The 72,089-nt window shown below is 40.5% G+C and overlaps 2 protein-coding genes across 2 annotated transcripts; one reads left to right on the top strand and one right to left on the bottom strand.

Moving 5' to 3' along the window:
- Positions 1–979: 979 nt before the first annotated feature.
- On the bottom strand, positions 980–4,108 carry VPS45 (vacuolar protein sorting-associated protein 45). The gene is made up of 2 exons (XM_012943637.3): positions 3,906–4,108; positions 980–3,168 (listed from the first exon to the last, which is right to left on the bottom strand). Exon 2 carries the CDS (start codon positions 3,118–3,120, stop codon positions 1,285–1,287), a length of 1,836 nt encoding a protein of 611 aa, XP_012799091.1. The 5' UTR covers positions 3,121–3,168; positions 3,906–4,108; the 3' UTR covers positions 980–1,284.
- A 35,351-nt stretch (positions 4,109–39,459) lies between these two features.
- On the top strand, positions 39,460–65,774 carry RNASEH1 (Ribonuclease H1). Its single transcript, XM_051212888.1, has 7 exons — positions 39,460–39,706; positions 39,737–39,829; positions 39,866–39,943; positions 39,979–40,059; positions 44,899–45,094; positions 61,124–61,339; positions 65,566–65,774. Exons 1-5 carry the CDS (start codon positions 39,640–39,642, stop codon positions 45,009–45,011), a joined length of 432 nt encoding a protein of 143 aa, XP_051068813.1. The 5' UTR covers positions 39,460–39,639; the 3' UTR covers positions 45,012–45,094; positions 61,124–61,339; positions 65,566–65,774.
- The last annotated feature ends 6,315 nt before the right edge of the window (positions 65,775–72,089 follow it).

Below are 72,089 nucleotides of genomic sequence, written 5' to 3'. Positions count from 1 at the left end.
GATGGCTGCCGCCTTTTAGTTTACTCATCTTTTAAACATGTTCCATTATATATCGTTTTCAGTTGAGAAACTATAGAAAATAAAGGAGTACTTGACGGATGTTTCGGCTTGAATTAGATCTCCTCAGTAGTTCGTCAGCAACCTCACACAGACCATTGAACTTTAAGCCAAGGGTTAAACGATGATCATATATTCGATAGTGACTAGATTTAGGAAATTATTAACTTCCAAGTTCAATGTAATAATGTCAAACAAAATGTCCTTTATATAGAACTGAAGTTTAATTTATTGAATCAAACCATGTTTTCTGGCATTAACTATCAGTTATTCAGACTTAGCTCAGTGGTTGTCGACTACTCGTTAACGATTTTTAAAGGATGGGAACGAAGCGTGAGTCTTATTCTTGATACCGACATTTGGATCCAGAAACATTCATCGGGTGCGCCTTAAAAAGAATGGTATAAATACTCCCGATTTTGTCATCACTGAGTAAACACTAGTCTAACACTACGAAAAAATTCAGAGATATTTCCAGATGTCATATCTCAATTGCTATGTTCGTGATGCCTCTGTTGTGTGTGGTTCTACTCCTTATACTTGGAAACATGAACCACTGTAATTCACATAGCCCAAAGTAATAGCAGAGATGACTGTTCCAATGAAGGCTTATTGACTTTCCAAAAACACGTTTCCCGAAATCGCATCCCGATTAAACTAAATATGTTCAACTATTTAGTGATTTTAAACACACAATGATTAGTTAATGAACACTATGCCAATGAAAACATTCACAGTACTACTTTAAAACATATATGAAGTAATTTCATTCCGCTGTGCTGACAGTGTACCAACTTGAGCAAATACACATTTACGCCAGGTACTACGCTGCCTATGACTAACTGACTGACTCGTAAAACGCTGTCACAGTACACTCGTGGTAATCACGGTATAGGTGTGCTCAATCTTTATCCTATTAGACGCGGAACACATCAAATGTAAATTATTCCATTTCCGAAACTTTGGATTTTCGAAATACATTATTTTTATCAGAAAATGAGCGTATAAGACCATCGTGAAAGTATTTGTCGTATATTCAACAAAATTTAATGTTTATATTGCCACAAAATTAGTAAGAAACAACCATTGTTTGCTGACGCAATACGTATATTGAAAAAATTAAGGTACACAAGACAACAAAAAATGAAACGATTATCACAGACAATTGGACAACAGATAAGATGTGCATTTAATCCGAACAACAATAATAATTAGTACTACTAATATTTATTGTAATAATCCGTAAAGGATGTTACTTCTTGAATTTCCATATAAACGACGGGTTGGTTCCACAGAATTTGATGATTTTGCAATGCCGACACTTTTTGTCACTGAACAAACTTCTTGCAAAAACGTCCTTGAGTTATGAACACATGTACCACCTAAAACAATATCGACACCCAGTGTGGAACAATTTATTTTATGCAAACTACAAACTTCTTGATAAGTAACACCACCAATGAAAAATACAATAATTTCTTTTGGACGTTGACCACTAGGTATAGTTTTCCAAGAAGTACCAGTAGCTAAACTTGGAAATGAAGCATCAGGCAACTGACCTTTAATTAATTTATTCAAAATTTCAACTAACAATGGTTCATGTTGTGTATAAACATTATTGACACCTTTTAGTTCTTGAACTAAACGTTTTTTTAATGAAGCCATTGCTTTTGTGGCTGTTTGACCATCAACAAGTGGTGTTGTTGTTGTGTTGACACTTCCAGTCTTCATGACATGAAATAAGTCGAAACCATCGGAAACTGAGACCGGCCAAGAATATTCTAATAAGTTGTCAATAGTTCGAATATCACCATCTGTCGCGCCACGTGTAACAAGTGATTGAATTAATCCAGCTAATTCTTGTTTTTGCTTGCTATAACGTAAAGCATAAAGAAGAACTAATCTTAAGGCATCTGAGAGAAGAATCCTTGGGTCGCTTATTAAACTTTTAATACGTGATAAGATTGAAGAATGATTGTCACGACATACCAGTTCTTGTTCTACTTCACTTATTTCTAGCAAAGCATGTTCTTTAACAATCCTAGACAATTCTGACATTAATGTAACATGTGTATCGACAGTACCGGATGTTTTACGAAAAGCAGGAAAATTCTCTAAAAATCGTTTTAAATCACCAATTGATTCTAAATTTTTGGTATCCACAGATTTAGAAGCTTTTTGAAAGTTTTCTATAAGTTGTTTAATTGATTGACCAATATCACCAAAATTGGAAAATTGATTAGTTCGATAGAATTCATCAAATTCACGACTTAAAATAATCTCTTTTAATTCCGACTTGACATTTGGCGCTCTAGATAAACTAACACGATTCTGTGTAATACCAATCAACTCATGAACCATAGCTTCATATGTCCATTGTGATAGTAACGGTGTAACTGTGTCTTGTCTTCTATCCAATATAAGCAGGACAGGAACAGGTTCTGATTGCTTAAAGTCAAATATTACAGTTTCTCGTGATATAAATGACCGTATCGACTCAGCTAGTTGACGTGCAACCTCTGAAGCATTCTGGTAGCGTATAATTGGACATTTCTTTAAGGCTAATAATACGGATGTTAGACCATCGGTTGATCGATTCAACACACCGTCTCTCAAATTTCTACTTTCATTTAGACTAATTGGTATGTCCAGTTCAAATAAAAATGGTGATAATGGGATGAAATCAGCAAAGTACTCCTGGACTTCTACCACTAATTCATTTTCATCAGCTTCTGCTAATTGTTTCAGTAACTGTTTAGTTATAGAATGACTGAAAAATAAATGGTAGGATAAGTAATTTGGTCTCCTTAATTCTTTAAATAAAAAATTAATATTTTCTTTTGTTGGTCTTAAGAAACAAATACAACGTAAGTGTTCCAAAGATTCACGCGGTGCATCAATACGTTCAATTAAATAGACATCATATTTCATAATTTCAGACATTGAACAAACTACACTGACTATTTTCAATGTTTCTTGATCAACCATTAATACTTTTATACCACCATCAGCTACTGAAATCATTCTGTTAAGATAATTTTTCACAGCCCGACAAATATCCATTTTCCTCAACACAAATATCACTTTTCTAATTATGATAAGATATAAAACCTGAAAAAAGGGAGGAGAGTTAAATTTAATTCGACTGTTACTTAAAATACAAGAAATCAAATAAATTATGTATTGATACAAATAACTTTTGCAGATTAATGAGTTAGTCGCTAAGGAATTACTAGCATAGAGCACGCAATACTGCAACACACTATGTAACACTGTTTATTGTCAGTGATTATGACATTCATCTCCATCCACCGAGTCTTTCGACTAGTTAGACTCAAGACAAAGGGAATGTACCAACTATTAGGGTGGTTGCAAATAAGACATATCATGGAATTGTAACGAACTGACCCATAGTAACGAAAGAATAGGACGGATATACCTGATAAATGGAATGTAACGAAATACTTGCACAATATGCTAGTATAAAGCTGTTGTAATCAAATTATGAAATTTCTGAGAAATAGCAACTGGTACACCTAGAAAGCAAGATTATACAGATATTTATAAAGCCGGACAGTGACTTTGAAAGTAATGCTTCCTAAAACTGTAGCGTCCGTAAAGTATCAACTTGCTAGATTAAAGGGATATGGTACAGTGTCAAGAACAGTGAAGAAGAAACATAATTAGACAGCCTGGGAACAAATACCCCCCCCCAAAAAAAAAATATTCGCCTGTCAACAACAGTCGAAGAAAATTTACATAGCATTCAGAAATCATACAAGATTTTTTCTATAATGTCAAATTTACTATTTTGCACACAACGGCATTTTTCAAGTCACAATGTTTACCTGTTTAGTAGAATTAAAGTTCCACTATATGTGCGTCATGCCGTTCCATTCTACTTTGTAATTTGGCTTATTAAAAATTGGATTTTGCAAGCGAACCTTGAATGAACACTAGAAATATTGTAGATTACACTGAAATTGTTGTGGACGAACCATACAGAGATAATCAACGCCACATCTGAGGAACGCGGTCTTTCCACTGTCCAATATCCTTGTGACTGGCTCGTATAAACCGACCGATTTCTTTGCTTTCGCCTCATGTTGTTTCAGTATCTTTTCAAATCTTTAAAAACGTCAAGCAGATGGATTTCTGGCCACTCCATTCCACCAGTTTTCTTCATTTCTGTAGTTATTTGTGATTTTGAATGCCCAGCGGTAAATACATACCAAAACCAGATAGCTCTGTATGTCTTTGACATTGATGTTGGCTTCACCGGTTTTACGGGAATTACTTAGCCGAAGGCGCTTGATGATGTACCCACATCAGGTCACGAGTGGATACGCCGTGCTGCGCATCCATTGTAACTAATAGCGAGCTTAGACCTGTAGTGACTCACATTTATCACGAGAACACGACTGGTTTAATAAAAACAATTATTATTATAACCAACTGTACCAGTGTTTGTTTTAATGTGCTTTTGTTTGACTGTGCTAATGACAGCTATTTTGTGCTTCCATTCTTATACTTGCACTTTTGATTGTGACTTCGCGCGAATTCGGTTACGTTCTGTAACCAAGCTTGTATCCTGGCACGATCTCGGTATCCTTTCGATGCCACGAGATCGCCAGCAAATATAACTCGACTTGGTCCATTACTTGCCTTCTGGTATTTGGCTTCTCGGGGATTTTATGGGTTTCTTTGGTTACGTTCAACCTACGCCTTCTGATTTATTTGGCACGTGTTTCTTGGTAGCGGTGTTCATAGTTAATCCCAACTCGACACCGCGCTACAGACCAAACGCTTCCCGACATACCGATAGCATTCAAATATATTTTCGAACTTCTTCATTTCTGATTTTACTGGGTTGGCGTACTTTGGTTATGAAGGTGTTACGTGCAAAGGTGTTGTTATGTACCAAATACCCGTGACATCTTCGGTGGTGAGACCGACATTATGTGATGCATCAAGCAGTAAACTGTGGGTCTGCTCCTTGTTAGAATATTACACATCATTTTTAACTTTTATTCTTACATATTGTGATGTGTTTTTTTTATTTTTTGAATATTTTTTCCGCCCGCCGTGACGGAAAAGACTCCTAAGCTGCGTATGGCTAAACCTCTTTCGTCTACCTTATTTCAACTAATGCTATTTTGACTGGGTAATATAGAAGCTTGGTTCTGTTACGCAGAAGCCGACTTTCGCCTGCACGGCATGACAGATCCGTATATATAATTCCTTGGTGTGGTGAAGGCAGTACCACCAGATTCCATCAAGTACGTCCCACCTAGTATGCTTACTGGTGATGTTTTGCAGCATTACGAAACCTTAAAAAAGACTATTCTTAAACGTGAAGACCTGACAGACTGACAAACTTTAACCCAATTCTCCTACAATATCGAGCTCCAATATGGCTCAGCAAGAGAAATCTTGCTAAGAGTTCGAGAATTCGTCCACATGATATACTTTGAGTTTATTAGGCCACCGAACACTCGGCGTTTATCTCCCTTGCATGTGGTTCCTAATAAAGACAACAGGGATTATTGTCTAACTTGAGGTTGTCGACGACAAATACGGACTCTTTAAACTTTTGCACGTCTTTCGGCTTGGGAAATGCTGCACAAACTTTACAGGAGTTCATCAGCGACAATGTTAGAGGTTTCAATTTTTCACACACATATGTAGATGATTGCAAAACCGAACAGAGGATCTCATCTTCAACACCTGAAACTCGTTTTTGAACAACTCCAAAAGCACGGCATTACTGTAAACATCCAGAAATGTCAGGTTGCAGCCGGCTAGCTGGATTTCCCCGGACACACTAATGATCATCTGGTTGATCGATTTCCATGTCCGTAACTTTTAGTTTTAAGTGACAGCTGCAGATAACTACGCGTTCTTGATCCAACAACTTAAGAAACTATATTGTTGTGTCTATTTATGAACATTACAGCCCTACTTTATTCCACGCTGAAAGATTTACTATTGACAGCAGAACAACAGAACTAAAACCAATAATAATAATAAGCTACAAAATCCGACTCACATAGATCAGAACTGCACTACGTCTACTTTAATGAGAGTAATGTAGTAAGTACAGCGAGGGTCGATTTGATGCACGCCATAAACTGGACGTTACTTTCAAGCTAACACCTTCATATCTATTATTCTAGGATTCACAAAGAGCTGGATGGATTATTTTTTTCTTGGACTTATGGAAAATAACTCAATATGAACCGTAAATTTCATACTCCATGATAACATTTCAGTTTAACATATTTAAGATCATATTCTTATAACTACTTATTCATTTCAGCAATCCGATAGAACCGTATCTATCACTTTTAAACCATATATAATGATATTTGACGAAGAAATACAATCAATGTTTGCGTTCTATTCTTCATATCGTGTTCGGATGCTATAATCCATGTACTTTAAGTATTTACTTGATCTATTCAGACCTCTCCCTGATATTAAAAAAATGTAAAATCGTGTTTGATAAAGCACTATACTCGCTATTTGATGTATTATCTTTTGAACTGTATTTGGATATTATAACCATTGTTTCTGTAACGCAACAAACTATCAAAGTCTTCCACGTCAGGGTTGATCTGACACCCAACTAACTTTTCCAATTCAAACATTCTTCAACCAACCATACATGATTTCCCAAATCTCTGAGCGAGAATCTTATTCATAACTTTGATCTGCATGCAGAAGACTGGGACATTTAATGGCACTTGCTGCAGCTCCAGTACACTGACAATTTAAGTACATTGACTAAATCTCTACACTTAAATCTTCGCCAGAAAACGTTGAATCTAACTGTCGTACAAAGCAAGAATATTCCAAAGGATTCTCGTCTAGGCGATTAAGAATATACTCTTGGGGCCTGAAAGATGCTCTACCTCAGTTAGCTACATCACCTAACTTGGTCATGGAGTCCCAAATTTTAAGTATGTTATCACAGGCATCAATGCAACCGTTGTCATTAACAGTACAACTCAGCTATACTTCCACGTCTCATCTCAGATACGGACATCATAAAGAAGAGCAATCAAAAACGATAACGATCAGTTCGTGAAGAATTTTGAAGGCCACAGTCAAATCAATTCAAAATCAAGCGAAGAGTATATACACTTACTACTCAATTCGAAAACCAGACCAAAATCAAATTCAGAAATGGTCAGCAACATAAACGAAGTGTTGACCTCATTATAGAGTGGTAGATGGTGTAATCAACTGTCTTCAACTGTCGAACCAGATCAAGTAAACGAATTACAGCATAGAAATCTGTTTATACATCAATTAAAGCACGTTCATTCTATGATACAACAATACTGTCACGATGCCAATTACAACTGCATAAACAACAATAATGTGAGTAAATATATTCTTACTTCCGTTGGACATTGTCTCCGACTCTGGATTCCAACGCCGAACTACAGATCTCACACAACACAAGCATGAACGATTTCACAATTTGGTGACATGGGTCTCAGAACTGGATTGTCGGCACAACCAAACACGGTCAACGTTGCAACGTCTCATCTACCTTGACAACATCCGTACACTATTTCTGAATATAGACCGAATGGTGGTCACTGGTGAAATGGTCAAACATAGAACGAGTTGCGGTAGCTCTTCATAAGGCTGTATATGCCTAATTGACATGTTTTTATTTGATAAATTGATCAAACCGACAGTCCTACGGAAGTCTATTCTCGGAGGAAGCTGGTGTAAAAATATAAGTCGGCTACGTAGAGGTCAACCGAAACCATCATGGCAACGTCAAAACGTTATAACTCAAGCACTTATTTACTCTCTTATTTTTATGGGCATTATATTCGTTGCACCCAAATTCTTTCCTGTCGGTTGTTGAAGCACGGTTGATCGATCCACTCGTAAACTTCGACCCAAATAACGAGAAAACCAAATCCCAGTTCAGGTGCCAAAGTCTATTCGTAAATTACAAGTATTCAACTAAGACGTATGGTTATAATAGCTATAAGTTATACGGCAGTGATCTGAATAAGAACCTACTACAACCACCAGTCTGGTTTTTTCTACACAAAAACGAGGAATAACTAAAAGTTCCTAGAATTATCCCGGATTGGTATCAGGGACACTGTCGAAAATGAGACCCTGAGACTCACCTGGTTGTACCTTCACATCACTGACTAAATCAAAGCATTGAACTGGTTTCCCTTCCTCAAAAGTGCTAGTTGACTTAAAGGCTTATTGGAGACTGATTAACTAAGACGATATTGAAACAAAGTTAAACACTTCAGAATTTTCAGAGAACGAAATAACCCTTACATTTACAGACAGGTTGTACTGTCTGTATTTTTATCACTGAGAGTAGAAAGCTTACTGGACGACCAGGTGATATTAAAACAAGCAAACCCTTCTATGATACTGGACATGAATTAAGCGATAAAAAGCCTTTTGTTGCAGACGCTGTGTTTGGATGAGATAGGTGAACACACTGATTCGATCAGGTAGCATATTTGTAAATAATCTCCAAAGTGAACATTATCTGTTTATCGCCATACGCATTTTTATATAGTTCATAGATACTTAGGTGTATTGAGACAAGCTCGTCCAACGTCAAGGATTTCATTGTTATTGTATTAGACTTTACTGTGACAGAGGTTGAGCTAGTGCAATCAGATATACTGGGATCCTTTATTATTAGAGTAATATTACAGTCACCGTAAATATACGTTTCAGTCGTGATGGTACCCGAACATTACGCTTTCCTCATTAAATTTTAGAAATGCACAATCCTTAACTTTTAGCATTTTTGAATCATCTCTTTTATACGATTCTTTGTTCTTTTAACATCATACTTTGTATTGTTTCCTTCAACCTGTGAAAATATACTTACTTAGAACACTTAGTAAAAAAGCATAATTCTAAGTAGTCATATCTTAATTATTCCATGACAAGTGACTAAAATTCACTAATCATGGGAACTGTCTATCCTGCTTCTCTTCTTTTCTTTTTTCCTCTCCTTTTCAGCAACGTCGTGGTATACCACCAAAAGCATATATGGAAAATGTAACTTCGTCCTGAGATTTCACTAGTACTTTTGATGTCTATCTGAGGAAACTAGCAAGAAACACAAAATAATACGTCATTTTTGACTGACCGATTATGCATCCACCGCACCACTTATTGTTATACACAGCTCTGAACTTCAAGTACATTCATTCTTGACCACCAGTTGCTTGTCGCAACGCAACTCCTATAAAGTGCTCCATCTTATACTGATCGGTAGGGTTTTATTGACATTATTACTCCAATGCATGAAAATGTTTCCCCTCTTCTCAGGATAAATGTGCCTTATAAAATACCAACCTTAATTAGCAACTTGTTAAGGGTCCACATCATTTACAACAATTTGGTCTTGCCTGTAAACTCGTATGCCTTATATAACATACTGTTAGTCGGGAATATACTACTATTATTATCATTTTAAACACATCTTTCCCACCAAGTTGGATTCTTTGTCGAACCCGATCAAGTGTATGGCCTTGAGCCTATGATGACCACCATTTATAACCAGGTATGTGACCAAGGGTGGGCAGCGCTCCTAGGGTATCGCGACACTTTTTTGCGCTACTTTTTCATTTCTGCTTTGTGCACAGCCAAAATTCTAAATTAATTATGAATGAATTTGAAAATCTATTTTCCATTTTCAGAATTAGGTGAAAAGGCGTTTTTCCACTTTGCGTTACATGGTATCGCGAAGTCCTTGAAAATTCATTATTCAGGTGCTGCTATAATAGTTTCTTCGTATTTGCATGGCAGAATAGCAATTATTTCTACCTAAGTATACACTGATGGTTGATGAATCATTTATTTTTATATGAAATAGCATGATCCAAGCATATATCGTCATAAAAATTGTATTGTCGTCAAGGCTACCAAAACTGCGTTACAAGTAACGATACCATGGTAAGATTTATCGTTTTCCCCTTCTTTATCACAATTTTGGCTGAATTTCCCTGTTTTGTTCGGTTTTTATGGCAGAAATAGGTTGACAGTGATAACATTAGGTGTCCTGAGTGTTGTAAATATTATATATATGCTAAAGATGATAATAACACATACCAAGATGCTAATATCACCTTCTACAGTTAAATATATTAGCCACCAAATGATCATATTGCAGAAAATAAATCATAATCATGCGGAAGAGGTGTAATTATGTGAAGATTTTCCAGAGATCAAGCTAAGATAGCTTTACTACCTCTTGTGTGGAGTTACAATGTTTTGGCTGTCGGTATTCTTGCAAAAATACCTAATAGCAGAAATGAGTACTCATATAAAGCGGTTACAAGAAAGCACTGACAAGTACGATTCGACAATCAAGATATCTTGATGTCAGGTGGCCAGATTGTGTGAGATCGTATGTGATGATCTTCGAAAGTCAACCAAGGCCTGTCTAAGTTACGTGCTGATGCCGTAAATGACAATTACTCATACCTCACGTCGGACTAAAATAAAATAGGCATCAATGATTGCAGGTTAAATATGACGATTCAAAGTAAGTTCACACAGTAGTCTTTATATATGTTCACTGTCTAAGTTTCCGAAGTGCAACCTGTCCAAAGAATTAAATAATACAAACCATGTATGTTGCGACCCATACTTTCCTAAGCAACGCAAGTGATAAAGGAAATAAGCGTGATTGACTATCCAAAGAAAGGGTGTGCTTAATGCACTTTCGATCTGTAATTGAATACTGGTTTCCGTTTTCATACTAGTTCCTGGTAAACATTTATATTGCAATAACTATTTCCTGTCTATCTTATTTCTAGCTGGCTTCACAACTGTCCACAGACCTAACGGGAACAATTCCTAAGAATTGGAAGTTATTTATTAAGGGATCATTTGTGCTAGATTTAAACTTAAATAAACGTTTTCATTTATAACGCATCAGTCTTTTAATTACAGCAATTCTTATCTATCGTGACAGGTCGAAATTCGAACTACTAGTATGGTACACCATGTTCAAGGTCGCAGTATTTGGTAAACGGTATACATGACTAATCGCGTGTGGGCGAAACTTGTAATTATTACATAAGAACGTGAAACAACATCCCTGTCTCACAGCCACATAAGACTGCACAGTACACTCTCCCTGCCGTTACGCTATAAGAATAAGTTAATGACCATATAAATGAATTTATGTAAAACTAAAAGGATTACGATATTAGAACTTCTTGTTATCAAGAAGCATAGCTATGGTCTGTGTTAACAATGGATTCTGACGATGTAGCTTCATCATTAGCACCGATTGAACTCACCACTTGTGCGCATGTCTTCCGATGCTTCGAGGCATGAACGGATGAGTTTACTTGCCAAAGGTTCACTAAGAGCGTTGATTGAGTGGTAGTTGTTAGTGAACTCTAGCAGATCATCACTCCCGGTAGAGATTGACATGTTGTCCAGCACACAAAGAACCAGGTCCCTTATGTATTTTCTAGTCCACCGGTTGCTATGTCAAAATATGTCTACCAACCTTATAGGGACAAAGGAACACACACATACCTCTATGAATCAGACCTTTAGAAGGTGCATACAGAGTATGACCACAGGGCAGCATGTAGTCATTGAAACGCTCACATGCACATCGTGCACGTAGAGTATAAACAACATACATCATGTCCTTGTCGTAGCACCGGATGTATTCTCCTTCTATAAATTCGTGTCTCATTGTCTGAACACGTCTGTAATTTACAGCCACAATTTTAGCTGCAAAAGATGTGAACTCATTTAAAAGAGTTCGAAATGACATTGGAACCTGGAATTAATAATACATTTAACTGTAATTCTTACCTGAAGAATTGGAAAACGTTGAAGATTCTTTACAGCATCATATGGACGCAAACGTAGGTCAGTGTCTGTTTTACTCCAAATTTTCCAGAACGTCAATAGCAGAGAATCACCTCTTCTGAGACATTCTTTTAGGTGTTTATGAGCACTTTCGACACGGTTGTTTGTGTGGTTTCCCAGGCTTAATACATGTCGCCGGTAACAACGAGCCCACATTGACTTCCGGGCAATCCAATAATCTTTTATATAATCGTACGCCCGTGGGAAATGCGTCTTTAGATGTTCGTATTTCAGAGTAAATCTGAATATAATGCGTTATGAAAAGCGAAGCTCACATGACAGACCGTTTAGTCTTCACAAGCTGTTCAAGGCATTTGCGTACATCAGTATTTCGGAACTACAGAAAATAATTTGTACAGCTAACACATACCTTCCTGAAAAATGCTCTTAAGACATGGAGTGAACAAAGTATTATGTTAGGATGGCTGTGCGTAGACTGCACAGCTGAAAGTTCGGTCGCTGCCGAATCCATTATGAAAGTGCGTGTATCATAAGTAATAATAATAATAATAATTTATTCTCAAATAACAGTTTGTTACATGAGGCATGCCAGTTTACAGGCAAGATCAAATTGATACAAATGATACAATATACACTGTATTAAATTACATAGCTGGGTTGAAAATTTATAAGACATGAATGTAGATTGCTTTAATCAGTACTACAGTTGGCGCGCTTCACGAGAGTTGCGTTGCGAATGTGCGACTGATGGTCAAGAATAGGTCCATTGAAGGTATGAGCTTCTAGAAATCGCAACTTTATGTCCCTTTAGGATATCCAAGGCTTTAAGGATGGTGCAGGATGAAGTAACCTGATCCATATCTCAAGGGGGCTGAAAGAGGGAGCAAGTAAAAGAAAACACGAGAGGCAGAGTAGCCAATATTCATGTAGGAATGTTTAAGGTATGATTACTCAGTCTAATTTTCTTTTATTAAGGTATTTGTTAAGAAAGAGCATTTTAATAGGTTAAAGAAAATAAGCCTTAGCAAGGTGTGAGTGGACATACAACTGACAAATGGAGGCGATTCGGAAAAGAGCTGAGAGTATAAGATTATGTGTGATTATAAAATAAAATATAGTGCTAGAAACAGTATCTCTTTAAAGCATTCCAATAGTTTTTCGACATCTTCGCATCGTTTTTGACTGCAAAGAGCATACATAACAGTGTGACTTTGCCCAGGACTATCAGTCACCACTAGCTGAAACAGTGGAAAACTTTCAGATAAATTTATTACTAATCGTTACTTACCCAACTTTGTTGGTCTGATAAGTCGAATCAATGCATATTACCTCCAGGAACGCGTGGTAAACAGATATTTGCTCCTTGCGGCTGAAGCAAATCACGGATATGTTCCCATTTTCATTGAATACTTTTACCTCAGTGTTCGCTTGAACACGCTGTAAGATGTCATTGATATTTTTAGTGTCTAAACTCAATTAATTACAATGTGAGTTCAACAACCTGGATACAACTGTGGACGCATTTTGGCGATATCGTCCTTGGTAAGCTGTTTATGGAACTTCCAAGAAACCATATACCGTAAGTTACGAGTTGGTGTATTACTCAGTAGAAACGTCCTTAAATACAAGCGTTCACTTGACGTCAACTGTCGTCTCGATGAATCGACAGAAATATATCCTTGTGCAAGGATGGTTGTGCACAGTTTTAACAAAGGTGAGTTTCAACTCACCATTTACTGCCCGGACCCAAAATCCAGATTGACAATCGCAATATTTCGACCTGAAGGATAAATTCGTTTGAAGTAAGGTATACGTAGCTGACCGACGTCGTCTCCTTTGCCTAGGTTGTGTTGGCGAGTTAGAAGTTGTACTCTCTTCAGAAGAATGATGATTACTATCATCATCTACATCCTGAACGCAAGCATCTGACTCTGACGAACTGCGTTTACGTCATATGTACAGACATATCTCACAAGAAAGTACTTTAGAGTTGGATCATCATTGTTCTTTTTGTATACTGACATAGCATACTTAGTATGCGTATACTAAAAACATAATTATTAACCACAGAAGTCATATTACCTTATGTACTTCTTTCAAACAGGTCTCAAAATTGTCCCAACTTGTAAATCTTCGAGATAACATGATATCATTGAAGATTTGTCCTATTATATAAACTACAGACCAAGGATGCATCATTGGATTCCCAACCTAATTAAAGTAGGAAGTAAATCTGAAATGATAGAGGAAGATCAGGAAAAAGCAGAGGTTATGGCTGACTATTTTGGGGCAGTTTTCACTCAGGAACCTCCTCTAGAGAAAGAACCAGACCCAAATATAGAGTCAACAAACCAGCTGCTCACCGTGGACTTCGACCAAAAAGATGCGCTTAAGGCTCTTAGCACCCTAAACATGGAGAAGTCAACAGGACCAGATGAACTACACCCCAAAATCTTGAGACATATTGCCCATTATATCGCGGCCCCACTGACTGTGATATTCATTATGTCACTTGACCAAGGTGTGTTACCTATGGACTGAAAGGACGCAATCGTCACTCCCATACATAAAACAGGTCCACGACAAGTTCCATCGAATTACAGACCCGCAAGCCTCACCAGTGTTGTAATTAAAATACTGGAAAGAATAATCAAACGGATCACAACGGCATTTATGGAAACCAATAACTTGCTGAACATGGCACAACGTGGTTTTAGAAAGAGTCTATCCTGTACAACGAACCCCCTTATAGCTAGAGAGTTCTGAATTGATGCGCTAGACAACGGAAACTCAGTGGATGTTTTCTACATAGATTTCAGTAAGGCTTTTGACAAGGTGACAAGTAATAGACTGCTATTGGAGTTGGCAAACCTTGGTGTTGCTAGACCTTTTTTAAAATGGATTAAAGATTTCCTAGTAGGTTGTAGACAAAAAGTAAGAACAAATCCCAAGTGCTCCACCTGGAGACCAGTACTTAGTGGAGTACCCCAAGGTTCCGTCCTAGGTCCTTTACTTTTTACAATGTACGTTAATTATCTTACAAGTATAGTACAGTCTCCAATGTTATTATACGCTGACGATGTAAAAATTTGGAGGGTAATAACTGGAGACAAAGACGCATTTACTCTTCAGGCGGACTTAAATAATATGATAAACTGGTCTAAAGAGTGGCTGATGCCTGTCAACTCGGAAAAGTGTGTCTACATGCACTTGGGGGATTCAAAGGTTAATACGTACAACATAGGGGATGCGTCATTACCCGTAGTCCGGTCTCATAAGGACCTAGGGGTGACAGTGAGCAATGATCTTAAGACGACGGCCCATTGCCGGGAGGTCGCAGTTAAAGGGTTTCGAACCCTCTGGGCTTTAAAAAGGACATTCGCTAAGTTTGATACTACCATGTTCACCACATTATACACATCCTTAGTGAGAACTAAGTTAGAGAACTGTGTTCAGGCTGCAAGCCCCTGTTTAAAAGGTGACTCAGACATACTAGAAGTACAGAGGGCAGCTACGCGTGCAATTCCGGAACTCCGGGGTTTATCATATAAAGAGCGGCTTGAAAAACTGAACCTCTTTACTCTGTCCTATCGCAGACTAAGGGGAGATTTAATTTTGATGTACAGAATACTGAGAAATGATTTTGGACCTAACTTATTCTCTCTCTTCCTTCCCACTAGATCGGGACACCTCAGAGGACATAGCAGGCGAGTAGAAAAGCCAAGAACGAACAAAATACCCGTGGCATTCAGGTTTTTACACCGAGTCATCAATACCTGGAACCTGCTGCTTAAAGCAGTGGTTCCGCACCTTCAATTGACTCTTTCAAGAGAAGACTGGACATTCACATGAGCATACTAGAAAAGGAATAACATGGGCTGAACTCAATTCAAATCTAAAGTCTTTTGATTTGACCGCTTCTGAAAATTTTCACAAATTGTCGATGTGACGCACCAATCATCTTGCGACAGTTTGACCTACAAGTGCTCGCAACCTCCATCAGTGGACGATACCCCTGAAGCGTTGCCCCAAGGGTGCATAACAGTACTCCACATAACGGAAAAGAATATACGGTTAAAGAGGAAAAAAATACGTAGAGTACGAGGATCAAATGCATTTGTGTCAAAAACCCTTTTCTGGTTTGATGTAGGTTTGCGTGATATATTGAGGCAATGTTTCATCAATTCATCCAGGTAACAAATTGGTCTGAACCGAAGAAGTATGTAAGTCCTATTACTCATTAGTATCATGAATGATTAATCGGTGTAAGGAAATAGTGTTGTCATTTCCCCAACAGTCTGATGTGGTCTATTGGCTAAACTTACGGTCTAACATTCAGTCGGGCAGAGGTTCGAATGCGTGTGGGTCCGGCGTTCTTGTTCACAAAACCCCCTTGCATATGACGTTTGTTGCCCGTAATTCGCTCAGATATGAAGAAAACATGACGCGAGGACAGATTGATATGTCACAGTGCCATACTGGAACAGTACACGTCACTGGTTTATATTAATAATAATACTATAGAAACACTACAAGTTTGGTAGATTTCCATTTTACGTTATACTTGAGCCAACAAAAATATAAGTTATTGAGATAAAATTTTTTTCAACGCTAGTGTTAATTTCCAGAATTTTGTCTAGACCATTAATAATAATTTGTGGTGCCAATAAGACTGGGTTATATGATCACATTAAAAAGCATGCTTCAAGAAAACTGGTTAACTTATTTCATAAGTTTTCTATACCTAAAAAGATGATGAGAACCTTAATAAGTACTTGACCATGGTTTAATCCAAAATGTTTTGTCTAAAAACCACTTATTAATTGTAGCATCGATCGTATCAAGTTACTAAACATATCTCCGACCGAAAACTTTTAGAAGTAGTTCATATGGTGTATATGTATAGCCAGTCTACGTGAAAAATGTATATAGATATATAAGAAGTGCAGACAACATAGTTAATTAACCAGAAAAAGAAATTATAAAACTCGCCTGGGTTGCTTTGTGAATTCGTTGTATTTGCCAGTGATGAGTTTGATTAAAATCCTCAGCCATCGTCACGAAATACCTAGCTTATGTGTCCAGTATTTAAAAAATATTTAACATAACACTTATATATCAATGGTAAAAGGTCTGAGGAGTTGTAGGTGAGGCGGAATGATGAAAAAAAAATATTTTTGAGTAAATCCAGCGTCTGATTAGCTACGTGGTTAGACTTTATCCTGCAGCCGAAACTGTCAACATCCTTGACTGACTAATCGTATGTGCCCAGCCAACCGTTTTAGTCATTTGTAAAGATTTATCATTTTTGCATTTTGATTCCGTAATGGATTTGTCAGTTAAACGATCTAACAACACGTATGGTGGTTCATGATCTAGATAAGCCGGCTTTAGCCTATCAATACTTACTGTGCCGATGTTTCCATGCCTTTCTATCATGAAATATTTAGGTTTTCTTGTGACGACTTTGAAAGGACTTTCAAATGGAGGACGGAGTGATATATAAGGGCAGTTTTTAGCTGACGGTGAAAACGTTCTACCATCCCATTAGCCTGAGGATGATATTCAGTGCAGCGTATCCTATTGGAGCCTAGAAGTTTAGCCAAGTTATTAAATAGTTCGGATTCGAATTGCGCTCCTCTATCAGTCGTTATTGTTATGGGTGTACCAAAAATGGTTACCCAGTTCTGCATGAAAACCTTGGCTAGTGTTTCCGCTGTGATGTTCGCTATCAGGATGGCTATAGGGAATCTGGTAAATCGATCTATGCATATAAACAGATAATGAAAACCGTTCGAACGTAGCAAAGGGCCTACCAAGTCGATATGTACATGGGCAAGACGTGCATCTGGTTGCGAGAAAACACCTATGGGTGAATTTGTGTGACGATTAACCTTTGATTGTTGGCATGCTGAACACTCCCTTACCCTTTTGTGTACATCCTTTTGTAAATTCGGCCATATATATCTGGCATTGATTAGTTTAGTTGAAGCTTTTGCGCCAGGATGAGACAAAGAATGAAAGTTATTATATATCAACTTTGCATACTTTTGGGAACGAAAGGTCGCGACATTGCCTTGGTCGTGTCACAATAGATTAGAATACCATCGATAGGTGATGGTAACTGTTTTAGATTTAGACTTGAATTGTTTGTTTTAAGTAGGTTTTGTAATTCTAGATCCTGCTCTTGTTCGTGTCTCAATGTCTCGAAGTTTACTGTAGAATTCTGTAGCACGTTCATTTCTAGTCCAGATAAAGCATCTGCCGCCTGATTGTCCTGACCTTTGACGTGTCGGATATCGCTTGTGAACTGTGATATATAGTCAGGGTGTCGGACTTCTCGAGGTGAGTATTTACCGGCTCTCGCTTTTATTGCATTCCTTAGTGGCTTGTGATCCGTAAAGACTATAAATTCCTTGCCTTCTAACATGTGTTGGAATTGTTTGAAGGTCAGTTAGATTGCAAGAAGTTCTCGCCCGAAGGTAGAATACCTTGTCTCTGCTGGAGCGAGTCTTTTCGAGAAGAAAGCAATTGGTTTCCAGGCGTTTTTAACCAGTTAGTTAAGGGTACCGCCCACTGCTTTATCTGAAGCATCCACCATGAAAGCAAGTGGGGAAAGAGAACTCGGATACATCAACGTAGTTGATTGAGCCAGTTTATCTTTAAGCTGTTTAATAGCTTCGACGGCGTCAGCAGACAGTTTGAATTCTTTTGGTTTTCCTTTGAGTGAATCTGTCAAAGGTTACATTAATTGTGCACAACCTGGTATGAATCTGTGATAAAAGTTAATTAGACCTAGAAAACTTCTCAGTTGTGTTAGAGAACTAGGTATGGGGTATTGTTTGATGGTGTCTACTTCTTTTTTGATCGGTTTAATCCCTTCTGGGCTTATTGTGTGACCGAGAAATTCTAAAGTTTGAACACCGAAAACACACTTTGATGTATGTTTATTCCATATTCATCCAGTCTTTTCAACACTATTTGTACATGCTGTTCGTGTGATTGTAAATCGGGGCTGGCAATTAACAAGTCGTCTATATACCCCTGCGCAAATGGCATATCTTGAAGTAGGTTGTCTATGAATCTTTGAAATGTCTGTGCCGCATTTCTCAGGCCGAATGGCATGCGTACAAACTCGAATAAGCCAAAGGGTGTTGTAATAGATGTCTTGGGGATATCTTCATCAGCCACTGGGATATTGTGATATGCCCTGACTAAGTCAATTTTAGTGAATATGTTCATACCCTGTAAACCGTTTGTGAAATCTTGGATATGCGGTATTGGGTACCTATCTGGTACAGTTTGACGGTTGAGGGCTCTGTAAACCCCGCGCGGCCGCCAGTCGCCTTCATTCTTCTTTGGGACCATATGCAAAGGGGATGCCCATTGACTATCAGAGGGACGGATAATACCCAGTTGTAGCATCTAATCAAACTCGGCCCTAGCGATTTCGAGCTGGTCTCCTGGGTTTCGTAAACACCGGTTTACCTTCGGTTTTGGAAGGCTGTGTGTTCCGTCTAGTTATGTGTGGAAATTCCGCGAGTATATCTTGGAATTTCGCCGTTGTTACTGAAGGAGTTTGAATCAATTTAATTGATGTGATATGACTTTCTTTGCCTTTTGTGTAATTCGAAGTTTCTTTCAGTGTTAAGCACCGTTTCTTAGTGTCAACTAGGAATTCGTATCTCTCTAGAAAGTCCATCCCCAGTATTGCCAGATCTAAGTCAGCTACCTTGAAAACCCAAGGGAGTTGCTTCCTGAACCCCAAATCTAGAGATAAAGTTTTCTGCCCAAATGTCGCGATTTTAGTTTTATTTGCAGCTTGAAGTGTAATTGGGGATGTTCCTCGACTTAGCTCAGTTTTATTTTGAGGGATGATACTAAGAGCAGCGTCAGTGTCCACCAAGAAACTCAAACCAGAGTTTCTGCCTGTAACATAAAACAAACGACTGGTCAGGCCTGCTAACAAGCAATACGTCATTGTTGACGTGCCAATCAAGAAAGAAATTATGATAGCATGCAGGGAGTGGATTGTCGGCAAGGGACACTGCCTTTTTCTAAAGGACCTGATCGAAACCCCCCCTGCAAAACTACGATCAAACAGATAACAACTGGTCTGTTATGAAATGTAGTGTCATTCACGAACTAGTTAAGTAACAAACGTAGAAACAATAAATCACTATAGGTTCTTTACAGTCTGCGAAATATTTATCAGTTTCCTTACAATTACTGGAATCTCGCCATAAAAACACTTCAACGGATGAAAACACCTTGCCGCAGAACACTGAGAAGCCTGAGAGGTCAGTACAATAGTCTTACTTTTAGTTCCTAGAGGTGTATTGCAGCGTAAAGAAGACTTTTTTTACAATTCAGTAGACATGGATGTTGCTGAAATGCAGGCTGGCAATAGCCACGTACAATATCCGAAATTTCGGTTGTTTGAAAAGGTCGCCTCGTCAATTGCCTAGTACGTTTCATTACTATTTACATATTTACGAACTAGTTCAACACAATTAGAGACATCGCCTTCAACGTCAGAATGTAAGCAAGTCGGTGGTGCAGTAGCGGCCCAATAAGTCACCTGCCTCATCGTGAACTTTTTCAGCTTTAATAGGTTGTACACAATGATGCATAGAATGTCCTCAGCCATTACGGATTTGAGTATTAATGTAAAGCAATTGCTATCAAAGTCTAATGAGCGCGAAAAACCGCATCAATTCGATTGCGGACTCTCAAGCCAGCAGTTCCCTTTGTCATCTGAAGAGGAACTGCAGATGCCGGAAACTGGTTTGCAGCAGAAAGAAACCAGGCACCGATTTGCAAGTCATCAACATTAATTTAATAATTTGTCCCGATTACAGATGGCAATGGTTACCAGATTATCGGGTGATGATCCGAAAACCTCGATGCAGTATGTTCTTTCGTACGCCTTGACACCTGAGGTTGCCAGTAACTTCACGTTACTTGGAACGTCTTCGAAACAACCACTTCAAAAATGCCGGTTTTCGGCTGCATACGAAGTAACCCATATTTAGTATTTAAACCTCAGGTGTGTTAACAAATCGCTTTTTATCATCCTCTGTCAACGAGGAAGAACTTGCGAAGCTGTACGGCAAGGCAACACAAGGTGATTTCCACGACGTGAGAGACAAAGTGATAAAGCGTAAAAGAAGGAAAGAAGGGCAGGTATTTACTAATTTAAAATGATAACTTTCCTTACGGCTCTATAGCTACAGTCATCAGTGTTAACGGACATAACCCTAAGTTCAGCCTAAAGTATTTGGCTGTGCCAAGACATGTCATTCAGATGTTATTGTAACTTTTTCTGTTTTTTAGACTTATGAATTCACAGGACGACTATTTCAATTCTCAATAGGCGAACGAACGTGGCTGAGGGGAATAATCCGTGCAATTTTTTTGATGTTCAACCTACATTTTAATAAACATTATTTTGTCAAAGAGTTTAATTCAATACTTACATGGGAAACTATAGAAGTGTTGAGAATGTGTGTTTGAATGTCAGTGAACTTTAGATGCACACACCTTATCAATAATACATCACCTGTTTCATCTTTTGTACATCTTTTCAAATAACAATGAATTGGCAATTACACTGGATATAGAAAACGATTGGTGCTCGAGCTTCTGCTATAATGTTGTACAATAATACACTTTTCCTTTACAATAAAGTTATTTGAAAATATACCCGTTTTCCAGTGGCTTGAGGTTTTAGTGTGGTTTTTTTAATATAGGCGATCATAGGAGACCTTCAGGGTTATGCCAATGGATCAGAAATAGGCAGTTCTGTGTGTCTTTAGGCGAAAAGTAGAAAATTAAGCGTATACGTGGGCGAAAAATAGGCAATACGGCGGATATTTAGGCGAAAAGTCGGTTATTTATCGACAAAGCGGCAAAAGGGGGGAAATCCGCATTACTTTCCCCGGACAGGCGAAAAAGGCGACATTCTGGCGCGTTTTACTCTTTACTTTTCCTTCCGCTTCTAAAGCATTTACCCCTTTATTTACCCTTTGTTCGCCTTTATTTCCCCTTTTTTGGTTGTTTGGGAAGGTAACCCTCGTGTTATTGATAGAAGAAACCAGACAAGTAGTGAATAAGTCTTTATTTCGATCTTGGCGCAGTCACAGTCGAGCGTGGGATTATTTGTTCAGACAAACAAAGCCTCTCAACATTCAATATGAGATAATAGGAAATATAACGTCTATACAGAATAATGAAGTGAATGAATACTTGAACATTACTGTTTTGGGATATGCTTGGTTGTTTGGGGTCAACTTTTAACCAAGCAACCTAAGCCGTTACAGTCATAATTTTCGCTAATAATCGACAATGTAAGCAAATATCACGATTAAGTTCGCTACGGGCGGACATGATCTTTCGGTCAAGTATGTGAGCTTATGCTACGGAGGACGATGTTTCGACTGTGCACAGAAGCAGTAATTTTGTACACGAAAATCGCCCCTATATATAATGTTCTCTGGTTCTAAGTTACTGAGACAGAGGTGAACATATAAATACGTTTATTTAGAACGACTGATGGATTTGTAGTGGTACTGGTTCCTAACCACACGATCTTTGAAGTCGAGCATACAATTACTGAAAAGGTTTACACTCAACATGTAACACTTAGGGAAAGTCAAAGATGGTGAATGTGTGAAGCATTAAGCGAGATGGCATGGCATGACCATGTAGACGCTGCAGCTATACGTAACCTGTCACCTTTCATATTGAACTTGTTGTTCATTACTCACCTCAAATGTGTTCTGCAGAAGTATTGGACAACATATTGCTGATTTTACGATAGGGCGGGTCAGTGTAGACTGTGACGTGACTTCTATATGAGGTCTTATAGATTAGGTAGTTACATCATGACATATCTATAATTATGGGGCTTGGTCTATCATTATAGTAACGAAGGTAAGTATACTAATATCGAATTGGACCACAATTTTACAGATTTACAAACCTAGGTGGCTGCTGCGGTTAGTATATGTTAGTGGCCTTTCTTGTGCCTAAACAATCTGAGTTAATACGATTGTAATCTGTTCCTTCAAATTTTTGAATTTACAGTGAAAATAAATTTATTATAATTCTTTACAGCATTGGTCAGTAATAATAGTAGTGATGATAATAATAGACAAAACTAACTTATTAACATAATAGTTTCTAGCTTATTGTATTACAAATTTAGTTGAATATACATTGGTGATATCAGGGTTTTAGATGCTTTAAAATTGTGGAGGTGCTCTCTTCATGCCTAAAGAGAAAATTGACCTGGGTAAAAATAAATGTTATGAGGAGGGGTTTTGTGAAGATTTTAGAAATTTCACTAGTTGAAATCATCAGTCAACTGAAGCTAGACCACCATGGAAAATCTGGAAGCACTGGACGGCTGTTTCGTCCAAGCTCTGTTGTTAGATATCAGCTCACTGAAGACAATGGTGACGGTGGCGCGATTTTTTGGATTGGTGATTTTCACGATACGATGAGTCAGTGCAGTCAACGATGTGACTTCCACGTAAGATCTTATAGATTAGGCAGTTACACCGTGACAAAACTGCAATTTCAGGACTAGGTCTATTATTAGAGCACCATGATAACTTCACCGTGATAACTTTTAGTTTATTATCATTTCGTTCAGTGCCCGCTCTCTGTCCAACAAAATTAATCATCTTACAACGCTTTTATCCCTTGTAAATCCAACCATTGTACTTACTATAAACACGTTGTGCAATTAAACTATATCCGATCACACGTTGTATGTAAATAACTACGTTTTCTTCTGAACCGATAGATGTCATGGATTAGGAGGCGGTACAATTTCTATGTACGTTCAGACATTCAGGCTTGCAAATTTAAGGATAAGTCTCTTGATGCTATAGACAACTCCACTTGCGTTACTGTAGACTGTGGATCTCGAAATTATCTACTGGTGCGATGCACATACAGACCACCTCATTCGGACACTGAGTTTGACGGATTAATAACAAACACCTTTTCCATTGTTTCGCACCAACCGCATACTTTTAAGATCATCACAGGGGTTCGACCCTGGTACCAGGTCGATATAACAAGCTAGTTGAAACGCTAGAAATTTGTGGATGGGTCCAACAGGTCCGAGAACCGACCAGGGGGAATAATATACTTGATTCATTGTTTACAGTCAAAATAGACTCTATTTCAGTGCATATCAGTCATGAGTTTTTTATGAACTATCATAGAGTTGTATTGAGTATTATTTATCCTTTAAACGCCATACAACTGGACTTTAACGCTTTAATGATGTACCAGTGCAGACATTATGATCAACAAACCTGGCAACGGACTGAGACTCTTATTCAATGTTTACCATGAGCAACTTATTTTGCCACAAATAATATTGACACTGAGCTTTCAAATCTATGCCACAACCTGATATATTGCCTGGACTGCATTGCTCCGATTATTGGCCATGTGGCTTATAATGCTAATAGGAGCCAGAATACTTTTAAAGCTTTTAGAAGAAAGCTGAGGAAGTTAAAACACCGCTACGACGAGCATAATGACGTGTGTGCAATTCAGAACTATGGAAAAAATCATCCACAGACAACTATTATCATTTTTACTTTCGGCTAGTCCGATTAGCTCATCCCAATACGGGTTTATGACTAAACACTCATGCTTCAAATCGCACCTGGAGTGTTTTGATCAAATTACCCAGAGAAGAGATGTTGGTCAGTCAGTGATAATTATTTACTTCGATTTTAGCAAGGCTTTCGACAGGGTGATCTTATCCGCAACGCAACCATGTAAACTTAATGTATCGCACAGGTTCATCTGTGCGTTCAAGTAACCACAGATTTTGTCATTTCATAATGTATTTTTAATTAAATAACTAGATTATGTAGTTAATTTTTCTGTTTTTAATTTTTATTCGCCACGTCCGACTGCGTTACACTGTACGTCCATTGCATGCTGAGATGATATCTCAAGTCATAGTGAGTTTATTCACATAGTTGATTGTTTCCAGATAGACTGTCAGTGCATGATTTTACTGAAGAAAGGTTTGTTGTACTGTAAACTGTGTTTCTATGATCAACTCCCTGTTGTCTTCAGTATGAATTCATACTGAATACTGCTTTAAAGCAGTATATATGTATCCTTCTTTTTTTCTTAGGTAAGTTCAACTGGCCTATATTTCGTGTTTTGGGTTTATCGGCTTAATTATGTCCATTTAACTTCTTTGAGCAACATGTTTTTGCAAGTGAAACAATAACTATGACAATTGCTTAGTTTATTGTTCGTGGTTGTCGTATAATTCAGTTTAGTTGAAAGAATTATGATATACTTAAGTATAGTGACTGAAGCCTGTAACGAAACAGATCAGTTTAGTAAGTAGAGTTGCCTGTTTCTAATGTGTATACGGATTCAGATCAGTCTGATTAAAAATAGGAAAAAGCGTGCCTTTGATGCTGTTGCTGTCATACATTATAAGATAGCGATAAGTATGTTTGGTGTTTATTTCTAAACTGTACATCTATCACTGACCATATTTCATGATAACTGTCACTAAACAATTTCCCCAGCAATAACATCGGTAGCAAGATAGCTAAGTGTCTGAGCTTTTAGTTGCCCGCAAAACAGCAGTATACAGTCTTAGAACATGAGTATTCTGTGTCTCAATTAAATGCAGCTGGCTGTGGACAAATGTTAAGAATCTTTTTGACAACTGGGACTTTTAGTTTATCAGACACTTACTCTGCTTGTATGTTTTCCTGTTAAACTAGACACAGATGCATGGGAATACTTAAATGGGAGCAAAATAATAAAAACATTGCAATACGGTACTAAGCCCATGTTATGCTTTGCGCAAGTAATAGTAGCTGACCTTATCTAATATTCATAAACTCAAGGTAAATCACAACTGCATAAATTCTTTGCTAAAAAAACATGTAATTTGGTTATTTATCTATTCCACATTTCTGACTAAATTCATCACTATTTTTTTCATTTAGAATGCAACAGGAGTGCCTTCACAGACCCTAAAAACTGTTTCGCCCTTGGAACTATGGCCCTATGGAACTGATTACGGGAGACCCAACGAATAGCAGATTATAAAAAGGATGCTTGACTTCCATTTTAGTCTCACAACCACTTCAAGTATTTTTTGACTTTCACTCTTTCGTTTGGAAAAAAACAACAAAAACTGCAGCTTAACATTACCAATACAACTTTTAAACGAGAACTTGGTTTAAACCTTTGTTTGATATTCGATTCTTAATGAAAGTTCTTGAATAAATTTTTGAATCTAATGCTACTTTGTTTTATCTACTTAATCGTTGTAAGAAACTTGTGATAAGCGAGCCTCCCAGCATCTAGTTCATGTGTTCAAATGGTTGTGGACTTAATAGAAGCTTTCGCTTAACAGGCTTCCGTGTCTAGTAGCGGGGGGTCACCAAAACCTCCAGGCAGGAACCTAGGTATGTTGACAATAAAAGAGGAAAGAGAAATCGGTAAATCATAGTATGATACTATCCTTAAGAATAGATCCACTTGCCTCTTAAAGGACTCCTGGGAAGTCGCTTGGACTAGCTTGGCGAGCAGCGGATTCCAGCATTTGACAACTAAGGAGTAGAAGTTGCGTCTACGGTCCGTTCTGCTATGTTGTGTCGCTGGTTTCTGGGACTAAGTTTAAGTAGGTGTTTTAGGGGATGTCCAGAAGTGTTAAGGTTATTGTAAGCCATTAGGTCACCTCTAAGAGGTCTATACTCTAATGAGTAGAGGTTAAGTGATTGGAGGCGCTTTTCATAAGGTGATTTGGTGCATATCTTCGTCATTTTCTTGCAAGACTTACATACTCGAGTCCTCTCATAACTTATTCTAACCACCATGGGTTGTCACTTCAGCTGATGGATGGACACGCGTTACACATCCTAACCGTACCTGCGTCTTATCTTATAGCTTCTAATTCAAATGACAAGCAAGCAATGCCCCTACCCGCACTAATGGGACACTAGTAACTAAAATGCACCCCGTATGGTACCTTACACTGGTTTACGCACTCGCTTAGCTCTTTAGTGAGAATATTAATACGGTCCTGCTGAAAATCCCATGAACCCCTTTACCTTCATCAAAACAAATAAGTCTGTATTTGCTGCATATAGCAATTTTATTTTTCAGAAGTAAGATATAACAGTTAGAATTGGAGTAAAATGGCAGAATACAGCAGATGCACGTGGTACATGTCTTCATCGATTAACTGAAATAGAGAATACGGATATTAGCTTAAAAGGCTTATTTAGAAAGACTAGTGTCTGATTTGAACTTACTGCGTGAGAAAGTTATACTGGAACTACGAATAATATAGGAATCTAGTCTCCCAGGGCGTACGAAGCACTCAGACTGTAAGACAGTTGTCCAAAAATAATTCGAATATGAAGGTGAAAATTTGCAGGCACTTTTCACCGTAAGAGTGAACACATTAGGTGCCATTTGACATCATACCGTAAAAAACACAAATTTGCGAGTGGTGAAATATGATCTATAAAAAAGTGAGCTTAATAAACAGTTAATTACCTTCTTACTCCCTGATTATGACCTTTCAGCTTCCTTCTATGGCCAAAACAGCAAACATACACTACACACTGGTAGCAGATTTCCGGCTTATCAATGTTAAGCTTGCTTTAACATACTGCATAATGAGTACAACCCCTATATTACTGCTATATGGCATATTTTTCATAACAAACCCTCTGCAATAGATTGGTAGCATCTGTGACTTCATCTATAGTTGTCGGAAGTCTGGGTCCTTTCGAAATCAGTACCGATATACCCTACTCCTTGGCACTCTGTATTAGTTTGACTCGTTGGTGGGATAGTGTTGTCCATAATACTGAAGAGAATTTTGAAAAAAACGCATTGTTTCCTTCCGTTTTGCCGATAACATCATAAAGGACAGTTAGGAACGAACATGCGAACAGTTAGTCAAAGGCGGCAGCAACAATTATTATAGCTAAATGAAAACGAACTTCGGCTTTGGATATCTAGAAAACAAGGTAAAACATAACCGATTGTCGTTTAAAAACGTAAGGTCTTATGTTAGTACTAGCCAGCTTAGCTGAATAAATACAGTTACTTTAGTAGCAGCAGGTAAAACCCAGAAAACAAAGCGAAATCAGAAAAATTTTTGTTCCAACGTCTAGAGTATTACACTAACTTTTGGATTTTAGCACACTGAAACATTAAATTCTGTAGCTACACAAAAGAAATAGCGGAAAAAATACAGAACGAAGAAAGCCGGCCGACATTTTATAACACAAGACTAGCCAGATTGCCTGAAGAAATACATTGACTTGAGGAGAAGCAGCAAAAACCCAGAAAACATCGCTGATTCGAAATAAACTTCACACCAACATATAGGACATTACACTAACTGCGGCATTTTAGCACACTGAGACATTAAATTACACAGCTACACAAAAGAAATAGCTGGAAGAAGCACAGAACGAAGAAAGCCGGCCGCCATTGCTTACGAAGATGGCGGATGTAATAATTCCCGCCTCATTCTGATTGGTTGCTAAGCTGAAGGGCACATTTACGAAATTGAGTTGCGTTTAATTGTAGCCCTTTCGACAGTGTCTCACACAAAATTCTTCTTCTAAAACTCTCTTCATTTGGCATGCAGAATCCCATTTTATCCTGGCTCACATATTTCTTAGAATAACGTAGTCGAATTGTTCGCTTTGAATCTTGCTACCCTAAACCTGTGAATGTAACCAATGGGGTTATACAAGGAAGTGTGATTGGTCCATTACTCTCTCTCCTTTTTATCAATGACGTTTGTTTCCTCTTTCAATATGGTAAACCTTTCCTTTTTCCGATGGCCTAAAAGTAGTTTATTCATTCTATTCTCCCACCAAAGAAAGCTATATTTCGGCGGTAATCCAAGAAGAAATAAACAAGTTGTACGAATGGACTGTTTCGTGGAATTCGCCACTTAATGTTGGAAAAAGTTGATTTATTCCCATTGGCCGCTGCCTTAACCTAAATCTGGCTGTACACAAACATACACTAAAACCTCTCAACACTGTTCATGACTTGAGTTTAAGATATAACAACGGTTCGAAGCTTTCTAAGCACATTGTATCTCAAGTATCCAGAGCTAGAAAGCCCATCAGATTCATGATGATAAACTTCAATAATATAGAATCGAGATTATTAGTATACAGAAAATGCATCTTACTCATTCTTGAATATGGTATTTTAGTTTACAGTAATTGCAGGCATAATGATCTGATTAAGATTGGAGGTTGACCAAAGCTGTTTTGGGGTGATCTGACAACAAGGATTATCAACAAAGATGTCAACAACTTAAATTAGGATCTCTCTGGATCGGGCGTATCAAATTAAACCTTGTTTTTATCAACCGGCTTATAGACGGTATTCCCTACTTTTTGGCATCCACTCCTTCATACTCTATGATATCATCCCACAATCTACACAAAAAGGAGAATGTTCTAGCGATTGCAAGGACCTATACAAACTTACGCCAGAATTTTTTCGTTATTCGCTTATAGCGGTAAACAAATCCCCCCAAAAAATAACTCTGTAAGATTTCGACATTGGATGCTGACCAGATTAGTTTTAGTGGACTCATCTAGCTGAAGGCGCTCGATCGTGCATCCGCACCAGATCACGTGTGGAAACGCCGAGCTCAACTGCTACTGCAATCGCTAGCCAGATTAGATCAGATAATTCCGATATATTGGCAATCGTCAAATACAATTTCTGATCTCCTCGATTCTGTCTTTTGATTTCTCCTCGTGGGTACGAATTATATTAGAAGGTGTTACTGGTAAAAGCGTTGTCAAACACTGAATACCTGTGCCATCTTCATTGGTAAGCCCGACGTGATCTGGTACACCAAATCGTAAACTGTGAGTCTGTTCCATTTTGGGATTCTATATATTATTGCTTTACCTTAATTTTTATACATTGTGATATTTTTCCCCGCGTTTTTAGATATCTATATATTTTTCACCCGTGTATTCTTGTACTTAATTTTCCCCTATGACTGAACAGACCCACAAGGTATTTAAGATTAAGACTATGTCCCCACCCTCGTTCCAACTCATGCCCTTCTGGCCCGACAATATCAAAGCCTGGTTCTGCTACGCAGCAGCCGACTTCCACGAGCACGGCGTGAACGACACACGTGCACAATTCCTCGCAGTAGTCAAGTCACTATCGCGGGAATTCGACAGGTACGTAACACCTAGTATGTTTACTAGTGATGTTTCTGAAACTTACGTAACACTGAAACGTTCTATCCTTAAGCGAGGAGACCTAACCGATCGACAAAGGTTAGACCAACTCTTTAATAACATCGAACTGCAACACAGTTCTGCGACGGACATGTTGCAAAGGATGAGAGAGGTTATAAACCTAAGAACTTTCGACGAAGGCCTATTCAAACAACTTTTCTGGTCTAAACTTCCCCATCAGGTGCAAGCGGTTCTGGTCTCGTTTCAGAACAACGCCTAAAATGAACTGGCTGCATCTGCCGATCGTATCTTAGAAATTACGAAATCTCCTACTACCGAGGTTTTGTTCAGTCAAAGAAAAGCCTCAAACGTCTCAGAATGACATAACAGAGTTATGTCATACACTCACGCGTTATCTTAATCTTCGTAACGACCGTAAGCGATCACACATCCCACGTAGAAGCACTTCACGTAAGCGATCTGTCTCTAGACCACGAGAGACGGATAACCCCGGCTGGTGCTGGTATCATAACCAGTATAGAAAGTCTTCCAGAAACTGCAGAAAACCCTTCAATTTTCCCATCTCAAAACCGGCTGACTCGAAAAGCAACTCGGGAAACCCCCAAGCCGGCACGCGTTAACGCAACCGTAGCCGGCGAACATACCCGTCTGTTATACGTCACAGATGTGATAACGAGACTTCGCTACCTCGTCGAAACTGGCGCAGAAGTTAGCGTTTTCCCCGCGAATTCCAACGACCGGCTTCACGAATCGGCTTTAAATTTACAGGCGGCAAACGGAAAGCCTATCGCTATGGCAAAAGGTACGTTTACCTGAACGTGGGTTTGCGCAAACCCATTCACTGGATCTTCTTTGTTGCAGATGTTTCTATGCTAATCATTGGTATGGACCTTCTACAACACCATAATCTAATCATCGATACGCCCAAACGGAGGCTAGTAGACGGAAACACTAAATTATCCGTTTGCGTAACTTCTTTTCTGGTTGCGGATTATCCCCAGTCGCAATTAAGTACACGATAGACCGACTTTATCAACCACCACTCGACAAGTATCCTGGGATACAACAAACGCAATCGAAACTACCGTGTGTAACCAGCAACGTTACACATCACATCACGACTATAGGACCACCTGTATTCTCTAAAGCACGATGACTAGCCCCGAAAAGCTAAGGTTGGCGAAAAACGAGTTCGACCACATGATAGACTTAGGAATCATACAACCGTCAAATAGCCCATATGAATCTCCGTTGCACATGGTCCCTAAAAAGGATAGCAACGATTGGCGTCCAACTGGTGACTATCGGCGATTGAATGCAAAAACCATTCCCGATCGTTACCCGTTGCCTCACATTCACGATTTGACAGCTACCTTGAAAGGTACAACTGACTTTTCGAAAATCGACTTGGTTAAAGCGTATAACCAAATCCCTATGGCTACTGACGACATACCGAAAACAGCTATCATAACTCCCTTCGGACTCTATGAATTTTTGCGAATGCCTTTCGGTCTAAGAAACGCTGCTCAGACATTCCAAAGATTCATAGACGACGTTTCTCGAGGTCTCAACTTCGTACATGCGTATATTGACGACTTCCTAATCGCAAGTTCGGACAGAGAAACACATCTGAAGCATCTGGATCTTGTTTTCGATCGACTTCAAAGACATGGCATTACTGTGAACATTCAGAAATGCCAAATCGGAACCGACTCATTTAACTTTCTAGGACATACTATAGATGCTGAAGGAATCCCACCCTTTAGAGCCAAAGCGGTGGTCATTCTAGGTTACCCAGAACCGACCACGATCAAGCAGCTACGAACGTTTAACGGCCTTGTAAGTTTCTATAGACGATTCATACCGAAATGCGCGTTACTCATGAAACCTCTTACCGACCAACTTCGTGGAAATGCGAAATCCATTAATTTGGACGACACCGCACGAAAAGCATTCTCCACAATTGAGGAACTCATCGCTAAAGCAACAATGCTTGCACATCAGGACGCCCGAGCACCAATTAGTATTGCAGTAGACGCATCCGACTCAGCAATCGGAGGAGTCTAACAACAATGGGTTAACAACCCCTGGCAACCTTTGGCATTTTTCTCTAGACGGTTGCTAGACACCGAATCGAGGTACAGCACATTCGGTAGGGAACTCCTAGCTATGTATTGTGCTGTACGACATTTTCAAAACTACATTGAAGGCCGTGAATTCACCCTTTTCACTGACCATAGACCTCTTACTTTCTCGCTAAGCTCTTCAGACAGGTATTCACCTCGTGAGTCTCGACAACTGGACTACATTTCGCAGTTTACTTCAGATATTCAACACATTTCTGGAGCAAACAATGTAGTCGCAGACGCCTTATCCCGCATAACTTCCTTGAACAGTTTCCAAGGAATCGACCTTCTTAAACTCGCCCAGCTTCAAAAAGAAGACACTGATCTTCAGCACGTGTTATCGTCTACAACCCTCAAACTACGCATCAAACAGATGAGAACAGGTAGGGAAACCTTACTGTGTGACACATCTACAGGTAGGGATCGCCCAATCGTTAAATAGAGTATATACGAATGAGAAGGTCCCAACAGCAGGAGTTTCGCAAAAGTCATCTCCTGTTTTTAATCTTTGTTGATGACCTACTAGGTAAAATAAGCTCGGCGTCACTATTCTATAAAAACGATACAAGTTCTAGACGTCCATGAAAAGCGAAAAGCATTCGATTGAACTTCAGAAGGACGTTGCGATAATCGAGAGATGAACAGCAGACAATGGGTTAGAACGTAACCTGTAGAAATGTCATGTAAACAACTTGGCACAATCACACCAGAAATATTGTTGCCCCCTCTCTTCGGAAGCGATATAAATGTCCTGGACGAGGTACAGCAGCTGATGAGGCTATACAAGAAGTCTAAGACGGACAGACTCCTACACCTAGGATTATTCTCTTTAAGCCATAGGACAATAAGAGGTGATCTCGTAATAGCATTAAACGTATAGAAAAGACAAACCACTCTAGTGAGAGCTTATTACCATAACATCGTCAACATGCTACTCGAGGCGACCCTCGAAGGGTTAAATATAAAAAAGCGAACATCCAGATTCAGTTTCACGTTTTCTTACTATGAGTTGCTCCTAAAGATGGCACAGGTATTCAGCGTTTGACAACGCTTTTACCAGTAACACCTTCTAATATAATTCGTACCCACGAGGAGAAATCAAAAGACAGAATCGAGGAGATCAGAAATTGTATTTGACGATTGCCAATATATCGGAATTATCTGATCTAATCTGGCTAGCGATTGCAGTAGCAGTTGAGCTCGGCGTTTATTTATTTATTTACCGCTACAGATCACTCCCCCCTAGTTGGGTAGTGATGACCCTAAGACGTGGCCAGCCAGAAGTTTAAACCCAACGAGTTTGTTGTCGGGAAACACTCTTCTGATAGCTTGCTAGGTTTAGCAGCGTCTGGTCGTCTTTCCTTACTATATGAGACCGAGGTACAACATAGTAAAAAAAGAAAAAGTACAATGAAAATTTCGGCTCCTCGTAAACTGCATCGTTCTTTTCCAGCCGTCCTGGAAAAGAAAAAAAGAAAATGTAAGTGCATGTCGAAATACACTCGTATGTGCGTAAAAACACAATGTCGGCGAACAAAATGGAAAATAAACTCAAGCACACGTAATGGCGTTAAAAAAATTTTATGTTTTTTTGTTCGTTTTTTTAAATAAACATATAAATATATAAGCATTTAAAATTTTTTAAATATTATACATCGTAAAAAGAAAGATCGAGATAATATAAAATTTCGAGTAGTGCCTTACGTGCAGTAGTTGTTTAAATGTTCTGGAAATCTAACTCTTCTTCGAGAACGCGTCGTTTTAAGTTTATTTTCAGACACATTCGGAGTTTCATCGCTTGTGTTGGTTGTCGGTTGAGGAATTATGAGTGTAGGAGTGTAGGGTAGTGATGACCCTAAGACGTGGCCAGCCAGAAGTTTAAACCCAACGAGTTTGTCGTTGGTAAACACTCTTCTGACAGTTTGCTAGGTTTAGCAGCGTCTGGTTGTCTTTCCTTACTATGAGGTACCATGAAATACAATATAGTAAGAAAATAATGTACAATCAAAATTTTGGTTCCTCGTAAACATCGTCGTTCTTTTTATCGCCTTTTCCAGTCGTCCTGGAAAAGAAAAAAAGAACATGTAAGTTCATGCCAAAATAAACTCGTACGCGCTTTAAGACACAAAATGGGCGAAAAAGTATAACGTAAAAGCGAGTTTTACGAAATGTTTTTTGTTTTGTTTTTGTTTTTAAAAAAATTTTGGAATATACATATTAGCCAAACAATAATATATAAATATGAGCATATGAAAATTGATTTTTTTTTAAATATTAAATTAACTATGGAAAACCGAGATGAAACAAAATGTTAACTACTGTCTTACGTGCGTTAATTGATTAAATGTTCTGAAGATCTTACTATTCTTCGAGAACGCGTCGTTTTAAGTTTATTTTCAGACACATTCGGAGTGTCATCGCTAGTGTTGGTTGTCGGTTGAGGAATTATGAGTGTAGGAGTCGTGTCGTTCGATTGTACCGAAGGAAAATCGACATGAATAGGATTTCCTTCTAAATACGCTGCTTTTAAGCGATCGATGCTGATGCTATAGTTTGTTCTGTTCTTTTCGACTATATAGTACTTAGATTCACGTTGAGGAACTTTGAAAGGTCCTTCGTATGCTGATTCGAATGGTCGTCGATGCGAGTCTCGACGAACGAAAACGTGTGTACTATGTCGTAAGTCAGGTTGAACGAAAAAATCGGTTGATTGTGGTCGAGTGGAAGCAGGTTTAACTGAACGCATTGCGTTTGTAAGCCTGTTTGTGTAGGAAGTTACATTTATGCCCATTGAAGAGGATGCAGGATCCACGAATTCTCCTGGAAGTCGAAGTGTCGTTCCATAAACGAGTTGAGCAGCAGTATATTCAATGTTAGCTTTCACTGCATCGCGGATACCTAGTAAAACGAGTGGAAGAGCGTCGGTCCACTGTGAAACGTTTGCAGCTGATAGTGAAGCTTTTAGTTGTCGGTGAAAACGTTCTACCAACCCGTTTGCCTGTGGGTGGTAGGCGGTCGTTCGGAAGCGAGTGATTCCTAAAAGTGTGGTCAGATGACGGAAAAGTTCAGAGTCAAACTGACATCCGCGGTCTGTAGTGATGGTTGAAGGGCAGCCGAAGTTTGCTACCCATCGTTCGACGGTGTGGGCCACTGTTTCAGCAGTGATGTCCTTGATAGGTACTACTTCTGGCCATCAACTGAAATGGTCTACGCAGGTTAAGAGATAGGAGTATCCATTTGAATCTGGTAAGGGTCCTACCAAATCCAGGTGAACATGGTCGAAAAGAGCATCGGGAGTTTTAAACGAGCCTAAGGGACATTTATTGTGTCTGGTAACCTTAGATTTTTGGCAGCTTACACAGGAGCGTGCCCACTCCCTCACGTCTTTATTCATGCCAGGCCAGCAAAACCGTTCTGCTATAAGCTTGATGGTTGCACGAACGCCTGGATGAGAAAGTTTGTGCAACGTATTGAAGACGTTGCGTCGATAACGTTTCGGCACGATTGGGCGATCCCTACCTGTAGATGTGTCACACAGTAAGGTTTCCCTACCTGTTCTCATCTGTTTGATGCGTAGTTTGAGGGTTGTAGACGATAACACGTGCTGAAGATCAGTGTCTTCTTTTTGAAGCTGGGCGAGTTTAAGAAGGTCGATTCCTTGGAAACTGTTCAAGGAAGTTATGCGGGATAAGGCGTCTGCGACTACATTGTTTGCTCCAGAAATGTGTTGAATATCTGAAGTAAACTGCGAAATGTAGTCCAGTTGTCGAGACTCACGAGGTGAATACCTGTCTGAAGAGCTTAGCGAGAAAGTAAGAGGTCTATGGTCAGTGAAAAGGGTGAATTCACGGCCTTCAATGTAGTTTTGAAAATGTCGTACAGCACAATACATAGCTAGGAGTTCCCTACCGAATGTGCTGTACCTCGATTCGGTGTCTAGCAACCGTCTAGAGAAAAATGCCAAAGGTTGCCAGGGGTTGTTAACCCATTGTTGTTAGACTCCTCCGATTGCTGAGTCGGATGCGTCTACTGCAATACTAATTGGTGCTCGGGCGTCCTGATGTGCAAGCATTGTTGCTTTAGCGATGAGTTCCTCAATTGTGGAGAATGCTTTTCGTGCGGTGTCGTCCAAATTAATGGATTTCGCATTTCCACGAAGTTGGTCGGTAAGAGGTTTCATGAGTAACGCGCATTTCGGTATGAATCGTCTATAGAAACTTACAAGGCCGTTAAACGTTCGTAGCTGCTTGATCGTGGTCGGTTCTGGGTAACCTAGAATGACCACCGCTTTGGCTCTAAAGGGTGGGATTCCTTCAGCATCTATAGTATGTCCTAGAAAGTTAAATGAGTCGGTTCCGATTTGGCATTTCTGAATGTTCACAGTAATGCCATGTCTTTGAAGTCGATCGAAAACAAGATCCAGATGCTTCAGATGTGTTTCTCTGTCCGAACTTGCGATTAGGAAGTCGTCAATATACGCATGTACGAAGTTGAGACCTCGAGAAACGTCGTCTATGAATCTTTGGAATGTCTGAGCAGCGTTTCTTAGACCGAAAGGCATTCGCAAAAATTCATAGAGTCCGAAGGGAGTTATGATAGCTGTTTTCGGTATGTCGTCAGTAGCCATAGGGATTTGGTTATACGCTTTAACCAAGTCGATTTTCGAAAAGTCAGTTGTACCTTTCAAGGTAGCTGTCAAATCGTGAATGTGAGGCAACGGGTAACGATCGGGAATGGTTTTTGCATTCAATCGCCGATAGTCACCAGTTGGACGCCAATCGTTGCTATCCTTTTTAGGGACCATGTGCAACGGAGATTCATATGGGCTATTTGACGGTTGTATGATTCCTAAGTCTATCATGTGGTCGAACTCGTTTTTCGCCAACCTTAGCTTTTCGGGGCTAGTCATCGTGCTTTAGAGAATACAGGTGGTCCTATAGTCGTGATGTGATGTGTAACGTTGCTGGTTACACACGGTAGTTTCGATTGCGTTTGTTGTATCCCAGGATACTTGTCGAGTGGTGGTTGATAAAGTCGGTCTATCGTGTACTTAATTGCGACTGGGGATAATCCGCAACCAGAAAAAGAAGTTACGCAAACGGATAATTTAGTGTTTCCGTCTACTAGCCTCCGTTTGGGCGTATCGATGATTAGATTATGGTGTTGTAGAAGGTCCATACCAATGATTAGCATAGAAACATCTGCAACAAAGAAGATCCAGTGAATGGGTTTGCGCAAACCCACGTTCAGGTAAACGTACCTTTTGCCATAGCGATAGGCTTTCCGTTTGCCGCCTGTAAATTTAAAGCCGATTCGTGAAGCCGGTCGTTGGAATTCGCGGGGAAAACGCTAACTTCTGCGCCAGTTTCGACGAGGTAGCGAAGTCTCGTTATCACATCTGTGACGTATAACAGACGGGTATGTTCGCCGGCTACGGTTGCGTTAACGCGTGCCGGCTTGGGGTTTCCCGAGTTGCTTTTCGAGTCAGCCGGTTTTGAGATGGGAAAATTGAAGGGTTTTCTGCAGTTTCTGGAAGACTTTCTATACTGGTTATGATACCAGCACCAGCCGGGGTTATCCGTCTCTCGTGGTCTAGAGACAGATCGCTTACGTGAAGTGCTTCTACGTGGGATGTGTGATCGCTTACGGTCGTTACGAAGATTAAGATAACGCGTGAGTGTATGACATAACTCTGTTATGTCATTCTGAGACGTTTGAGGCTTTTCTTTGACTGAACAAAACCTCGGTAGTAGGAGATTTCGTAATTTCTAAGATACGATCGGCAGATGCAGCCAGTTCATTTTAGGCGTTGTTCTGAAACGAGACCAGAACCGCTTGCACCTGATGGGGAAGTTTAGACCAGAAAAGTTGTTTGAATAGGCCTTCGTCGAAAGTTCTTAGGTTTATAACCTCTCTCATCCTTTGCAACATGTCCGTCGCAGAACTGTGTTGCAGTTCGATGTTATTAAAGAGTTGGTCTAACCTTTGTCGATCGGTTAGGTCTCCTCGCTTAAGGATAGAACGTTTCAGTGTTACGTAAGTTTCAGAAACATCACTAGTAAACATACTAGGTGTTACGTACCTGTCGAATTCCCGCGATAGTGACTTGACTACTGCGAGGAATTGTGCACGTGTGTCGTTCACGCCGTGCTCGTGGAAGTCGGCTGCTGCGTAGCAGAACCAGGCTTTGATATTGTCGGGCCAGAAGGGCATGAGTTGGAACGAGGGTGGGGACATAGTCTTAATCTTAAATACCTTGTGGGTCTGTTCAGTCATAGGGGAAAATTAAGTACAAGAATACACGGGTGAAAAATATATAGATATCTAAAAACGCGGGGAAAAATATCACAATGTATAAAAATTAAGGTAAAGCAATAATATATAGAATCCCAAAATGGAACAGACTCACAGTTTACGATTTGGTGTGCCAGATCACGTCGGGCTTACCAATGAAGATGGCACAGGTATTCAGTGTTTGACAACGCTTTTACCAGTAACACCTTCTAATATAATTCGTACCCACGAGGAGAAATCAAAAGACAGAATCGAGGAGATCAGAAATTGTATTTGACGATTGCCAATATATCGGAATTATCTGATCTAATCTGGCTAGCGATTGCAGTAGCAGTTGAGCTCGGCGTTCCCACACGTGATCTGGTGCGGATGCACGATCGAGCGCCTTCAGCTAGATGAGTCCACTAAAACTAATCTGGTCAGCATCCAATGTCGAAATCTTACAGAGTTATTTCTTTTGGGGATTTATTTACCGCTACACCTCCATTTAGAATTCTCTTCCAACCTAAGTGACCGCAATCGCCTTAGTGTATAGCTTGAAGAGGAGACTTGAAAAACAATTGGAATAACATATTCCGTTTAGTCTTCCATATTGTCTGCATTACCAACTAAAAAACTTATTTGTTTACTTTTCGAAACAGTGGTCTTCGCCTAGCATTCGAATTTCATCTTTATTGTTTTTCACACTGTCAGCAACCGGCCTCCTGTCTGGTAATTTGATGACTACTTGTACCCATAAATTCTGCTGTTTCGAGACAAGCGCACCCATTCAGACTACCATATATATAAACCCTCGAATAGCTACCGAAATGACTAGAATTAGAAGAGTCAAGTAGCTAGACAGCCGTCCATTTGACACTACCAAAGATTCTGAGTTATACTGAAACAATAAGGAATGAATTCAAAGGAATCGATCGGCTTATTCGAGCCTCCCACAAGGATATTGGATATTGAAAAGACCTTCTTACCATTTGAACCATTTAGGTTGTTTTAGGCGCTCGAGGCGTATGCGACCTGTAAAATGCCTTTTTACGGTGTTCGAGTCGGTCGTGGCATCGGCGTCTTCTCGAGTTGGTGAGTCCCATTAAGTTTTTAACTAAGAAGTAATTGGGTCTGAGTGCAAAGACCTTGTAAAGGGCTACTCTGGAGCTTGCTTTAAGAAATTTACTTCCTACGATGAAGCTATAAAGTTTATTGGTAGTTTCAGTTGCTCCCCGTTAAAAAAATTACTAGAAGGTGGACATGAGGTCGGAACCGTACTCTCGAAAAAGCGAAGGATTGGAAGCATGAATGACGACCTGGATGGTCGAGGTATGGCTTTTAATTGCTACACATTGAGACAGAAGATCGATTACCGAGCAAGCTATCTCCTGAAGAGCATTACATCAGTAGCAACCATGTTCCAAGCACTCTGACATTTTATCATGGTAATCTTTTATTAGTATTTAGGCCAGCAGAGATTTAGATATCCAATGCATGCTAATATTTCAGCTTTTAATCTGTCACATCTATCCCCAAGACTACGTGTATTTTGTTAATGCTTCATCCATTCTTTCAAGATGGACTGATTCTCACATGGATCTTAATCCTTATGTATCTACCACTGGAGAATTGATTTGTAAACTCTTTATATATCTTGTGTATTTAAAAGCATAATAAGTGCTGATTTTAAGAACGTCAAAACTAGTTCCTCATATCTTGCAGTCCCAACCATTAGATATCAATAGTATTAAATAGTGATACTTGTTAATGATTCCTGGTTGTTACTCTAATATCTGCGACTTGAAATTCCAGGCTAAGAAGAATGTTCGTGCGTCGATTTATCTAGACAACGAAAAGCCATGTATTTCAAGGATTTTATAAACTAACGGTTCAGTAGTAGTAACACTAAATAGTAAATGCCGAAATATACTTAAATGGTTAGTTGTTGTCCGGGCTTTGTAAAAAAAATGTACGAATAAAGTGAAGATAATATATCGTAAACCTGTGTTAATCCTTCATGTGAACATAACTATGAAAGCCTAAGTCTTGAACTTACTAGTTAAGCCGATACTAATTGCCCAGATAGCGTTTTTCTGTCTTCGGGTGCTCTGTGGGGTCAACGGGGCCGCGCTGCGTTCGTCGGATTGGTTTGGTGACGGCCTCAGCGATATATAGGTTCCGATTCACATTTGTATATTAAGGACAGATAGCCTACGGCCTATGTTATTCCTTTTCTAGTATGCTTCTATGAGTGTCTAGTCTCCTCTTGAATGGGTCGATTGAAGGTGCGGACACCACTGCTTCGCGTAACAGGTTCCAAGGATTGATGACTTGGCGTCAAAACCTGTATGCCACGGGTATTTTGTTCGTTCTTGACTTTTCTACTCGCCTGCTATGTCATCTTAGATGTCCCAATCTAGTGGGAAGAAAACGAAGATAAGAAAGAGTAAAGTGGTCTAACTTTTCAAGCCGTTCTTTGTATGGTAAACCCCGGAGTTCCGGAATCGCACGGGTAGTTACCCTATGTACTTTTTCCGGGATATCCGAGTCACCTTTTAAACAGAGGCTTGCAGCCTGAACGCAGTTTTGAAGCTTAGTTTTCACTAGGGTTTTGTATACTGTAGTGAACATGGCAGTATCTAACTTGGTGAATGCCCATCTTAAAGCCCATAGGGTTCTAAACCCCTTAGCTGCAATCTCGCAGCAGTGGCCTGTGATCCTAAGATCATGACTCACTGTCACCCCAAGATCCTTGTGAGACCGAACCACCGGTACAGGCACTTCTCCTATGCTGTACCTATTTACCTTTGTATCCCGAAAGTGCATGTAGACATACTTTGTTGTGTTGATAGGCACCATCCACTCTTTAGACCAGGTAGTCACAATATCTAAGTCTGCCTGAAGTGCGCATGCATCGGCGTCACCTGTTATTTCTCGCCAGATCTTTACATCATCAGCGTATAGTAACATTGGGGACTCAACTATACTTGGGGCGTCATTTACATACAGTATGAATAGTAAAGGACCTAGGACAGAAACTTCCAGTATTCCACTAAGTACTGGTCTACAGTTGGAGCACTTGGGATTCACTCTTACTTTCTGTCTACGACCTACCAGGAAATCCTTAATCCAATATAGGAGGGGTCCGACAATGCAAAGGTTTTCCAGCTTCAAGAGCAGTCTATCTGTTGGCACCTTATAAAATGCTTTGCTGAAGTCTATATAGACAACATCCACTGATTTTCCATTGTCTAGAACCTTTATCGATTGCTCCCTTGCTATAAGGAGGTTTGTTGTGCAAGATAAACCTTTCCTGAAACCATGTTGTTCGCTGTTTAACAAGTTGTTGGTTTTCACGAATGTCATTATGGTCTTTTCGACTATTCTTCCCATTAACTACGACAGTGGTGAGGCCGACAGATCTTTAGTTCGATAGAAGTTGTCTTGGTCTTGTTTTATGTATTTGAGTGACGATTGCATCCTTCCAGTTCGTAGGTAACACACCTTGGCCAAGTGACATATTGAATATCACAGTTAGTGAGGCTGCAATATATTGTGCAATTTGTCTCAGGATTTTGGGTTGTAGTTCATCCGATCCTGTTGACTTTTCCATGTCTGAGGTACTAAGAACTTTAAGTACATCATTTCGATCAAAGCACACAGTGAACAGACAGTTTGTTGACTTTCTATTTGGGCCTAGTTCTTCGTCTAGAAGACTAGTAAGTGTAGTAAGATGTTATAACACGCTAGCGCCATTATAATGATATAAAATCTCAAACTAAATGTTAAATGGTCTTAAACTCAACCTCATCACCTGCTTTGATTTGGAGATTAATTGGTGTTATTAGCCCCAGGTAGTATGTGGATTGGGTTCAGTACTTAAATTTGCATGTGTTTTGTGGTTAGTACAATTTATACCAAAGATTAAGGTTGGAATTCCTTCGTATCTTCCTGACGATGTACGTTCTTATATAGTAGATTGACCCTCTGTATTTACTACATTGTTCTCATTAAAGTAGACGTAGTGCAGTTCTGATCTTTGTGAGTTGGATTTTGTAGCTTCAGTTGGTAGAATATTAGTTTTAGTTCTGTTGTTCTGCTGTCAATAGTAAATCTTTCAGCGTGCAATAAATTAGGGCTGTAATGTTCATAACTAGACACAACAATATAGCTTCTTAAGTTGTTGGATCAAAAAATTGTAGTTATCTGCAGACACAAAATCAGTTAATAATTTGACATACTCAACCATGTTGGAGAATCGCACAACATTCAAATCCGGAAATTGTTACGAAAACTTTTGGTTAATCATAGTTTGTTCTTATTGTTATTCAGACGAATGAACATCGATACAAAGAGGCACCAAAATATGTATGCGCTTCCAAAGTCATTGCATTTGTGTCTGGAGTGGGGTACTGCCCGGATGCCCAAATCGAAGCCAATGGTTTTTCTTCCGACTGTTGCTGCTACCTTGACGTGGTGGTTGAGCTTGCCTATCGTAATGAACCAATCGAGCTATACTGGCTGGAATAATTGTTCCTCAAGCCCCTACCTTACCAGACAGGCCGGTTGAAGAACGACAAGACTGAAAGCAGCAAACCCAAGGTCCAAGGGCGAAGTTATACTGCTACCTGTACAGAGGCATGATGGTAGCATGATGTTTCCCTCAAACAGCCAGTATAACAGTGATGTTGCCTTCCCACAAGGAAGGGTAGGGTTGGAAAAGGTTGATCCTAAAAGCGCACACCTCACCTTACCCCATGGATTTTCATCTCCAGCGGTGAGGTCCCGACAAGTACGGAGCTAACACTAAAACTACTCGAATAGGTCGTGTGTAACCGGCCTCAAGCAGTTGTCCGTTGGGCACTGCGGTCACACTATTAGGTTACTAAGACCATCTCTAATCGAACTCGCTTTTCAGGTACCTCTAGAAGAACCGTTCCACAGTGTGGGCAACCGGGGAGTGATAACCACCTTCATACCTCTAACCGCACTCAAGATCACAGGTGGTTTTCTTAGAGGGTCACTACCCGAGCTTTTAACCTAGAAGTCTAATCCTCAAAGCGATGGAGCAGCGTTATGAGATGTGGTCCTATGGTAGTCGGTGACCAACAATAGGTTCATGTGTCATCTCAAGTTTCGGCGTATGTGGAAATCTATCAGTATTATTTGACTCCATTGTTAACCTCAACGGTTTGATATTATATTAACTGCTACACCCCTGTCGTATTCCGTAATGTAGCCGTCAATTATGACTAGTAAAGTCAAACATGGTGCTATGGGCATCTAATCAACAATCCCTATCAATTAGTCTAGATATCATGAAACTATCAAGTAAGCAGCTTTGGGTGAACAAGACATTATGTAATAAGTTAGCTCCAGTCGATTAAGAGTGGTTATAAATACTTACTTAGGGGACGAACCGTGAAAAATATAATGGGTGTTGAATTAAAACAGCGCTATCATATAGTCATGCGCTGTTTAGTCGGTTGCAGAACTATTTTCCTTCATACTTCAAACATTCAATACGCTGTTATTCTATTCTTATTCCGCGATTTTGTGTACATTTTCTCTTACTGGCGGTTCCGTGTTACTGTTAGTATTGTTTTCAGTTACTGGGTTTTCTTATAGTTGATTTCGCATTCTCCATGTCTCCTTGCTTATCTGTACAGTCCGTCTTTCTGTTATGGTTATATCTTGGAAAAATATCTCTACTCAATTAACCTGACTTGATGCATCTAGAAAGCCAGCCAGTAATAGTCTGGTATAATATTACCTAACTCACCATAATGTTATTATTTTCTTAAACATGGTACTTATTTATTTATTTATTTTAACACAGATATTGGTACAAGAAGGCACCAAATACATACGCGCCAAACAAATCTCATTTGATTTGTGTGAGGGCTGTGGTACTGTCCGGGTGCCCAAAACGAAGCAGGTGGTTTTCTTAGAGGGCCATACCCCGAGCCTTCGATCTAAAGGTCTGATCCACAAGGCAGTGGAGCATCGTAAGGAGATGCAGTCCCATGGTAGCCGGTAACCAACAAATGGTTCATACGCCATTTGTTCCTTCAGGATACTGGAGCTCATGTGCACCATTGGTTTGGAATCCGGTTAAAGCGCCGGACATTCGCTTTTCGTTCTCTCATTTTCGTAAACAACACCCCACCACGTGTAGTAAGCAAGTTAATGGGAATCTATATCAACTTACTGACATTGTTAAGTAATTAAACCTATTTGTCGTTTCACGATTGATATCCTTTTCCTCTCTGTCTCTTAACCAGATGCATCATGCCCGCGACGTGTGATGGTCTATACTGATGGTTCATGTAACGGTGCACATGATGATCGTCGTGCTGGTTATGGTGTTTACTGGGGGCCCAATCATCCATGGTAAGCATCGAATTGGCTCTTATCATTCCAAGGAATGTCTCTGAGCGGTTGGAAGGAGAGCAAACAAATAATAGAGCAGAAATTGAGGTAAACTTTTATTTTGATAATAATTGCTTCTAAATATCGTCCACATTTATTTAAAAAGTTTCCTGTAACTAGCTTATTATTAATACTGGTATGTAATAAAAGATGTGACCTTGAGCTTCAGGCTGTCAAACGTCTTCTCATAGTAAAAGAAGTTGATGTATAGTGACGAATTCCATTCGATCGATTGTTAAACGACGATCCGTAGTGTCGCAACCTGGTCTGTGCACGATCGATTCTTACGGAATCCAGCCTGTTGATCTTGAAGTTGGACGTCTACTGTATCTTCCACTCGGTTCAACAACACTGTCGAAAACTTTTCCTGGTACCGATAGTAGTGTGAAGCCTCTGTGTTTCTAACACTTGCTGAGATCCGCTTTCTTTGGTATCTCGATGAGATTTCCTTCTTTTCAGTCTGTCGTCACTTGTTCTTCCTCCCAAATCTTTATGAATAGAATGCGGAGCATGTTTGCAGTTACCTCTATGTCTGACTTCGATGCTTCAGGTGGTAGATTTTCAGAGCGTGCTGTTTCCCCACTCTTGATTTGTCTGATGGCCATGTTGATTTCCTCGACCGTTGTGGAATGACATCTATGGGAAGGTCTGTGTATTTTGCTTCGATGTCTGGTGAGTTCAGTGAGACTGATCTTTTCAAGAGTTCTTCAAAGTGTTCTACCCATCTGTTCCTCTGTTCCTGAATCTGAGTGATTGGCATGCCTTCTTTGTCCTTGACCGGTCTCTCTGCTTTACCATATTTCCCTGACAGTTTCTTCGTTGTATCATATGGTTGTCTCATATTTCCTTCTCTTGTAGCTTTTCCCCTCTGTCATTGCTAGGTCTTGCACATATTTCCGTTCGTCGGCTCTAATGCCCTTCTTCCTCGACCGAAGCTGCTACCTTGACGCCGTGGTCGGGCTTGCCTATCGTGATGACCCAACCGAGCTATATTGGCTGGAACATATGTTCCTGTAGGTTCTACCATGCCAGGCAGGTCGATTGGTGAACGGTAAGACTAAAAGCAGCAACTCAAGGTCTGAGGGCGAAGTCGTACTGCTGACTGTAGAGAGGTGTGACAGCAGTAAGGTGGTTCCCTCGGACAACCAGCATGACAGCGATGCTGCCTTCCCACAAGGAGGGGTGGGGTTAGAAAAGGTCGACCCTAAAAATGTCACACCTCACCTTACCTCACGGATTTCCGTCTCCGGCGGTAAGGCCCTTTGAAAAACGGAGCTAACACGTCAAAAACCTTCCACGAAAAGGCCGTGCGCGACCGGCCTCAAGTAGTTGTCCCTTGGGCTCTGCGGTCACTCTCCCAGGTCGTCAAGACCAACACTAATCCAATTTCCTTTTCAGGTTCCTCAAGAAATACCCTTCCACGGTGTGGGCAGCCGGGAAGTGACATCAGCCCTCATACCCGTAACAGCACACGAGACCAAGTTGGTCACATTCAAATCCTTCCTACACCTCCTAATACCTCTCTTATCTCCATGACTAACCCTCCTCACGTCTCTTTATCACCTCGAACCGCTAGGGCAAACAATTCGAGTACGTGGAACGCTATTCCTGGTCTCCTGAAACCACGCTCTAAACTACACGTAGGAGTTTTTAACGTACGAACACTGTGCCAAATAGGACAACAAGTTTCCTTAGCTGGGACTTGAGAATCTCGCACCATCGATGTGTGCTGCGTCTCCGAAACGCTCATACAAGATCCGAGTAGCGTCATTCATTTGACCTCACCATGCCAAAATAAAGAACCGACTCGATTTACGCTTCGTGTATCTGGAAGCCCTGATTCTGCTTCCCGTGGCCTCGCCGGCGTAGGTATAGCATTGAGTCCTAGGGCAGAACTAGCTCTCTTAGAGTGGATCCCAGTAGACAGCCGTTTGTGCGCTGTCCGACTGAACGGAACAGTAAGAATCCGGAAAGATAGGGACACTCTTCGTCGTTTCTGCCTATTCTCCCACTGACTGCAGCTCAGATGATGTCAAAGATGAGTTTTACAGAAAGCTCTCCGACCTTCTCCGAAAAGCTAGGCGCTCTGATGTAGTAATAGTGGCCGGTGACTTTAATGCTCAAGTAGGTAAACTAAGCGATAGGGAAGGACACCTAGGTGGATCTTATGGTGTCGTGGCTCAAAGAACAGATAATGGCGACCATCTGTTGCAGCTATGCTCAGATAACCGCCTGTTCCTTGCAAATACTAACTTTAAGCATAAGGAAAAACATATTTTAACATGGCGACCCCTAATTCGTCCCAACGTTGGACCCAAATAGATCACATCGCTATCAGCCACCGATGGAGGGGCTCGATAGAAGACTGTCGCTCATTCTGGAGCACATGCTTAGATTCAGATCATGCTCTAGTGCGAGCGCGTATTTGCTTGCGTCTTACTGGACGTAGGAAAAACGCTGCAAGGAAACCTCTTAGGGGCCTACTTAATGATAGTCAAGCTAAGAGTATATTTCAGGAACAACTAGGAAAACAGTTAGGCAGACATGTATGTGATGCTCACCCCGATGCAGCATGGAATGATATCCGAAAAGCTGTGGCGGCGGCGGTAAGTAATAGCAGACAATTGTTCAGACTCGTTAAGGAAACCGGTATTAGGAACCCGATCGTTAGCGAAACAATCTCAGAGAAAGATGGACATCTTATACATTCTCAATCCAGGAGATCGGATCGATGGGCAGAACACTTTAGGGATCAGTTCAACTGGCCTTCAGCCACACTTTGGTTTCCCACGATCTCTAGTCAACCTGAATGGCAAGTTAATGTAGGTCCTCCGTCCCTTTACGAAGTTGAAAAAGCCATAGGAAATCTGAAACGAGGGAGAGCACCAGGCCCTGACAGGTTTACTCCTGAGATTTTTAAGGATGGTGGTCCAGTATTAGCAATGAGATTAACCGAGGTCTTAGGTAGAATTTGGGAACTGGACGTAATCCCATCTGACTGGTCTCAATCACTGATTGTGCCAGTCTATAAGAAAGGACAAAAGTCCTCTTGTGACAATCACAGAGGAATCAGTTTGACTAATATAGTGTCTAAAATATTAGCCTCAATAATGCTTCAACGCCTAATCAAAGCTCGTGAAGAGCAGATTAGAGAAAACCAGGCTGGTTTTCGACATGGACGTGGTTGTATAGATCAGATATTCACACTACGTCAGGTTCTAGAACACAGACACACATTCAGACGCCCCACAATGGTAGTATTTCTCGACCTTAAGGCGGCATTCGACTCTGTTGATCGTGAGATTCTATGGCAGTGTTTGTCACTGAAAGGAGTACCAAAGAAGTACATTAACCTTATAAAGGCTCTCTACTCGAACACAACTGGTAGAGTGAGAGCTTATGGCGAACTGTCATCAGAATTGATTACCTCAATTGGTGTTCGTCAGGGCTGTCCACTCTCCCCATTCTTGTTCAACTTTGTGGTCGACGTACTTTTAGAGATAACGCTCTCCTCATCTAAATTTCCAGTAGTTGAACTTCTACCAGGAGGTTCACTTGTTGACTTAGAATATGCCGATGACAGTTCTGTTCGGTGAAGACGCTGACAAGATGCAGAGTCTTCTGACCACTCTAAGCAACAATGCAAGCATGTTCGGGATGGGATTCTCTCCCTTGAAATGCAAAATGTTGCTTCAGGATTGGGTTACATTGACACCCGAACTAATGATAGGGAGTGAAGTAGTTGAGTGTGTCGACCGCTTCACTTATCTTGGAAGTCTCATCAGCCCTTGTAGTCTGGTGTGTGACGAAATCTCAGCACGGATACAAAGGCTCGACTAGCTTTTGCCAACTTGCGTCATTTATGGCGTAGGCGAGATATCCGTCTATCAACCAAAGAACGTGTTTACTACGCAGCAGTTCGTCCCGTCCTACGTTATGGCAGTGAAACATGGCCGGTAACAGTAGAGGATATTCGTAGGTTACTAGTATTCGATCATAGGTGTCTTCGAAACATTGCTCGTATATCCTGGGACCATCGAGTAAGTAACGCAGTTGTTAGGAAACGGGTATTAGGTAAGGATGGCAAATCAGTTGATGAAGTAGTGAAACTTCATCAGTTGAGATGGCTGGGACACGTGTTACGTATGCCCAACCACCGACTACCTCGACGTGCTATGTTCAGTGGTATAGGAGTAGGTTGGAAGAAAGCTAGAGGCGGCCAAACCAAAACATGGCACAAGTCCATGAAGTCACTGACAAGTAGACTGAGTCATGTTGGTAGGTGTAGACTACCTGGTTGGGGACCACGAGATGATAGCCACCGATGGTTAGAGACGTTGAATGACATAGCTCAAAATCGTTTGCAATGGTGCAGGTGCATCCACTCCTTGTGTTCTCCCAAATTCTAATCTTGTGAATTCTTCATGTCTTGTTTTCTCTTCCCAAATTTATTTCACTGGACTATACTCCTTGAATAACACCTTCAAACCCTAATGTTTCCGATTGTTGCTCATACTTGTACTACCTCTACGACTATGGGATTTGAATCGACCACTGCATCTGTGTGCTAATGTGGTGCGGCAACTCGAACTGATGTACGTACGTACGAGGTTCTGTGTTGTTACTGACTGATGCCCTTCTTCTCTTGCTTGTTTACTTTTGTGTATTCGGTCTGTGCCTTGACTCTTTCTGTTCTTGTTTGGCTGTTGTTATTTGCTGTCTTCTTGTTCTTCCTTTCTTGAATCCTGTTCAAGGGTTCAATAGAGATTCATTCCTTATGATGATGCATTTTGCGGTCCAGCACCTCCTGACACGTCGAAGTTAGTTATTCCTTGTTTTTTCCCCAGTACTTCTCCATAGTAGTTTCTTCCAGTAGATCCTGTAAGGCTTGGCAGCTGTTGTTGAGAGTTATCCTGAATTCGTTGAGTTTGTCAGTATATCGAAGAAAGACTGTACTGAACCCTTGTAATGCTGTTTCCCCAGCTGTCCATTGCTTCTTTTGCTTCAGTTTTATTGTAGCAGTCACGATCAGGTGGTGATCTAAAGCTATGTCAGCTCCTCTCCTGGTTATCACGTTTCCCATTGACCTTCTGAAACTTTTATTGATGCAAAGATGATCGACCTGATTCTCTGTAGTGTGATCCGCTGAGAGCCATGTAGCTTTGCGTTTGTGGGGAAATGTTGTGCCGCCTATAACCTCTTTGTTGGATGCACATAAATTTGCAAATATGTCACCATTCTCGTTCCTTTATCGCAGTCCATGTCGTCCCATGATATCTTCATATCCGGTGTTGTCCATCCCAACTTTTGCGTTTAGGTCTCCCATCAGGATGTTCACGTCCTTCATTGAGCACTTCGCTATGATCGATTACAGCCTCTCATAAGACTGATCGTCTTCATTGTTATCATTGGTGGGTGGATAACACTAGATAGTATTGATTGTGATTCCCTTCTTCTTTATTTTGAAAAATGCTTTGATGATCCCGGATCCATCAAACTCCCACCTTTTAAGCGTTTTTCGTGCTTCTTTGGACAGCATTAGTTCAACTCACTGCGTGTGCGAAGTACTTACTTCTTCATGACCAGAGTACAACAGCATCTCTCCTGAATCCAATTTTTTCTGTTCAGTTTGGGTCCAATGGGTTTCGCTGATTCCGAGCACCGTTGAGTTGTATCTCCTGATTTCCGTAGCCATTTGATTAATCCTCCCGGGAATTACAGCAACCCTAGAAGAGCTACAGGTGTAGTTGCATACAAAGTTAGACACCTGAATTGTTCCTCTGGAAATAAGCTCAATTTAAAAGTTTTGCATTGGTTCCTAACAAATGTAGCATATGAAACAAATTCTTCTTCAGGTCTTTTATCAATTCTAAGAAAATTATATCGCAAGTTAAATAAAGAAGTCTGAGTAGTGAAAATCTCTGTTAATTTTTGTACATTAGGATCAAAAGAAAAATGTTGGGCTTTTTTGGCAAGATAAGATTTGAATATTTTTTATGTTCAGTTACTCCAAGTTTCTGAAGTAGATTTCTCACCTTCGAAGTGTTACCATGATGTGTAAAATCATTTTGGAAAATTTCTTGATATCTCTTGAACCGTGATTGAAATGTGATGCAGAATTATGTGATAATAAAGAAAGATATGAATTGAGGAAAAACGACAATGATATAATGAAATTTCAGAAAGAGTTGAAATAATGAATGACTCAATAAAAGGATGTAACGTTACCAGGGCAAAGAAAGATTTTTTACTTCTTCTTTTTGGATAAATAGATCTGGTTTTAGACGTTTGATCGATATCGCTTCAGCAGATTTTGGAAGATTGGAGTTTGATTGTTTATTAATCACCTTGAAGGGCTTCAGTGTATCGACCTGATGTCATGTTTCAAGATGTCTTGAGATTGCACTGTTGAATGCTTCTAATTCATTTGACCTCGGATTTTTCAGAATATGTTCTTTGAATCGGACGTAGACTCTCCTTCCTGTTGTACCAATGTAACTGCTTTGGAAGATACATGTGATTTTGTATACATAGTTGGTGGTAATATGAAAGGAATACCTATCGACCTTTGTGTCAAAGAACATGTTGTTTTGGATAGGACAATCAGTTTAGCTGCCGGATAAGTTCTTTTCGATGCAGTTTTTAGCCTCACACTGATTGACCCTGTCACATCATCACCTTTGAATTGAAGTTGAATAAAAATAGGTTTTTTTGTTTACTGTAGTTTCTTTAGGTCTTTTATCTTCATGTTTTGTATATTTCTCAATGAATTTCAGGGGTATCCGTTGTTTCTTAAACACTTATTAACATTTATTCTTTCCTATTCTAGCGTATCGGCAGAACATATACTTTTTGTTCTGTGTAATAGTGTTTTAACAAGTGCCTTTTTGTAAGTGATTGGACGAAAGCTATTGAAATAGAGATAAATCTCATTCCATGTGTCTTTCCTGTAAACCGGACGTTGAACTGTGCCATCCTTCCTTCGTTTTATTGCGATATCGAGAAAATGGAACTTGTTTTCATTTTTATGTTCCATAGTAAACTAGATATTTTTATGGGCTTCATTGAAAAGTTTCCACAGATTTGTTGCATGTTGTGGATTATTACAGACGATGAAGGTGTCCTCAACATACCTCAAATAATACACCACTTCGTCAATCGCGGGGGCGGCCAAACCAAAATGTGGCATCAGTGCTTGAAGTCACTAACTTCCAGTCTGAGCCATGTTGGTAGATGCAGACTACTTGGTTGGGGTCCGCGTGACTTGAAACATCATCAGTTGAGATGGCTGGGACACGTGTTACGTATGCCCAACCACCGACTACCTCGACGTGCTATGTTCAGTGGTATAGGAGTAGGTTGGAAGAAAGCTAGAGGCGGCCAAACCAAAACATGGCACAAGTCCATGAAGTCACTGACAAGTAGACTGAGTCATGTTGGTAGGTGTAGACTACCTGGTTGGGGACCACGAGATGATAGCCACCGATGGTTAGAGACGTTGAATGACATAGCTCAAAATCGTTTGCAATGGCGCATCTACTCTTTGTATTCTCCTAATTCTAATCTTCTGAATTCTTCATGTCCATTATTTTCTTTCCAAATTTATTTCACTGGACTATACTCCTTGAATAACGATGCTCCACTGCCTTGTGGGTTAGACCTTTAGGTCAAAGGCTCGGGGAGGGACCCCCTGAGAAAACCACCTGCTTCGGTTTGGGCACCCGGGCAGTATCACAGCCCACACACAAACGATGAACTCTATAGCAACTACTTTTCTCGCTCCGAAAAACAATCAATCGATTCAAATAATTATCATTACAATTATTGTCATTATTAATACTATTATTATTATTACTATTATTGTCATTATTATTATTATTATTATTATTATTATTATTATTATTATCCACATTATTCACCCTCTTTTATACTTATACAGCGGCTCGTCTTTGGTGGAAATCCGACTGTATCTAAACGTTCTCGAGTCACTGTCCGGTTGAAAATTGTATGTTACCATCGAATACGAGGACTGAAGCAGTTTTTCTGAAACCACGTGCGCCATTCAAACTGGCTGCCTTCAACGTTCGCACACTTATGCAGGTCGGACAACAAATAGGGCTGACTATGTCTTTAGAAAGTCTTAATATCGATGATTGCTGTCTGTCCGAGACCCGTATTCAAGACTCTGGCAAAGTACTACAAATTCGCTCTTCATCGGTCGCTTCGAAAAGCTTGTATTACGTGCGTTTATTTATTTGAACACATGAATATTGGTACAAGAGAGCGCCAATATATATGCGCCACACAAAACAATGAGAATTCGAAGAGAAGTAGAAAAAAAAAACTAAGGAGCGCAAAAGAAAAAGAGAATAATGACGAAGAGATTGGAGTAAGGTAGTGTGGTAGTAACGACGGAACGAAAAGGTACAATCAGAAGAAATCTTTCAGGTAAAGGAGACACAACCACTTTTTATGAAGAAAGTAAAAGAAGGTTACAGCAGGATCGCCACTGGCTTCTATTCTGAGCCATATCTGATAACGTCTCTAGCCACTGTGTAGCACAATCTCTCAGACCCCAACCAGGGAGTCGTGAAGGACCAACACAAGCCAGCCCTTTGCAGCTTTCTTTCATACCACGACACCATGCCATGCACCGACCACCTCTCCGATTTTTCCAACCAGTCCCAGAGTCGGCAAATAATGCACGACGTGGAATTCTCTGGGACGACATTCGGAGAACATGTCCAAGCCACTGAAGTCGGTGTTTCAAGATGGTGACACCAATTGAATTATCATCTCTGTGCCCGAACACACGATGCCGAACCTCTGCATTACTAACATGGTGTTGACACTGGATGCCGGCAATTCTTCGGAGACAACGATGATCAAACACAGTCTTCTAACATCCTCAACTCGGAGAGGCCAGGTGTCACAAGCATGGAGTAAAACTGCTCTCACCGACGCGTTGTACATCTGAACTCTTACAGTCAGACTTACATCACGAAGGAGCCAAAGATGGCCCAGATTGGCACAAGCCGCTCTAGCTTTCACTATACGTGCATTGATCTCATCACTCACGCCACCACCAGCACTTATGCAGCTACCCAGATACACGAACTTCTCGACTACTTCTATCTGCTCACCATCCAGGGCGAAAACAGGATTAGAATCCTGTCAGTCTTGTAGAAGTACTTTGCACTTCGGAGGTGCAAAGCACATACCATACCTACGGACACTGATTGCCAACTGATTAAGTGCGGATTGCATGGTTTGGGCATTATCGCACAGTAAGACAATATCGTCCGCATACTCAAGGTCGAGAAGTCTTTCTCCAGGCAACAGATCCACACCACCACTACTTACATTCATCAGAGCTGTTTCCAGAATGTCATCGATGGCAAAGTTGAAGAGGAATGGTGAGATTGGGCAACCCTACCTAACCCCACTACTCGAATGGAACAATGGAGAGAGGTGGTTGTATGCCCTCACTCTGCCTGAGGTGTTTTTATATAGGGCTTTTAGGATGTTAATAAACTTCTCAGACACACCCTTCTTCAATATACAATCCCAGATAACAGTCCTGTCCAACGAATCGAAGGCAGCCCTGATGTCAAGAAACACTACGATTGTTGGCCTTTGATAAGTATGGCGATGTTCTAACATTTGGCGGAGGGTGAAGATATGATCAATACATCCTCGAACAGAACGAAAACCAGACTGCTCCTCGTGAGTCAATCTTTCTCGGGTTTTGAACAATCTACAAAGTATAACAGAAGCCAATAGCTTGGACGCAATCGGAAGTAGACTTATCCCTCGATAGTAGTTATAGGAACAACGAGAACCCTTTTTAAAGATAGGGACAACTATCGACTCATTCCATGACGTTGGTACACTCTCTAGTTCCCAAACCTTTGTAAACAACGTCGTCAATTCCTTAGTCAAAAAGTCACCACCATCTTTAAAAAGAGCCGGAGGTAAGTCATCTGGGCCAGGTGATTTGTAACGCTTCAAGAGTTGGAGTTCCTTGCGGACTTCCTCCTCATTTGGTGGATCAGTCGTCATCGACCATGGAGGGCAGGACAGTCTGACCGATGTTGCCGGAGCAGCAGGCCAGTTGAACTGCCCTTCGAAAAATTCTGCCTATCGTCCAAGACGTCGATGGATGTTAGTGATTGGCATCCCATCATCGTCGACCACCAGGCTTCTCGGTCCTTACGCAAGCTTTGCCCAATTTCCTTACGTAATATCCTTCGTTTATGGTCAAACTCACGGTCACCCGGAGTAGACGGACGGGCTTCACTGAGTTGTAAGGAACCAGGAGAAACCCAGTGCTTATAAGCGGGACGTTTCGCAAACCCACAACTGACTGTTCCCGCCATTTTCATGGCGTCATGCAATTGCAACCAATGCTCATCTATACTTTTCCGTGGAGTGGTAGCTAGCCTAGAGGCTAGCTCGGTTCGATACTTACTTGCAACAGAAGTTGCAACCAGCTTGCTAACATCAATCTTTTGGTGGTGGTCACTTCGTTGGCCACTGAAAAGTAAGGTAAGATTGGCGCAGACCAAGGCATGGTCAGAGTCCAGATAGGTACTCCAAAAGGAGCGGCAGTCTTGTACACAACCACGCCAGCGGTAGCTGATCGCGATGTGATCAATCTGAGTCCAGGCTTGAGATGCAGAAGGAGGATGCCAGGTGGCACATCGGCGATGACTGTGCCGAAAGTTAGTGCTAGTCAGAAACAGGTTGTGGTCTGTGCACAGTTGCAGTAGACGGTCCCCGTTATCTGTCCTGCGACCAACGAGTCCCCATCGGCCACCTAAACGACTCTCTTCTGTGCCTAGACGCCCGACCTGAGCATTCAAGTCTCCGGCTAGTACTACAATATCTGTCGAACGCACTTTCTGGAGAAGAACTGATAACTGGTGGTAAAACTCGTCGTTGATTGCATCCGGGCTGCAATCTGTCGGAGCATAGGCGGAGATGACGAGAAGACATCGTTTCTCACGCCGATTTCTTCTCACTTTGATGGAACTTTCTATTCTAACAGCACATAACCGACTGTTAATGGGGATCCAATCGACTAGTGCTGCCTCAGCTCTAGCGCTTAGTGCGACACCAACGCCAGCAAGACCAGACGAAGATGCCACAGGGTCTCCGGATAAACGCACGTAATACAAGCTTTTCGAAGCGACCGATGAAGAGCGAATTTGTAGTACTTCGCCAGAGTCTTGAATACGGGTCTCGGACAGACAGCAATCATCGATATTAAGACTTTCTAAAGACATAGTCAGCCCTATTTGTTGTCCGACCTGCATAAGTGTGCGAACGTTGAAGGCAGCCAGTTTGAATGGCGCACGTGGTTTCAGAAAAACTGCTTCAGTCCTCGTATTCGATGGTAACATACAATTTTCAACCGGACAGTGACTCGAGAACGTTTAGATACAGTCGGATTTCCACCAAAGACGAGCCGCTGTATAAGTATAAAAGAGGGTGAATAATGTGGATAATAATAATAATAATAATAATAATAATAATAATAATAATAATAATGACAATAATAGTAATAATAATAATAGTGTTAATAATGACAATAATTGTAATGATAATAATCTGGATCAATTGTTTGTTTTTCAAAGCGAGAAAGGTAATTTCCATAGGCATAAAGAGTTCATCAATTTGTGTGTGGGCTGTGATACTGCCCGGGTGCCCAAACCGAAGCAGGTGGTTATCTTAGGGGGCCACTCCTCGAGCCTTTGACCTAAAGGTCTAACCCACAAGGCAGTGGAGCATCGTAAGGAGATGCAGTCCCATGGTAGCCGGTGACCAACGATTGGTTCATACGCCATTTGTTCCCGCAGGATACTGGAGCCCATGTGCACCATTGGTTTGAAATCCGGTTAAAGCGCCGGACATTCGCTTTTCGTTCTCTCATTTTCGTAAACAACACCCCCGCCACGAGAAGGCAATGAGTAGGAAATCCCTGGCAGAGGCTGTATACGCGTGGCCGTGTGAGAGTATTGCGAAACTTCATGTTTAAGTAAGGCATTTAAAATCGACTGGTGAGGTAGTGAATTTTCATCAACTGAGGTGATTAAAACACATGCACAATCACTACCTACTTCGACTCATGATAGTGGGTGGTGTAGGGTTATGTTTGAAGAATGCCAAAGGTTACTTACTTACGCCTGTTACTCCCAATGGAGCATAGGCCGCCGACCAGCATTCTGCAACCCACTCTGTCCTGGGCCTTCTTTTCTAGTTCCATCCAACTCTTGCTCATTTTTCTCATGTCTATTTCCATTTCCCGGCGTAATGTGTTCTTTGGTCTTCCTCTTTTCCGTTGGCCTTGAGGATTCCATGTGAGGGCTTGTCTTGTGCCGCAGTTGGGTGCTTTTTTCAATGTGTGTTCTATCCACTTCCAGCGCTTCTTCCTGATTTCTTCCTCCGCTGGGATCTGGTTTGTTCTCTCCCACAGTACGCTGTTGCTAATAGTGTCCGGCCAACGGACCTGAAGTATTTTAAGTAGACAACTGTTAATAAACACCTGTATTTTCTGGATGATGGCTTTCGTAGTTCTCCAGGTTTCTGCCCCATACAGTAGAACTGTCTTGACATTTGTATTGAAAATCCTGACCTTGGTGTTGTTTGACAGTTGTTTTGAGTTCCAAATGTTCTTCAGTTGTAAATATGCTGCTCTTGCTTTGCCGATCCGCGCCTTCACATTTGCATCAGATCCACCTTGTTCATCAATGATGCTGCCCAGATATGTAAAGGTTTTTACATCTTCCAAATCTTCTCCGTCAATTGTGATTGGATTGGTGCATGCAGTGTTGTATCGGAGAATCCTGCTTTTCCATTTGTGTATATTGAGACCTACTGCTGCTGAGGCTGCTGCCACACTGTTCGTCTTCTCCTGCATCTGTTGTTGCGTTTGGGATAGAAAAGCCAGATCATCTGCGAAGTCTAGATCGTCTAACTGCATCCTAGATGTCCATTGTATCCCGTGTTTCCCTTCAGATGTTGACGTCTTCATGATCCAGTTGATCACCACGAGAAAGAGAAAGGGTGAGAGTGAGCAACCTTGCCTAACACCGGTCTTCACTTCGAACGACTTTGTCAACTGTCCTCCATGCACGATTTCGCAGTGTAATCCATCATATGAACTCTGTATGATATTGACTATCTTCTGAGGCACGCCGTAGTGTCGAAGAAGTTCCCATAGTGTTGTTCTGTCCACGCTATCAAATGCCTTTTCGTAGTCAATGAAGTTGATGTAGAGTGATGAATTCCATTCAATTGATTGTTCCACAATGATTCGTAGAGTTGCGATTTGGTCTGTACACGATCTATCCCTACGGAATCCTGCCTGTTGGTCTCGAAGCTGAGCGTCTACGGAGCCCTGTTGAAGACTTTTCCCGGTATTGAGAGAAGAGTGATGCCCCCGTAGTTATCACACTTGCTGAGATCGCCTTTCTTCGGTATTTTGATCAGGAGTCCTTCTTTCCAGTCTTTTGGTACTTGGTCCTCATCCAAAATCTTATTGAAGAGAGTGTGGAGTATCCTTGCAGTTGCCACTACGTCTGCTTTTAGTGCCTCTGCTGGAATGTTGTCTGGTCCTGCTGCTTTGCCACTCTTGATTTGTCTGATGGCCATGCTGATTTCTTCAATTGTTGGTGAGCCAACATTGATTGGGAGGTCCGTGGGTGCTGCTTCGATGTTGGGTGGGTTCAGTGGAACTGGTCGATTCAAGAGTTCTTTGAAGTGTTCTACCCACCTGTTTTGTTGCTCTTCAATGTTGGTGATTACCTTGCCTTCCTTGCTTTTCACTGGTCGTTCTGGTTTGCGGCGATTTCCAGAGAGTTTCTTTGTCGTGTCATACAGTTGTCTCATGTTTCCTTCACTTGCAGCCTTTTCCGCCGTCGTTGCTAAATCTTCCACATATTTACGTTTGTCGGTTCTGATGCTCCTCTTCACTTGTTTGTTTACTTCTGTGTATTCAGCTTGTGTCTTGGCTTTTTCTGCTCTTGTTCGACTGGTATTGATTGCTGCCTTCTTGTTCCTCCTTTCTTGAATCTTATCCAGTGTATCAACAGTGATCCATTCCTTGTGGTGGTGCTTCTTGTGACCCAGGACCTCATGACATGTTGAAGTGATTGCCTCTTTTATCTCCTTCCAGTTGCTCTCCACAGTAGTCCCTTCTCCAATGAGTAGATCATGAAAGGCCTGGAACTTGTTGCTGAGGACTATCGTGAATTTGTTGAGTTTGTCAGTATCCCGAAGAAAGGCCGTATTGAACTTTTGTGATATTGTCCGCCCCGTTGTCCAGTGCTTCTTGAGTTTCAATTTCATCTTGGCGACCAGCAAGTGATGATCTGATGCTATATCAGCTCCTCTCTTGGTTCTCACATCCTCCATTGTCCTCCTGAACGTTTTGTTGATGCAAATATGGTCAATTTATTTTTGCGTGGTGTGATCCGGTGAAGTCCATGTGGTTTTGTGTATGCGTTTATGTGGGAATATGGTGCCGCCTATGACCAGCTTATTGAAGGCACATAGATTTGCAAATCTCTCACCATTTTCGTTCCTTTCTCCCAGTCCGTGTCGTCCCATGATGTCTTCATATCCAGTGTTGTCCGTTCCAACCTTAGCATTGAAATCTCCCATCAGAATGGTCAGGTCCTTTGTTGGGCACTTCTCGATGATTGACTGCAGCCTATTGTAGAGTTGATCTTTAGCGTCTTCATTGTAATCGTTGGTAGACGCATAGCATTGGATGATGTTCATTGAAATGCCCTCTTTCTTTGTTTTGAAGGAAGCTTTGATGATCCTTGGTCCATGAGATTCTCATCCTATAAGTGCCTTTTGTGCTTGTTTGGACAGCATCAATGCAACTCCTTGTGTATGTGTAGCATTTTCTTCTTCATGGCCGGAGTATAACAGGAGTTCTCCTGAAATTAGTCGTTGTTGTCCAACTTGCGTCCAATGTGTTTCACTGATCCCAATTACCTCTAGGATGTATCTTCTCATTTCTGAAGCAATTTGGAAGGCTCTCGCGGTGTCCCACATTGTACGAACATTCCATGTACCTAAATAAATGGTTGCTCTGGTTGTCAGAAGGAGCATCGGCCTCGTGGCTTCCGAAGGAATTCGGCTTTCATCATGAGGCGTCATAGTTCTTCTAAATGAAGACTTTCTGACTCCCGGGGCAGAGTTTAAGTGGTTTGAATATTTTTTTCTGGTTAGCGTTTTTTAGCGAGTTAGTTTTCTACGGGATGGGGACGCTAACCCCATGCCCAACCCTCTTCCTTTATCCGGGCTTGGGACCGGCAGTAGTCCCCGGAGGGACTTCAGGCAGAGTTAATGCTAAAAGTAGTCAACTAAAAATGTACCATCAGTTCATGAATTCGTTGACTGTTGAACTGAGTCGGGTTATTAGGGGCAAACTACCTGGTTGGGATGCGCATGATTATTGTATCTAGTGGTTGGAGATGTTGGGTGACATAGCTCAGAGAACGTTCGCACTAAGATAGATGCATTCACTTTTTGCTTTACTCTACATATCGACTTTTATAATTGTTTTATACATTTTATTCCACTGATTCTTCTCGAATCACATTGCGTATATCTAGTTTTTTTTTCTATTACTGGTGTTACTACTTTTGCTGCTCTGCTTTTTGTTTTGGCAGTTTCATGCCGCTTTTGTGATACGGTGTAGCAACTTGAAGTGATCCCCACATGTGCCAAATTCTACGTTGCTTATGACTAACTGACTGACTTTTAGCTGTCTTATATTTTTGATTCATAACCTCAGTCGGTCAGTCAAATGCAACATGGAACTGGAACCTGGCACCCATGTACATCGGTTCAAGTTGCCATACTCCATTAGCACAGCGAAATTAAACTTTCAGGACAAATCGCAGAATAGTAGAGGTAGTAACAATATTAATGCTATTAGATCATAACTTAGTTTGTAGTTATATCCGTAGTGCTTTCCGAGTTGCATTACTCATATATTTAATGCACATTGACCAAAATAAAAATTTATAATTAAAAAAATGCCTTTTTTAAAATTAGGCGGTGATATGTGCAATTAAACAGGCACACATTGGTGGTATTACTCATTTGGGAATAGTTACTGATAGTAAATTCGCTCAAAACTGTGCAACAGAATGGGGTCAACGATGGGCGCGAAATGCTTGGAAATTAGCCAATGGTGAAGATGCTAAATTAAAAGAACCAGTTAAACGATTACTTGGAGTTATCGCTGAATCAGGAATTGAAATAATTTGGGTAAATTGTTTTGCTTTTTAGTGTGGATTCGCTTTCTTCCTCTTAACATAATTATGAAGTAATCGTGTTATAGACTATAGCGTTATATCATTTATTGAGTAATATGGATAATCTTGTGTATCTTTTATCATTTACTATCTTTGTCAGTGTTTGTGGGAATAATCAGCATCAACTATTTGATATGTCGGATCGTACTACTGTTGATGTTACCATTGTTTATATTTATCCAGTTGATCCCATCGATTTTTATCTCGTAAAAGTTATTCATGTGATATTTGAAAACAGATAATATGTTTTTAGTGCTTACAGAAAGGCTGTATATGACCAAACTCACGTAGTTTTTATTTGAGCTCTGAGGTTAAGCTCCCAGGTCGTTAAGATCACCTCTAACCCAGTTTCTATTTCAGATACTCATCATGGTATTGCCATTGGGGCTTATAGCGCCTCTGTTACACCTTTGTTTACGTTTAGTTTTGCCAAGTCCTTCACTTAAATAACAGATAGTGCTATTCGAATAGTAACAGTTTGATATCTTGGTATTATTATTATTATCACGTCTGTGTGAAAGTATATACGTAATCGCATGTGACAGCTTACGTACATATCCCTCTTTCTAGCTTAAATGTTAATTGCTTAAATTGCTCGATGTATCATTCGCTTTCCTACATATATGTGCTAGAATCTTATTAATTCATTCGATTCTTTATTCACCTGAGAATTCGCCCGCATTAGCACTTGTGCTCGAATTCACTTGATGTACTTGTGGCTCAATGATCTGTGCTATTCAACGGTAAACTGTGGTCGGCGCTTCGTGTTGCCTTCTTAAATTCGCACACCATTGGAATTTATTTAATAACGGTTATCAGGACGATTGATATGCGAAGCCTAAGGAATTATCTCGATGATAATCCGCTATAGGCTAACGTACATACTTGCCAAGTTCTGTGTTGATGATGATTTACTTACTGATGTATTTGGTGTTTTAAGACAATCAGTTGAAAACACTATGTTCTATGCCTATTGGGACTCATCATCTAGCCGTTCGTATTCCTAAAGAAATCTGTACTTCTCTCGAGATTTGAACTTTGCTTAACAGTCAAATATTTTAAGATTTAGCAGTTCAAGCCACAATAAACTTATGGAGTCGGCATTTCTACAATGATTGGTGATTGGATTTGATAGTTAACAAGGTGATCTCGAGTACTGTATGTGGAAGTTTTTCATTTCCAAGTTGCTCACACCATGAGTGGATACTTCTTAAAGAAATTAGATTAGTAGTGGTTTTAGAGACCTGCAAAAGTGACTACAGACCCCGAGGGACAATTGCTTAATGGCAGGTCACTTGCGGGTACTATGAAAGCCTTACCTTCATCGTCGGGATCAGTGTAGTAAGATGGAATGTACTGCTTCTAGGACCGATCTTTTGTAATTTTTTCCTTCCATTGCGAGAAGGTAACACCTTCGTAGGTGTTGGTTTTCTAAGGAAAACACTTTACTAAACTAAATATCTGAAAAATATAAATGAATATATTTCTCTATACATTGACGTAACTTAACAAGTAACCATATGCATTTTATTAGGATTTCATAATTTATCATTAATTCAGTAGTTAATCAAATAATCAGATCAACCATAAATTTCTTGCTTGAACTGCTTCAATACGTACATTTTGATTGGGATCATCAGCTAATTGATCTAAGAATGGTAGAATATTGACATCACGATGACGACTAATCAATTGTTCCGGGAATAATTTTATAATGCTGCACAGACAACGAGCGATAATTAAACCTGAATAAGTTAAAATATTGATATTTCGTTCATTTTCCTGATCAAACATTACAGTATCGTTAATCTCCTGACAGTAGTCACAACTTTATCCTGCCAACAGTATGTGAAGAGTAGTGATGCTACTACTTGACTTTTCAAATCAAAGTAGGTGAAATGAGATTAGAATTTACTTGTTATTGATTGGAAGCTGAGGTATTTATAATAACTAAATCACCATCGCTCCACAAAAATGTATTAATCACATTTATCTGGTTAACTAATTATAATGTTTTTTTTCTTTTAATTATCTAAGCAATGTTGACTACTTACATGCAAAGCCAGTTATATGTTGTTGTCAATCGATTGATTGATCAGTAGAGTTAATTTAGTCACACAATATTTCCTAATATATCATTCGAAAGTATCGAATAGAATCTCGTCGAAATATTTTATCGTAAATATGTTAACCGAAAGAAAAACATGTATACACAATACTGTGTTTTAAATTCCCACTCCGTATTCACATCTTTTCCATTATTTGACATAGATGGCTATGAACAAACGAACTTAGTATTTACAATTGCTCGACCACTGAGTAGTGACTGATGTTACTTATTTCAAGTCCTTTTCAGTGCTGATCAAATCCTATCAATCAAGTTACAATCTGGCCACTAATCTGAATGACTCGATTGTTCCATTGTTCTCCCTTGTTCCATTCACGCGGTGGGGTTAGACAGGGTTGCCTAACCTCACCATTCCTCTTCAACTTTGCCATCGATGACATTCTGGAAACAGCTCTGATGAATGTAAGTAGTGGTGGTGTGGATCTGTTGCCTGGAGAAAGACTTCTCGACCTTGAGTATGCGGACGATATTGTCTTACTGTGCGATAATGCCCAAACCATGCAATCCGCACTTAATCAGTTGGCAATCAGTGTCCGTAGGTATGGTATGTGCTTTGCACCTCCGAAGTGCAAAGTACTTCTACAAGACTGACAGGATTCTAATCCTGTTTTCGCCCTGGATGGTGAGCAGATAGAAGTAGTCGAGAAGTTCGTGTATCTGGGTAGCTGCATAAGTGCTGGTGGTGGCGTGAGTGATGAGATCAATGCACGTATAGTGAAAGCTAGAGCGGCTTGTGCCAATCTGGGCCATCTTTGGCTCCTTCGTGATGTAAGTCTGACTGTAAGAGTTCAGATGTACAACGCGTCGGTGAGAGCAGTTTTACTCCATGCTTGTGACACCTGGCCTCTCCGAGTTGAGGATGTTAGAAGACTGTGTTTGATCATCGTTGTCTCCGAAGAATTGCCGGCATCCAGTGTCAACACCATGTTAGTAATGCAGAGGTTCGGCATCGTGTGTTCGGGCACAGAGATGATAATTCAATTGGTGTCACCATCTTGAAACACCGACTTCAGTGGCTTGGACATGTTCTCCGAATGTCGTCCCAGAGAATTCCACGTCGTGCATTATTTGCCGACTCTGGGACTGGTTGGAAAAATCGGAGAGGTGGTCAGTGTATGACATGGTGTCATGGTATGAAAGAAACCTGCAAAGGGCTGGCTTGTGTTGGTCCTTCACGACTCCCTGGTTGGGGTCTGAGAGATTGTGCTACACAGTGGCTAGAGACGTTATCAGATATGGCTCAGAATAGAAGCCAGTGGCGATCCTGCTGTAACCTTCTTTTACTTACTCCATAAAAAGTGGTTGTAACTTCCTTAACTGAAAGACTTCTTCTGGTTGTTCCTTTCTGTTTCCCCCATTATTATTATTATTGTTATTATTTCACTACCATACACTAATCTGTAGTCGTTATTGTTCTTTTTTTTTACGCTCCTTACCTTCTTGTTTTTCTCTTCCCATTTTCATTGTTTTGTGTGGCGCATATATATTTGCTGCCCCCTTCTACCAATATTTATATGTTTAAACTGAATAATAGATAATCCATTTCATCATTCCTTATATTTCAAATCCTTCATTAACATGCTAATTTTTCTGTAAAATGGTTTATAAGTGTGATTTCGTATGTAACAAGTGTCAAGTCATTTAGTTTATCAGTCAAGAACAGTTTTCATTTTAGATACAAAAAGCCTATTCTTCCAGGGTAATGATCTTGTCTTCTTATATCAACTCGTTTTAGGGTTTTAGTCAACAATTTTATGTTTTTTGTAATCAATACTAGGTCATATTACACCATTGCATTTCACTATGCCGACCGATATTTTATTTCAATTTATTTTCACGATGTTAAACTTCGCTTGTTCATCGAACTGTCCTCTATGATAAATTTATGGGGAATTGGAATGAGCAAGTATGTGTGTGTGTGTGTGTGTGTGTGTGTGTGTGACTAGAAAACTTCTACCCACTTTATGTCTAGTACGCACCCCAAATATTTCCTGTTATTTCATTGCTTCTCCCTTTGTTTCTCAATTCGTTTTTTCTCTATTCTAATTCAGTACCATGTTCGTGGTCATCAAGGTGTACACGGTAATGAAGAAGCAGATTTGTTGGCTAATATTGGTTCTAGTAAACCATTACCAAAGAAATAAACAAACGAGCAAACGCGCACGAGAGAAATCGTTCAATCTTTTGTTGTAAATAGTGAAAAAGAAGGGAAATCTATTCATGTTTAATAAATCTATGCATAAATCATATGCCACACTAATCTTTTGTTTTGATTTTTTTATCTCACCCTCTGTTTGTTTTGTGAGTTTTCGTCTGGTTCTTTTTTATTTATATTACTGATTGTGAATCAAATCTATTCTTGTCATGTGGTATGACTGGTTGGTTCATTCATTGAGTTCTGTTATTGTGAAATATGTATTTGTCTATTTATTTATTCACACATTTACCATGTATAGAATATAGTTAACTTTGAGTTATATTCTAAGTGTGTGGGGCTATTGATACTAACTCTGGTTGATAAATACCAAAATGTGTTGTGGTTGGGTTCTGCATTAATCGCTGGACAACCGTTAAGCTTGTCTTGTGCTGATAGAATTCTATCGATCAAGACGCTATGTGTGCCGGTCACTAGCAATAGTCTAAGTGACTGGGTATCGTTCGCGTTATGTGTAGAATTTAGGCGGTTCAGTGGTTCGTACTAGTTGTATCTTGTCCATAAGTCCCGTCTACAATTCTGTGGCAACTAATGCTCCTTGTGAAGCTCGAACTCGACGAGATCAAGTTCTTTAATGTGAGACGTGCTATTCAGGCTGCGATTGAGATATGCACGTTGACTGATCACTGAGAAGTGGTCATTGTTGTGTTCTCTATTGCCCTGGTATGACCGAGAGTGTGGTGGACCCACCCTCCCTCTCGAAATGCTCTCACATGGCCAAGCGTACACAGCTTCTGCCAGGAAAGTCCTACTCACTCCCTTATCACACCACGGGTGTTGTTTACGAAAATGTGAGGACGAAAAGCGAATGTCCGGCGCTTTAACCGGATCCCAAACCAATGGTGGACATGGGCTCCAGTATCCTGCGGGAACAAATGGCGCATGAAGCAATTGTTGGTCACCGGCTACCATGGGACTGCATCTCCTTACGATGCTCCACTGCCTTGTGGATCAGACCTTTAGATCAAAGGGTCGGGGTGTGGCCTAAGAAAACCATCTGCTTCGGTCTGGGCACGCGGACAGTATCACAGCCCTCACACAAATATGATGAACTGTCGATAATTATGGAAAATACTTTTCTTGCTTCGATTAATAATCAAACGATTCACATTATTATTATTATTATTATTATTATTATTATTATTATTATTATTATTATTATTATTATTATTATTATTTACTACGTCATTTATTCACTCTCTTTTATTCCCACTCTGTCTATCCTTACTTTTCGACTTAGACAGCAGCTCGTCTATAGTGGAAATTCGACTGTATCTAAACGTTCTCGAGTCACTGTCCGGTTGAAAATTGTATGTTACCATCGAATACGAGGACTGAAGCAGTTTTTCTGAAACCACGTGCGCCATTCAAACTGGCTGCCTTCAACGTTCGCACACTTATGCAGGTCGGACAACAAATAGGGCTGACTATGTCTTTAGAAAGTCTTAATATCGATGATTGCTGTCTGTCCGAGACCCGTATTCAAGACTCTGGCGAAGTACTACAAATTCGCTCTTCATCGGTCGCTTCGAAAAGCTTGTATTACGTGCGTTTATCCGGAGACCCTGTGGCATCTTCGTCTGGTCTTGCTGGCGTTGGTGTCGCACTAAGCGCTAGAGCTGAGGCAGCACTAGTCGATTGGATCCCCATTAACAGTCGGTTATGTGCTGTTAGAATAGAAAGTTCCATCAAAGTGAGAAGAAATCGGCGTGAGAAACGATGTCTTCTCGTCATCTCCGCCTATGCTCCGACAGATTGCAGCCCGGATGCAATCAACGACGAGTTTTACCACCAGTTATCAGTTCTTCTCCAGAAAGTGCGTTCGACAGATATTGTAGTACTAGCCGGAGACTTGAATGCTCAGGTCGGGCGTCTAGGCACAGAAGAGAGTCGTTTAGGTGGCCGATGGGGACTCGTTGGTCGCAGGACAGATAACGGGGACCGTCTACTGCAACTGTGCACAGTCCCGCCTATAAGCACTGGGTTTCTTCAGGCTCCTTACAACTCATCGAAGCCCATCGGTCTGCACCGGGTGACCGTGAGTCTGATCACAAACGGTGATCGTCTACTGCAATTGTGCATAGACCACAACATATTTCTGGCTAGCACTGACTTCCGGCACAGTCATCGCCGATGTGCCACATGGCGTCCTTCCTCTGCGTCTCTGGCCTGGACTCAGATTGATCACATCGCGATCAGCTACCGCTGACGTGATTGTGTACAAGACTGCCACTCCTTTTGGAGTACCTATCTGGACTCTGACCATGCCTTGGTCTGCGCCAATCTTACCTTACTTCTCAGTGGCCAACGAAGTGACCACCATCAACGGATTGATGTCAGCAAGTTGGTTGCAACTCCTGTTGCCAGTAAGTATCGAACCGAGCTAGCTTCTAGGCTGGCTACCACTCCACGGAAAAGTATAGATGAGCATTGGTTGCGACTTCATGACGCCATGAAAATGGCGAGTAAAGTCGCTTGCGGTTTCGCAAAAGGTCTCGCTTATAAGCACGGAGTTTCTTCAGGCTCCTTACAGTTCATTCAAGCCCGTCAGTCTACTCCGGGTGACCGTGAGTTTGACCATAAACAAAGGATGTTACGTAAGGAAATTGGGCAAAGCTTGCGTAAGGACCGAGAAGCATGGTGGTAGGAGTGTGTTAATGAGCTGGAAGCAGCAGCTGCATCTGGTAACTACCGGAAGCTCTTCCAACTCATCCGACTTTATGACTAAGGAATTGACGACGTTGTTTACAAAGGTTTGGGAACTAGAGAGTGTACCAACGTCATGGAATGAGTCAATAGTTGTCCCTATCTTTAAAAAGGGTTCTCGTTGTTCCTATAACTACTATCGAGGGATAAGTCTACTTCCGATTGCGTCCAAGCTATTGGCTTCTGTTATACTTTGTAGATTGTTCAAAACCCGAGAAAGATTGACTCACGAGGAGCAGTCTGGTTTTCGTTCTGTTCGAGGATGTATCGATCATATCTTCACCCTCCGCCAAATGTTAGAACATCGCCATACTTTTCAAAGGCCAACAATCGTAGTGTTTCTTGACATCAGGGCTGCCTTCGATTCGTTGGACAGGACTGTTATCTGGGATTGTATATTGAAGAAGGGTGTGTCTGAGAAGTTTATTAACATCCTAAAAGCCCTATATAAAAACACCTCAGGCAGAGTGAGGGCATACAACCACCTCTCTCCATTGTTCCATTCGAGTAGTGGGGTTAGGTAGGGTTGCCCAATCTCACCATTCCTCTTCAACTTTGCCATCGATGACATTCTGGAAACAGCTCTGATGAATGTAAGTAGTGGTGGTGTGGATCTGTTGCCTGGAGAAAGACTTCTCGACCTTGAGTATGCGGACGATATTGTCTTACTGTGCGATAATGCCCAAACCATGCAATCCGCACTTAATCAGTTGGCAATCAGTGTCCGTAGGTATGGTATGTGCTTTGCACCTCCGAAGTGCAAAGTACTTCTACAAGACTGACAGGATTCTAATCCTGTTTTCGCCCTGGATGGTGAGCAGATAGAAGTAGTCGAGAAGTTCGTGTATCTGGGTAGCTGCATAAGTGCTGGTGGTGGCGTGAGTGATGAGATCAATGCACGTATAGTGAAAGCTAGAGCGGCTTGTGCCAATCTGGGCCATCTTTGGCTCCTTCGTGATGTAAGTCTGACTGTAAGAGTTCAGATGTACAACGCGTCGGTGAGAGCAGTTTTACTCCATGCTTGTGACACCTGGCCTCTCCGAGTTGAGGATGTTAGAAGACTGTGTTTGATCATCGTTGTCTCCGAAGAATTGCCGGCATCCAGTGTCAACACCATGTTAGTAATGCAGAGGTTCGGCATCGTGTGTTCGGGCACAGAGATGATAATTCAATTGGTGTCACCATCTTGAAACACCGACTTCAGTGGCTTGGACATGTTCTCCGAATGTCGTCCCAGAGAATTCCACGTCGTGCATTATTTGCCGACTCTGGGACTGGTTGGAAAAATCGGAGAGGTGGTCAGTGTATGACATGGTGTCATGGTATGAAAGAAACCTGCAAAGGGCTGGCTTGTGTTGGTCCTTCACGACTCCCTGGTTGGGGTCTGAGAGATTGTGCTACACAGTGGCTAGAGACGTTATCAGATATGGCTCAGAATAGAAGCCAGTGGCGATCCTGCTGTAACCTTCTTTTACTTACTCCATAAAAAGTGGTTGTAACTTCCTTAACTGAAAGACTTCTTCTGGTTGTTCCTTTCTGTTTCCCCCATTATTATTATTATTGTTATTATTTCACTACCATACACTAATCTGTAGTCGTTATTGTTCTTTTTTTTTACGCTCCTTACCCTCTTGTTTTTCTCTTCCCATTTCCATTGTTTTGTGTGGCGCATATATATTTGCTGCCCCCTTTTACCTGTATTCATGTGTTGAAATAAATAAATAAGTCTGAAAAGTAAATATCTGTTAATCTACGGTATTTACAGTCATTATCCTACAAAGGGGATGTAAAGTGGTGAATATGGGCTCCAGGATTCTGAGGGAACAAATGGCGTACGAACTAATTGTTGGTCACTGGCTACCATGGGACCGCGTCTCCTGACGTTGTTCCGCTGCCTTTTGGATCAGATCTTTAGGTCGAAGGCTCCGAGTGTGGCTCCCTTAGAAAACCACCTGCTTCGGTTTGGGCACTCGGGCAATATCATAGCTCACATACAAATCAAGTGACTTGCGTGGTGCTCCTTTTACCAATGTTTATGTGTTCAAATCAATAAATCAATTCGTTTCACAGATATAAATTTGACCGGAGTGCACTTCAGCGTAGCAAACTCGTCACTTAATTGACATATTGATATCCCATATGTTCTACAAGTAACGCCAGTTGACCCAAAGCAATTGAGTTCTAGTCGAGATTTCATCAAATACCAACCCACAAGGGCTGACGAGACTTCCAAGATAAGTGCACGCTCAACTAGGGTACTTCCAATAGCTTTACTGATACTTTCCCCTTTTTTAACCATTTATAGATGTCACAAATGTTGACAATCGATATAAAGCCAACCAAATCGTTTCCTGACCAGAAACCAGGTACAAGTGGTTTACGTAAACCAACAAAAACATTTATGCAACATGGGTACACTGAGAACTTCATACAATCTATTTTAAATGCAGCTGTTGGTGAATTGTTGAACAAATCTCAACCAGTTCGACTTCTTTTAGGCGGAGACGGTCGGTATTTTGTACGAGAATCATTACAAAGTATCATTATCCCAATATGTTTAGCTAATGGGGTGTGTTTCCATTTTTTAAAATAAAAATTGTTTGTTTATTGAAGTTTCGTGGGGTTTGGTTTAATTTCCAGGTTGAATTATCTGTCTCGTCGTGCTAATTAAGTATGGAAACTTGGGTCGATGCACGTTTGCACCAGGTTCTATGTTGATGATGTTAGTCTATTTTAATAGACTGATCCCTTTTGTGATACCATTAAGAATCCAATGGACACTGGAAAGCTCCTTCCTCCCAGTACGGGGTTCCACATTGACAATACCAGGCATTTACAACCCCATCAGGGATCGAACCCAGTACCTTCGAGTCTTGCGACAGATGCTCACCTATTAGGACTACTAGTGACTTCGAGATGTTTCTGAAGTCCCAGGAAGAAGCCGTGACTGGTGGAGTTCAGACACGACTGGAACGAAACTGATGCCAACAACTGTATTGATTGTCCATCTTGTTGATCGAAATTGAAGTTTTCCCATTGAACAACTACCCACTAATTCGAATGGTCAAGTGTCTTTGGGATCGATCCCTAATGGGATTGTGAATGCACACTACTACTGTGGAGTTCTGTACTAAGGTGAAACAGTTGTACAGGGCTTCCTAATTGTCAGTGATTTTCTTAGGTCGGTCTTTGTGATATGATAGGACAAATAGTGAGGAAGTTTACCTCGTGGGACCATCATACAAAGACCATTACTTATGCTTTTTTATTGTATAATTAGTAGACGCTTGTGTTGTTGTATTTTTATATTCTCCTATTTCTAAGCTTTCGTTTAATCTATAAACCATTATCATATGTCTTATTGCTTCAAATTTATCACCGTAAAGTGCTTAAGTCCTATTGTTGGATGGCACTACATATATGGGATTAAGTGTTTATGACCTTGAAGAAATGAACACCTTTTAGCAAGGTAACCGTAGACTTTTCTGCTAAGTTATTATAATTTTTGATAAATGGAGTTGAATAAGTGAATTTATCTCTGATTATTTCGAATTCTAATATCAATCATTCTGTCTGCTCATGATGAACCTACTAGTTTAGCCTTTGCTCTAAATTCACTAGTTTTGTATATTCACTTGTAAATTGAGTAACCGC

The sequence above is a fragment of the Schistosoma haematobium genome, chromosome 3 (assembly GCF_000699445.3).
Source record: "Schistosoma haematobium chromosome 3, whole genome shotgun sequence".
Lineage (NCBI taxonomy): Eukaryota > Metazoa > Platyhelminthes > Trematoda > Strigeidida > Schistosomatidae > Schistosoma > Schistosoma haematobium.
This window is presented reverse-complemented; position numbering and strand designations above follow the sequence as displayed.

Coding starts and splice junctions, on each gene's coding strand:
- VPS45 (XM_012943637.3), bottom strand. CDS start 3,120: ATGGATATTTGTCGGGCTGTGAAAAATTATCTTAACAGAATGATTTCA.
- RNASEH1 (XM_051212888.1), top strand. CDS start 39,640: ATGCGACCTGTAAAATGCCTTTTTACGGTGTTCGAGTCGGTCGTGGCA. Junction 39,707..39,736: donor ATCGGCGTCTTCTCGAGTTG/GTGAGTCCCATT, acceptor TTAACTAAGAAG/TAATTGGGTCTGAGTGCAAA. Junction 39,830..39,865: donor TGAAGCTATAAAGTTTATTG/GTAGTTTCAGTT, acceptor AAAAATTACTAG/AAGGTGGACATGAGGTCGGA.